The 55,944-nt window shown below is 43.6% G+C and overlaps 1 protein-coding gene and 1 long non-coding RNA gene across 2 annotated transcripts; one reads left to right on the forward strand and one right to left on the reverse strand.

Moving 5' to 3' along the window:
• Positions 1-7,549: 7,549 nt before the first annotated feature.
• ARHGEF38 (Rho guanine nucleotide exchange factor 38) lies at positions 7,550-52,755 on the forward strand. Its single transcript, XM_068403663.1, has 14 exons — positions 7,550-7,745; positions 25,739-25,929; positions 28,488-28,611; positions 32,999-33,146; positions 36,129-36,146; positions 40,572-40,771; positions 41,288-41,421; positions 43,074-43,178; positions 45,426-45,545; positions 47,955-48,275; positions 49,843-49,983; positions 51,171-51,369; positions 51,534-51,793; positions 52,570-52,755. Exons 1-14 carry the CDS (start codon positions 7,550-7,552, stop codon positions 52,753-52,755), a joined length of 2,343 nt encoding a protein of 780 aa, XP_068259764.1.
• LOC137664965 (uncharacterized) lies at positions 32,015-38,405 on the reverse strand. The gene is made up of 3 exons (XR_011048417.1): positions 38,301-38,405; positions 36,719-36,871; positions 32,015-34,080 (listed from the first exon to the last, which is right to left on the reverse strand). It is a non-coding gene; the product is annotated as an uncharacterized lncRNA (long non-coding RNA).
• Positions 52,756-55,944: the final 3,189 nt, after the last annotated feature.

The following is a 55,944-nucleotide window of genomic DNA, read 5'->3' on the forward strand; positions in this document are numbered from 1 at the left end:
GCAGCCACTTTTTAGATGCATAAATAGATGCCATCATGTTACCTAGCAAGGGTAGATGATGCAGCAGAATAACACAGAGAAACCCTGTTAATGCTGCCAGAGCAGAGAACATGATGTTTTAGTACTCTAAGGTATCCACAATTCTCTTAGTGCTGCAGAAATTAATAATAATAGCAATAATAAAGCTTTAAACAGGTTTGACTGTATTTCTCAGTATTATGCATCATATTACACAGAATATGGCAGAAGTACGCACAGTACTCATCAGGTCAGATTTGGGTAAGAAAGACCAACTTCCTGGTTAGAATAAATTTACCTAACATTCTTGAATCTTTGAAACGAATGTTTTGGTCCCAGTATCTACATTAAGCAAATTCTCCAGATTTACCAACGCTTTTACTATCAAGGTATTATTTCACCTGTTTTTATTCCCAAGCATTTTACATCTGGCTTCTTCAAGTCTCATTGCAACTGGGCAAGCAAAAGGCATGTGTAGGACTGATCCCATTTACTGACCTTGAAACAGCTCCCGCTGAAAGACAATGAAAATATTGCTACTTATTTCACTGGAATTAGAACCAGGTCCTCAAGACTTAAGTAGGACTTACATGGTACTTAGGTTTTATGCTTGCCCTCTGCACAGGAGTGAATCTCATTCCAGCAGAATGCCACAGGAGTATAGCAAAAACTCAGCAGCAGTATAATCACCTAAGCCTGAAGGACACCCTTACTTTAAAAGTTTGTACTCTGCAGTGTACATTTACATTTATTTTATATATATTTATAAATACACACACACATATATATAAAATGAATTTTTGCCCATGAAAATGCTGTGCAAATTAAATGCAGAAAACATTATCTATATCATAATTAAAAAAAAAACAGTTTCCCTTCCTCCTGAATGAAAATCATTTTCATCTTTTCAGCTAATAAGGCTTTGAAGAATTTCATTAGTACCACTATGTGCTATTTCAGTGCATTTGCTCTTCACTGGTGATCACATCATTATCGTTAACTTTTGCTGTAATACAGCTTCCATCTCCATGGCTTATAAAACCATTAATCTGAAGGAATCAATTCCTGCCAGCCTTCTAGTTTGCTGCTACCTGTGTACACAAGGCCAGTAGTCATGGACAGCTGTCCTCCCAGTCCCGCCGCCTCAGTGGAACAGGTCACTGCCTGCACTTGCTTGCCAGTGCTCTCTCATTCATCCATCACCATCTCACCAACGTGCTGATGGATCAGCTCATATTGGTGCTCCCTAGCTCAGATCAAGCCAAGCAGGACTAGCTGAGGCAGTTCAGGGACGTGGGCTACATTAGTCAGGCTGCTTCTCAGCCAGAGCAAGTTAAGGAGCATGACCAAGTCCTTCTGCAGATCTTTGCACTGACAGTCTGCAGCAGGAGGAGGATGTTGAGTCATCGGAGTGAGTAACCTCTTTCATTGGCACAGCTGGATTTGGGAGATGTCTATGCACAGCCTGCTCACATTCATATTTGCATTTTACATGCTGACGAATGCCTGATGGCAGCAAAAGACTACATCATCTAACTAAAAGGAACAAAATGTGTCTTTCAGTAACTAGAATTAGGTTTATCAGGTTATGTTACTTTCCATCTCAACGTGAATAAAGACACAGGCTCCTGTCCCAAAGAAACTAAGTACCTTGGGTCAGATTGTGAACCCTTTTTCGTAGGGGTGAACTCACTTCAGTAACCCTATTGCTTTAAAAAGACTGGTCCTCTGTATTTATGCAAAATCGTTTTTAGTCATAATATTCACTGCTGTGTATAGGAAGATGTCAAGTTTACACCCTGTTGTTTTCTGAACAAATTGTTTCTCTGAGCTGTTAGTTTTGGTTTTAACCATGCTTTTTGTTAGGCTCCCTGTAATGTATGTTAGGATTTTCTTGGCAGATTAGCTTCTCTGGACTTCTGCCTAGAAAGTGATTTGCCTATCAAGAGGCCAGGACACTGTGGCTGAGCCAAGCTTTGTAGGATATGCCCATTCATTCTCTCCTGGGCATCTGTACTGAGTTCATTTTAAGCCCCGTGAACCAAGGATTTTAAGCCTACCGTAACTCCCACCAAAACTTGTTTGTGAGTATGAACTGACACTTTTTTTTTTTTAAGACTCTTATCTTTGTTACTCCAAAGCAACTTCCCCATCACAAAACAGAAATCACTGGTCTTCTTTACTGTTCATTCTTTCATTTGTTCTTTCACATACGTGCACATACACAAAAAGAGAGAGAGAAAAAAAGTTTCAGTTCAGCTATAAAAATACTGTCTGGAAACATGAAATTTTAGCGTGAAGCTGCAAATCTATAATCGTTCAAAACAGGGACCTAGAAGGAAAATCTCGCCTATTGCTCGTGATAGTCTTTTTTAGGCTCCGTTCCCCTCTTGATTTGTGAATTGCCAGACATAAGGTTCTCAAAGAATCCCACAGAAAATATTTCATCTTTGGTTATTTCTACACCCTGCTATTTTACATTGAAACATAACAATAATGAAGATTCATCTTCTTGTCCTTTTATCTGTGCCTCACTCGCTTGCTTGTCTTTCCTCATTAGCTTTGATATCACAGTGCCATCTACTTGATCAAGAGAGTCAGGTTATTTTCTTTAGAAAATAACAGCGCGGCTGTAACCTTGAAGAAATCAAAGGGCTGCTCGGTTCCTCAGCGAGTTCCCCTCTCCTCTGCACCTCCTAGCCCTTTCAAAGCAGCACTGGAGCTGGCCCTGCTCCTAGCCTGTTTCACAGACTGACACAAAGCCCTGGCTGGACAGTGACGGATCCACTGGTGCTGTGAGGACAATTCAAGCCCTGCTGACCCTTCTCGCAGCATCCCCTCTCCTCTCCGGCAGGTGTTTCATTTGAGAGCTGGGTCCCTCTCTGTAGGCAGAAAACGTGTCAGCCTTTTGTATGTGTAAAGCTGGGTAGAGGCTTTGTTCGGAGTAAGAAAGCATCGCAGCAGTCAGAGGAGATGGATTGCATAGCCTGATGGGTTGAGCCATCACTTCTGAAAATATCCACAGCCTAGCCTGAGCCCCGGCAGGCATATGCTTTGTTAATTTCTCCTACAAATATTAAGACAAGAAACACTATAGACAGAGCTAAAAGAAATTATCGCTGTGCACTTACTTCTAAAGACCTGTTTCTTTACAGGAATCACCAGTATGGCAAGATCAACAGGAGGAGTGAAGGTGACACTGCCACACTAAATAACTTTTCACCTATGAGACAGGCTTTTGTCTCTTTTTGTACTATTGAAAGTGTTTGAAGTTCTTTTTCTATGTATATTTCAAAGTAATTTTGATTCACTCATTGTGAAAAATCAAATGTGTAAACTCCAGTTTTACCTGTCCTTAAGCCTTCCCTTTTTATTGCTTTTATCCTCACCCGTCACTCTGTTCTTATCTTACAACTATAGCTGCAAACAGGTAGGGTGTACGTACTAGCAGCTCTTCAGTGCTCAAAGTCCTGTGTGGGCCTTACGCGTGATCGTTCTTATTGAAGCCTCAACATTTTGTCCCTCAGAAAGACGTCTTTGCTATGACTTGTGCATACAGGCAGAGTGACAAGAGATACGGGCTTGCTTTTATATGCACCTAGGCTTCCTCGTGTGGAGGTGGGGAGCTATAGAGACGTCTATGCTCTTTGCTGTCACATTCCACCTGTGGGGAGGGTAGGAGAGCTTTCTGCAGCAGTACCTTGGTACCTTTCTGCTTCTTCACTGCCAGTTGTGTGTAATCCCTTTACATGGGTAAAATTTGTGCTGGCTGGTGAGATCACTCTGCAGCTGTGTGTTGAGACTCTCTTTTCACTTGGTGGCTGTGCTGGCCATTGCAGTGAACAAACTTGAAAACGGCAGTCCGGTGTCATTGCCGCAGGACTCCAGCAGTGGTCTGTACTTCCACTACAAGGGAACAGGCGTGGTAGTCGATCCACACCAGTATTTTTCATATATGCTCTGAGATATTAAGTTATAAAGAAATCTTCTGCAACAGCTGTGAGGTATTACAAGAAAACAAATAACTGTTTGCTTACTTAATGGCCATCAGTCTTGATGGTGCTCTGGGTTCATTTATGGCTCAGGACAGAGATAAACGTTCGCATTGACCGTAAAACAATAAGCTTTTATAAGCGTCCAATACAGTTGCTTGGGAACACAATGCCAATATTTTCCCTGTTGACACCAGCACCTGTTCTGTCTCTTAAGCAGGGTGGCTTCCATGCAAATAACTCCTGTGTGAGTGCTCGCGTCAACTGGATTCCAGTTTGCTTAGGAGAATTAAATGAGCACAACATACAGCAGTTAAAGAGATTTTCGCGTTAATTGTAAAAAGAACATTTTGTCCACGTAGATGCCAAATATTCCCTCTTGTCTTACAGATTATTGACTTTGATACTGCTTCACCATCAGTTGTTACTGGGGCCAGAAGGAAGTAGGAGTAATTTGGAAATTGAGAGAGGGTTGCTTGTACTATTGTGAGTGGCAGCTGAAGTCGCGTACTTCACACGCAGTTCTGACCGTGCTTTCTGTGGCATTTTGTTACAGTCCAGGTAAAGTAAAGTAAACAGGAATAAGAGTTTATAGGGGTACCTCACTCAAATAAGCATCTGATTATTTTTACATATTCCTCCTACTGACTGCACTGGCACAGCCCACTAGTGTAAAACAACCATTGGATTTAATGTGATGATGGATAAACCAGGATGTGTCTCAAACCTCCCTCCCTCCAGACAGGATAGGGAAGTCACCGGTCCTGAATGCATCCCCCTCGCTTGGAGTATTATGGAAAACATGCTATTTTCAGCCTTTTCCATGCTGAGTGGCACAGAGGAGATATTTTGAGGTTGCAGAAAGTACTCATCTACATTTCCAAACTGCGGTGTAAGCTAGCTCTGGGCTCCTGGCTGCCTCAGAAATAATGCTGCTGGCTGAAGCCAGATAAACCATTGCAAGCACAAAGGCAGCAGCAAACCACAGCCGGCTTTCCCCGCAACCGTTCCCTTGCTGAATGAACACATACTTCTTCACACCCTGCAACTGAGTTGAGGAGGAAGAGGAAGACAGCTTTTGCATGTGGGTAGATGGCTATCGTAATAAACACCTGAACAAACTTTACTATATCCTGTCTTGGCTGTAAGTCTTCATATGTGGCAGAGAGCCTACAAAGCCAAGAATTTTATAAAGTTTGTTCTTCCACCTCTACCCAGCCAAAATAAATTCCCCAGTTCTCCCCCAAATCACCTTGATTTAAATAAATATAATGAAATCTTATATAAATTATGGGACCTGTGTCTTCTGAAAAGCATGACACTGTAAAATCCTGGCTAGGGTAAATACCTTCTCTGGGCAATGCTGGCTTGAACAACTGTCAGCCCTACCTGCAGCTGCTCACATGTGTCCCTGCATCATCCCCTGCCTCATGCTGCCCCAACTGCTGGGTGATGAACTAAACAGGAGCACAGATCCCGAGGGAAAAATAGCCCAGGGGAAAGGGGGGAGGGAGGGAATTTTCAGCCATATCAGTTCCTCCATCTCATCTCAACTGTGGGTGTTTATGCCCTGCAGTGATAGTGGGAACAAAATTGCCCAGGGGAGGGGGCAGTCAGGGGGGTGACTGTTTAAACCAGTTTTACCACCATGGCTGAATGCCAAGCCATTGCTTCGGAAAGAAAAACCCTCGGGAAGTCCCCAGTGTAAGGAAATGGGGTGGTTGATTTCCCTTAACTCCCACCTTAAACTGTTTACTTGTTGCTGGGGCTTTGAGGCTTGTCACAAGGGTGTCACCAGTAAGTCCCTGCGTTTGCCTCTCCCTGTTGTCACCACTGCTCTGCCTTTCAAGGAACTTTTGTGGTCTGACTTGCAAAACAAAGAGTTTCTTAGGAAATATCAAAGAGGAGGCGAGAGGTAACACATGCATTGCCTACGTAATATGTGACTAATATGTGACTTCTCTGCGTGAGCACAGTCTTCCCAGTATCCCCCTCACCACTTTATTCCTCTGCCAGGCTGTGTGTTTGGGCTGGACACTTTGTGCAGCACTGGCATGGTGCTGCAACTTGACGTAGTAAATTGCTTAACAGTTTCATAACCTTTTCCTTTCACTGCTGGGTAGAAATGAATGGCTTTGATCAGGAAGTTGCATCACAGGACCAGCTTCTTAAAGAAAAATAAAAGTTGGAAACAAGGTTACACTACTACGTTGCATCCCTGCTTGTTGTTTAGTACTCAGTCCTTCGGGGACACAGCATGGCAATACTAAAGCAATACACTCTGCCAGAGTATGTCAGAGTGACATTAGTTGTGTCCCCTGGCAGATGCCATGGCAATGAGCATGCCTTCGACTGACACCGATTAGGCTGCACCACGGGGCTCCCACTAGGCATTTCCTGGGGCAGGGAGGGCCGCAGGGGTGAGTATCACGGCAGCTGCAGCGATTGCTGCTGATGGCTGTTGGGGCTCTTCCCAGGATAAGTCCTGTCCAAGCTTAGATGCCAGCAGCTCCTGCTGTTTTAACATGAGCTTGATTAGACCAGCACTACAGAGGATCACTAGACAGCACACGCATGCCAGAGGCCATTGCTAACAGACAGGATAATAAGATCTCTTCCAGGGGCTGATCCAGAGGTATCGCGAGCAGGTGTTTTGGTGTCCACTTCCTCGGCCATCAGAGCACGGTGGTTTGCTATGACAGCATCCACAGGTCCTTGGCAGGCTTTTGTGTCGCCTCTCTGTGTGCAGTGTAAAGCAGGACGCAGCCTGGTTTGAGACAAGCGTCAGCTCCACGCTGCTTCCCGCCTCCCAGAGGGGTTTTTGTCTCATTCTCAGCACTTCCCTTCATTGCCTGGGGGACTGGTCTCCCTTCAAACCTGTAGATCAGGAGTTTCCAGCCTGAAGGCTGCACCTCTCGGTGGGGTCGGGAGCCTGGCAGGTGCAACTTGATACACAAGGAGCTGGGGTCCTGACCAGGCTGCCGGTTGGGCGCTAGCCCTGGGGAAGGAGAAGGAGCGAGGGTCAAGGGGGTGGCTAGCCTCCCCGTCCCGTTTGCCGTGCCCTCTGCTTCCCGGCTGCCCCGGCAGTGCAGAGAGGGAAGGTGAAAGCGTGCCGGTGCCCCGCCGCGCTCGGGCATCGCCCTGATAGCGCACGGCAGGGCCGGCCCAGGCAAAGCGGAGAGGATGCGGCCCCGCTTCGCCGTGCCGGCACCCGCGGCCCCGCGGCGGGGTGAGGAGCGTACCCTGAAGCGGGGAGAGGGGCCGTGAATGGCTGCGGTTTGGGGCTGGCTCTGAAACCGGCCCCGCCAGGCGTGCTCGCACATAAGGCGGGTGAATGCAAAGAGTGCCTGGGGCGTCAGCTCCCCGGGGCGGGGCGGCTCCGGCACAGGTGGCAGGGCCAGGGCCGAGCCCGGGGCCTGCGCAGCCTGGGGAGCCCAGCTCCACAGGCGAGCCCGAAGCAACCAGCCTTCACCTGGGAGGCGAGTTCACCTCCCTAAAAATCAAGCTATTGCCACTGCCACAACCAAGCAAGGGTGGCCATGGCGAGCGTGGATTGCCCGGGGAAGGAAGGCACGGGGGGCAGGAGGAGGAATTTGGCCCTGCTGAGGAACAAGCTGTACATGGGGGAGAGGAGGAGAACGGAGCCCGTGGTGGAGAGCACCTCTGCCACCGGGGACCACGGCACCTTGAGGAGGAGTCAGTCTGACAGGACAGAGTACAGCCAGAAGTTACAAGGTACAGGGGAAGCTTGGTGCTCTGCTGCTGGGATGCTCTGGGCTGGGGTGGTATCTCCACACCCTCCAGGCTGCAGCCTGGAGATGAAGAAGGGAATGGCAGTCTCTGCCCCCATGCACTCACAGTTGGGGTGAGCGGTTGCCCCCTCTCGCCCTTGCCTCCCCACTTCCAGGTGTGAAGTGTTTCCCCTAATTTTTCTAAATAATGCTGTGTAGACAGGATGCAAAATGCAAGCGAAGGTTTTGGGGTGTTCCTGCAAACTGCGTGTGCAACTGGGATCTTTCTTGGTTGTCACCAGAACGCATTTGCAACGCAAACAGTAATGTGAAAATACGATGGCTCCATCCTATCTGTCTTTGGCTGTCGTATCAAGTGGGGTATGTGCTAAGTAATTAGAAGCATCGAGGGCAGTTTTTTCTTTCAGTTAAAAATACCAGGATCTATAACGTGTTTATCTGCTGCTGGGATTGTACAAGGCTGAACTGAAGTACATCCAAATACATGTCTTGATGGATATGCTGATTCAAATTATACCATTATGGAGAGGGTTTCTTTTCAAATAACCAAATTGCATCTGGACTAGAAATTAGCAAAGTATGTCAGTATTGGGCCTGTCAATCAAGAATTAAATGTGATACCACAAATTAAAGGAAAGCATGAAGAATGTATATGGCTATTTCTGGGAGTGCTCTGGAACACAAACTGATGAATTTCTGTGGGTGTCCAGGGTCTTGAACAACAGGGTGCCATCACAAATGCGGTGTTTGAGTATTATTATAATATAACCATGTATTACTAATAGTGATATTACTGCCTAGTGACAGTCACTCTTGTGGTAATAATCCTTTATGGGGAAATAAAATAGGAAAATACTTTGGGCTGCTGTATTATGGTTTTGATGCACTTAATTAGGAAGTAGCCTTCCTTCAGAGAGACAATAAAAGCAGAAAATAAAATAATAAACCTGAAAATAATAGGATTTCTATCGGGGGGCTGCATACGCTGAGAACAACAGAGTGGTTCATCGATTATGCTGTTCCCTCCTCATGATAGCTAATCAATGAGAAGATGAAAAATTTTCAGTCAGGCATGCGCGGATCTGTCAGGGGTTTTTCAGGGTACAAGCACGGATCGTTATGGCTGGCCAGGCAAGCTCCTGGCACACATCCCACCAAAACAGCCGTTTTTCACTTGTGAAGGGGGTTGCCCAGGTGAGGTCAAGGTTATCGGAATGGTATCCAGCAAAAAGCGTGAGATCTTTCTGTCCCATATCAGGTATTATTTGTGCCATGAATGTCTCCTGTTTAAAATCTGGAGCAAAGGAGGTGGGAAAGCCTAGGAAGTCATAGCAGAGCATGAGGTTATGTTTATGGCAGCAGTCCAAGGCAACAGTAAATCCAGCTTTACAGCTCCTACCACCAGCTGAGACTGCTGCGGCCACCTACTGTAAAACACCGGTCTGGTGTCAGCTCATTCTGCTTGCTCGCGTCTGTTCAAGAAAAACGGCGATGGGTTAACAAGGTACCTGCAGGCTTTATATTGGATTAGAGGTTGCCTGTCCTCAGAGTGAAAATACAAATTTGGTAGAAATTCCTATGAAGTGTATTTACAGTCACAATAGAAATAAATGTGGTGGCGTGCCAAGGCCTGATCTGGATCAAATTTTGCTGGGCTGGATGTGCCCGAATCTGATAGTGATCATGGATCCCAGACCTAATGTGCCCCCTGCCAGCGCTGATGATCTACTATGATTGCATACCTTTATGTTCTTCATTTTTCTCACTAGTGCTTGGATGCGAAGCAGCTTACTCCAAGGTGAGGGAAGTGGTTTTGTTGGCACAAAGCTTTTGAGTTCCCTGTTCTTGGTAAGAAAACCAACAGCTCTGTTGGTGACATAAACGGCCTGCTGTATATCGCCAGGTCAGAACTCGCTGATCACCCTGGAATGGTAAATGCTTTGCAGAAAGATACAAATGGTAATAATTTGCACTTGCTTCCCATGTGAACTGGAGGAAAAGCTCTGTGTTTAGTTGCTCCTCCCTCCTATAGTCCCCTGTTAATATGTTTTCTAACACACAGTCTACAGAGCTGTGGGAGGTACTAGCACAGACAAGGATGTGTAAGACAGGGAGATGCAACAGGAGCAAGCCCTGCAGCAGGGAATCTCCAGTGAGTGGGGCAGGTTTCCACAGGTAAGAGTCGGAGGCTGCAGGACCCCCATCTCTGCTAGTGGCAGGCAACAGAGGCAGAGCACAGGGACCAAGGTGTCTTTACCCCCCAGTGCTATGTCAGCATTGCAGCACATTTGCGCAAGGTGAAGCATGGGCAAGACATCTCTTGAGGGCCCTTCCAGCCCTCTGTGTGCTTGAAGTGGTTCTCTGAGTAGAAACCAGGCTGTTGCTCCCCCCCAGTCATTTCCAGCAGCTCTGAAGTATATGCTCAAAGCGCAGCTCAGTGTGCTAGAAATACAGGTCCCCAAATAAAAGCCTATAAACAAACAAACAAAAAAACCCCACAAAACAAGTGATCAAGTAGTCAGGTGTAAAAACTCCTGAGAATTCAGTTTCTGCCCTTGGATTTCTCTTAAGTTTTGCCATTTTATACAGAATCAAAAATGTTTTCTATGAAGAGTGAGAAAGGGAGCCTACCACCCAGATCTTCAGGGTAATCAAGGTGCTTTGCTCTGAAAGTCTACAAACATGAGCACAATAGCATTGTCAAAGGTGCAAACCTCTGCAAGTGTTTTTCACTTAAAATTTAAGGATTCATTAAAAACACAAGAAAGCATTTTCATGGTTAATTATTATACTAGGCACATCTATTCAATACCTTATCTGGTGTGAATGGCCATGCAACACCTCCTGGCTTTACTCTTTTTAAAAAGGAAGTAAGATGCAAAGTAACCATTATATTCTCAAAGAGCTGGCAAGCTTTAGTGCATCTATTTGAACTCATCCTGTGAGATAACCAAATGCCTGCAGCCCCATTTTAGATAGGGGAATATAAGGCGATTGCTATCAAATGTTAGGTGTGTGATACAACCATGCAGTCACCTAGAACTCAGGTTGTAGTTGCACTCTTGGATGAGTCCAGAAATACCTTGATCAAGCCATATATACATTTTTCTTCCATAGTTCTCCATCAACTAGACAGAAACATCACTTTTCTAAAGAGGGAAGAATGTGGTTAAGGAAGATACAGTCACTAGCATTTGTGGTGGATGCAGAAATAATATCAAGGGTCACTATAAGAGCTAAGACAGAGCTCCTGTGGTAATTTGTATGCAGTGCTCTGCGCTACATTAACTAGAAAATCCTGCACATATGTCCTTTGAAGAGGAATGAAGAACTTGCTACTGTCCTTAAGCAATGGTAGAAAATGGTATTTAGCAGCTCTGTTTGCTGGTAGGAGTTGGTCTCTCTTCTACAGTGAAAATCCATCAGTAACAGCTGTAAAAGTAACTATATTAATAACTATGTATTGCATTAATGTTGAGATCAGTCCCTGAACTAACCTAAAGCTACCATTCTGTGAGTACCTATGTATTTCGGTAAGAAGAATTTGCTTGATGTAGTTATTAGAACATAAATATTTGCAAGATCAGGGCAGATTAAGATACAGTGTATCATGGGGATAGATGCTATCAACCAAAAAGGGCAGATCATGAAAAGGAATTTAAAACATATTTCACTGATTGTTAGGTTTTGGACAGATTGTTGGTTTTTGTTAATAATAATATACCAAACTTGTGCTTGGTGTGAAAAATGAGCTATGGTGGGTTTCCAGAAGGAATCGGAGATCACATCTGCAGTGTTCAGCAAGATGATCTCCGATTGAAAATAGTCCTTGTTTTACAAATCTGTTACATATTACCTCCCTTATAACTTTAGCTGTGAATGGGTCAACTGCACTGTTAAATGATTTGCACGTGCTTCAGTTTAAGATACATCAGTGATGTACCTGTAATAGATACAGTGATTCAAATCACACAGCTACCACGATATATTGCCTCAGAGCTCGTATCTGAACCCCGAATTTTACGTTTTGCCTGTGTCTAATGTCGTTATGAGAAATAACCAACACCAGAAATGACGCAGAAACCTGCGAAATTATACAAAATTCCTGGAAAGTTGCTATCCCTTGGTATACAAAAGGCCAGTCAGATGCAACTCATCCTCCTTCGCTCCATCACAAGCAGGGCGCCTTCCTCCATCCCCTCCTCCTCCCTGCCTGCAGAGCTCACGGTGGGAGGAATCCTGCGTGGGCTGCCCATGCACACAGCTTCTGCCCATGCACCTCCTGCCTGGAGTAAAGATCCTCCATGCCACTCCCCAGTTCCTTATTTGCTTTGCGCTGTACCTACTGATTAACTTTCTACGGACTACAATGCAGATAATACCCTATTTCACTGCAAAATGTATTGATCTTTGGAGCGGCTGGTTTACCGAAGTACAGCAAGGAGTAAAATTCCAGATTATTTCCTGAAATGCAGGAGGTGGCTTGACGAAAATACCCCCCTGTGCCCTGTGATGAGAAATCACAATCTAACAAATACTTTTATTTTCTCCTGCGCAAATTTAAACTCAGAGGATCTAATTCTGTTAACTTGCACTGCAATAAAGCTGGAGTTGTTCCTTGAACTTATTGCAGTGGCAGCTGGGCTGGGAAGCGAGCTCACCTTTTCAGAGCAGAATCCATTTTGTGCTACTGTGTTTGCACAGCGCTTTGCACAATCAAGTCCTGCTGTGTGGCTTAGGACTCTCAGGAGCTACTGCAGCATAACTAGTAACAGCAACCGGGGTAAAGGAGTGAAGACTAGGACCCAAGGAGGTTTACAAATCCTTCTCTAAGCATATTAACAAACGTTTTATTAATTGGGATAGTTTGCGTTGTGGGTCTCACAGCTCTTACAGCTAATCCGTGCCAAATCTTGAGGTGGATGTGTCCCAGGGGAAGCAGTTCAGATGCAGCCCTTCCTCAGTTCTTACTTTATTAACATATTAGCTCAATACCACTAGAGCGGTATATTTATACTGGTATATGACACACTGGAAAGGTTTATTTGTAAGTATCAGCACTAACAATAAGGGCATTCTTCTGTCACCTGATGATAAGCTTTCTTCCTTTCCACTGCGGTCACATGGGATCTCTCTGTAGTCCTGTCAGCACACATATAATTAAAGCGGTCTGCTGTCAAGGAATTGAAGAAAGAACTTGTGTGTTGAATGTAAATATTTTCTGTACCTTATGGAACAAAAAAATGATCAAAGACTGAATGACCTAATTGCAAGGAAGTCTCTGATGCAGATTTTATGAGCGACCCTGTTGCCTGGGAAGACTGGTGCAAGGTCATTCTAGTCCTCCAGTGTTCTCCTCCTGTGTTCAGCAAAGGGGCTTTTTGTATGTGTAACTCACAGCCTGTGTGCAACAAACCCACTCCTGAACAATGCTGCTGTTATGTGTGTCTGTGAGTAAAAGAAAAAAAGGCATTTTCCACAACTCTTTCTCTCAATCCTTTTGTAGTTCAATGCCCAGCTTCAAGTTCAGCAGATCTACCTCACACCATGTTTGCACCAAATTGTTGCATTGTAATAACTCCGGTGCAAAACTATAATGACACCCCTATGAAGTGGTCCCTCACAAGGGGAGTGGGATCTAGAGTAAAAGTCCTTGTGTGTTAGCTCATGTGATGCACTTCTCCTCCCATACGCAGCAGGACACTCCATCCTTTCCCACTGCTTGTCCCATTTCAGCCTCCCTCACTTCCAAGGATCCCAGTGTCCCTGTGCCCTGCAGCCTTCCCAGCACCCACTGTGGAAGCAGGGTGTAAAGGGCAGAGCTGGGGCCGTGGTGTGAGGGGAGAAGCGAGGAGGGAGAGGGAAACTGCCACAGCAGCAGTCTCTGAACTTGGCTGCCTGTATTTCATTCCCAAATCCAGCTGATAAAAGCCAGTGTACATTCCCATGTGTAATCTCTAGGTTATCTGAGGGTATGGGCTATCTGAGGACTTGCTTTCACAGAGGAATAATTTTATCTAGGGTGGTGTGAGACTTAGGTTTCATATGTGAAAACACAGTAATCCTGTAATTTGTTTGTTATACCTTCGTAAGTTCTGCCTTCATGGCTCCCTTGTGCCAGGCAAAATCCCTGTATCTGCACAGCGCAAGTGCAGAACTTGCGTTCCTTTGGTGTCCTCCACATGCTGCCTAAGTAATGAGAAGGCCTGTTACTCACTCTGTCCACCGACATCGCTGTACTTTTTTGCTATATTCTGTGCCAGTACCTTCACTTTCAGACACAAAGCATTAGATGGGGAGAAACCTGGGTCCCAGCCCCAAGGGCAAATGTGGTATCACAGAATCACAGAATCAACCAGCTTGGAAGAGACCTCAGGGATCATCGAGTCCAACCGTTGCCCTGACACCACCCTGTCAACTAGATCATGGCACTAAGTGCCATGTCCAGTCTTTTCTTAAACACATCCAGAGATGGTGACTCCACCACCTCCCTGGGCAGCCTGTTCCAATGTCTAACAATCCTTTCTGAAAAGAAATTTTTCCTAATGTCCAACCTGAACCTCCCCTGGCGAAGCTTGAGGCTGTGTCCTCTTGTCCTATCGCTAGTTGCCCGGGAGAAGAGGCCATCTCCCACTTCACTACAACCTCCCTTCAGGTAGTTGTAGACTGCAATAAGGTCACCTCTGAGCTTCCTCTTCTCCAGGCTAAACAACCCCAGCTCCCTCAGCCGTTCCTCGTAGGTCATACCCTCCAGACCCTTCACCAGCTTGGTCGCCCTTCTCTGGACTCGCTCCAACACCTCAACATCTTTCTTGAAGTGCGGGGCCCAGAACTGGACACAGTATTCAAGGTGTGGCCTCACCAGTGCCGAGTACAGAGGGACGATCACTTCCCTAGACCGGCTGGCTACACTATTCCTAATAGAGGCCAGGATGCCATTGGCCTTCTTGGTCACCTGGGCACACTGCTGGCTCATGTTTAGCCGGCTGCCGATCAGCACCCCCAGGTCTCTTTCCACGGGGCCGCTTTCTAACCACTCTTCCCCCAGCCTGTAGAGCTGCTTGGGGTTGTTGTGGCCGAAGTGTAAGACCCGGCACTTGTTCTTGTTGAACCTCATGCCGTTGGTCTCGGCCCATCTATCTAACCTGTCCAGATCCCTCTGTAGGGCCTTCCTACCCTCCAGCAGATCGACACTGCCACCCAGCTTGGTGTCATCTGCAAATTTACTGAGGGTGCACTCAATCCCTACGTCTAGATCATCTATAAAGATATTGAACAGCACCGGCCCCAGAACTTTGCCCTGGGGAACACCGCTAGTGACCGGCCGCCAGTTGGACTTTGCCCCATTCACCACCACTCTCTGGGCTCGGCCATCCAACCAGTTTTTAACCCATTGAAGAGTCCACCCATCCAAGCCCCGGGCAGCCAGTTTGTCTAGGAGGATGCTGTGGGAGACAGTGTCGAATGCCTTACTGAAGTCTAGAATAGACTACATCCACAGCCCTGCCTTCATCTACTAAGTGGGTCACTTTGTCATAGAAGAAGACCAGGTTGGTCAAGCAGGACCTGCCTTTCATGAATCCATGTTGCCTGGCCCTGATGCCCCGATTTTTCCTGCACGTGCCGTGTAATGGCACTCAGGATGATCTGTTCCATCACCTTGCCTGGCACCAAGGTCAGGCTGACAGGCCTGTAGTTCCCTGGATCGTCCTTCCAACCTTTCTTGTAGATGGGCATTACATTTGCTAATTTCCAGTCAGCTGGAACTTCTCCAGTTAACCAGGACTGCTGGTAGATAATAGAGAGTGGTTTGGCAAGTTCATTTGCCAGTTCCTTCATTACTCCGGGGTAAATCCCATCCGGGCCCGTAGCCTTGTGGGTGTCCAACTGGCACAGCAGGTCACTAACCGTCTCCTCCTGGATTACGGGGGGTTCACACAGCCCCCCGTCCCTAACTTCAGGCTCTGGGGGCCAAGTCTCCTGAGGACAACCTGTCTTGACATTAAAGACCAAGGCAAAGAAGGCATTGAGCACCTCTGCCTTTTCCTCATCCCCTGACACTACACTACCCTCCTCATTCAGCAAGTGGTGGAGGCTCTCCTTGACCCTCCTTTTGCTGTTGATGTATTTGTAAAAGCTTTTTTTGTTATCTTTGACTGTAGAGGCCAAATCAAGCTCTAGTTGAGCTTTGGCCCTTCTGATCTTCTCCCTACACGACCTGGCCATGTCCCTATAGACCTCCCAAGTTACCCGACCCTTCTTCCAGAGCAAGTAGGCTCTCTTTTTTTCCTTAAGTTCTAGTCTAAGTTCCCTGTTTAACCAGGCCGGTCTTTTTCCCCGACGGCTTGCCTTCCTACAGACTGGGACAGCCTGCTCCTGAATATTTAGCAATTCCCTTTTGAAGCATGTCCAGCCTTCCTGGACTCCTTTGCCCTCCAGGACCGACTCCCAAGGGACTCGGTCCACCAGCCTCTTAAACAGGCTAAAGTCTGCCCACCGGAAATAAGGAGGTTCAGGTTGGACATCAGGAAGAATTTCTTTTCAGAAAGGGTCATTAGACATTGGAATGGGCTGCCCAGGGAAGTGGTGGAGTCACCATCTCTGGATGTGTTTAAGAAAAGACTGGACATGGCACTTAGTGCCATGGTCTAGTTGACAGGGTGGTGTAAGGGCAACGGTTGGACTCAATGATCCCTGAGGTCTCTTCCAACCTGATTGATTCTGTGATTCTGTGAAATCTAAGGCAGAAGTTCTGCTCTTGCCCCTCATTACTTCCCCCACTATCGAAAACTCTAACATTTCATGGTCGCTACTCCCAAGACGGCCACCGACCCTCACATCTCCCACTAGTCCTTCTCTGTTCACAAACAACAGGTCAAGCAGGGCCCCTCCTCTAGTGGGCTCATTTACCACTTGCATGAGGAAGTTGTCCTCCACACATTCGAGAACCTCCTAGATTGCTTCGTCTCTGCCATGTTGTATTTCCAGCAGACATCCGGCAAGTTGAAGTCGCCGGCGACCGGGCAGCTTCTGACAGCCGCTTGTAAAACGCCTCATCCGCCTGCTCATCCTGGTTGGGTGGTCTATAACAGACTCCCACCGTAATGTCCGCCCTGCCGACCTTCCCCCTGATCTTCACCCATAAACATTCAACCTTGTCATCCTCACCATCTTGCTCAATTTCAACACAGTCCAAGCACTCCCTAACATACAGCGCTACCCCACTGCCTCTCCTGCTTCGCCTGTCCCTCTTAAAGAGCTTATAGCCATCCATAGCTGCACTCCAGTCACGAGAGTCATCCCACCATGTTTCTGTGATGGCAACCACATCAGAACCTTCCTGCTGTACAGTGGCTTCTAGCTCTTCCTGTTTGTTGCCCATACTGTGTGCATTGGTGTAACAACCTGAGCATCCTACCTGGGAGGATGGGTAGAGCAAACCTCTCGGAGCTTCTCACTCTCTTGGTGTGAAAGCCAGGGAAATTTGCACACATAGGTCTTGCAAACCTGCTCTGGCTCCTCCTCCAGTCATTTGCTGAGGATCCCAAATACCTCCCCTGGGCCTAGAAGACAGCTGATGCATTTGCACATTGCAGGCTCTGTTCCTCCATGCTCTCACTGCATTGCTGGGTGTCTCCATCTGGGGGGATATTTTTAGTCTTCACACTTGCAAGAAACTGGTTTTGTAAGATGTGTGACTGCCTTGTCCATGTCATCACATAGTGAACCTCTTGTTTTGTGCAACTAGAGCCATGTACTTCAATACACAGCTGGAAGTCCAAAGTCATTGCTTTCTTCTCCAAAGCAAAGTCCTCCAGAAAGGCAATTCCTGCAGATAACTGACATTGCAAAGCAACAATTGCAAACACTACCTTCTACTTTACATTTTTATGCCTGCTAAAAGTACTTTTCTGTAAACTGGTCTTAAGACGTAGGTATCTAATAAACCATACAACAGACAGTTTTTTCTTTTTCCTAAACCTGGCATCTCCGAGGACGAACAAGCCGAATTCTTACTGTAACAGCTAATCCTCAGCAATGTCTCTTCCTGCTAATCTTCTCTCTCGAACTGTTCCGGGGCTGATACACATTACCAGGTAGAAATGAGCTGCTTATATTCCAGATATGCACTTGCTGTTTGTGCATTCATTAAACTTTCACTTACTCCACAAAGATTTCAGCAAGCTACTAATGTTCTCAAACTGGTCAAAAGCAATCAGCTGAACATGAAATCACAGGTTTTGTCTGTAATCATCACTTCAGGATCTTGCTGTTGCATTCTATAGAGACAGACATGTCTAAAATGAAAAAGTGAATGTATTGAGAGAAAATGGAAAATTATATTACTTCTAACAAAAGGACACATTTATTAAAAAACATGTTTTCTGTGAGGAAATAGCATCTACCTGATATTTCTCATGGTTATTTCTTCCTGTTGAGAATCATTTTTATTTTCTGGCATTATTATCTATCATGCAATAAGGATAATTGATGAGCCCTGACATAATTCAAGAACCAAGTTTGATCAGGGCAATCAAATGACATAAACTGAAAGAACAGCCTCTCGAGGGATTGCGACTTCCAGCCTGAAGTGGGATATAGTGTCTTTGTTTTGCTCATATAATGCCCTCCCTTACCACCAGTATAAAAGATTAGAAAGTTCTTTTGCACAGCATCTTGTGTTTACCTTCAAATTCCAACTGATATCATAACAGTGCTGCATCTGAGATGAAATGACACTTCTGAGATCTTCCAGGACGTCTGGTCCTCTCTGCACTTTCTCAGGAGTCGCCCTGAACTCTCACATACAGTCACACACATGCAAACATCTTCACACCTCATCTCAAGAAAAATGCTGATTTTGGTGCAGAACTGGAACAGAAATGGATTGTTCATGTGGTTCCTTGTGAATGTATAAGTGTGGTTACACACTGTAAGTTTTTAGAGGAAAAAGTACCTGCCATTTTAGCACATAAGCAGCAGCCAAGGTGGTCTCATTCTGCAACCCTAGCAGAAAATTGCTCAGAGGGAATCTGTTCCATCCAGCACACAGCACCTTTGGTGGATGAGCTCTGCAGCAGTGCGAGCTCCCGTGCGGTCTCTGCACTCACACCAGCACAGACTCACTAGGGCAAGAATCAGCTTAAAATTCTTTTGACAGCCCAAGCCTTGCGGAGAGGAGACGTCTTCATCATGTTTTGTTTTTATTGTCTGTGTACAAACTTAAGGACAAAATGTTCATGCCTGTGTTATACACAGACTTCAAAGCTAAAAACTCAAAAGATAAAAAGTACATCTAAATACAAAAAGAGTCTGAAAAAAACAGCCCCCCCCTCCCCGGTCTGTTTGGATTCCTTGTCCTCACTGTTTAACACTAGCAGTACAGACACAGAGGTGCAGTCCCAAAAGTGGCTATTTAAAACCATTACTGTGGTCACATCAGTCTCACTAGAAAACCTGATGGGAGAAGCATTAATAACAAATCTGTCCTTTCTGAATATCAGTGGTCAATATCAGCGTAATTGTAGAAGGGCTTGGGGATGACGATACATTGGATTCATAACATTTTACACCACTCAGTGGCAGAGGGCTCAAAGCCCTCTCTCCTGAAAGCCGCTTGGTTCCCACATGTTCAGCTCCAGGTTATCATCTACAGCTTCAGCCAGTGCTGTATGGGTGAGCCACACTCACCTGAGCGCTCACACCCTCGCCCTTGACAATCCATTCAAACAACTGCAATATATTCAGTATTGGCTATCAGCGAGCAAAGCATCAGATACTGCTTGCTATTGCCTCATTACACAGTACGCTCCCTACGAGAAGCTGACATGAAGGCGTGGCCGTCTGATCCTCAGCAGAGATTCCCGTCCTTTGCCGCTGAGCAATAAAAGCCTGTGCTGTCAAAGCACGACCTGGGTAATGCAGAGATGAGTACGGTAATGATAGTCCATCTTTGTTGGTGCTCTGCACCATCTTGTGGCTAGCGGATGTCACAGTTTAAAGCTGGGCCAGCTATTAACCCAGTGGCAGACACTCTCTGTTAACCCTCCCCCCGCCACCCGAAGGGAAAGGGAAAAGGGAGAGAGACTTATGGGTTGGAAAGTTAAAACAGTTTTAATAAACTATAATAATGAAAAAGAGTATAATAATAATAATAGAAATAATCAAATATATACAAATATATACAAAACCAAGATCAAGAGCTTGGAAATCCTCCTCAGGCAGAGTTGCTCCCCCCAGCATGGGCAGAGGGGAAAATACAGTAGCTCTCCCTGCCATCACACCTGCAGGCTTTTAACTGGAAAATTGGCAAAGCTGGTACCAATCAGTGGGAGACAGGAGGGCCCGTCCCTCCTGGGCCCCACCTCCAGGAGGCAGTGTGTTAGTCATAAATAGGAAAGTGAGAATGACATGTATGGGATGGAATACCTCGTTGGTCAATCTTGGGTCACCTGCCCTGTCTGCTCCTCCCTGCAGGTGTGAGCCCCCTTTGGCTCTTCACTCATAAGCAGTGAGGAATTTAGCAGTGACCTTGGTTTCTCTAAGAATAATTGGCCTGGTTTGGGCCAAACCAGGACATTCCACCCCTTATTCCATACCATTCACGTCATACTCAGATCACCACTACCTTTTCATTTTCAAATATATATACACATATCACTAGTTTATGATTCATCTTTATGCAAAAAGTTCATCAAGTTCATTTGGTTCAGGATTGTGGGTTTCCATCTGGCTAGCAGTCTCTCAGCAGTCTCTCTGGCTAGCAGTCTCTCTTTTGTTATGGTTCGTGCCCACGGGTTGCAGGTTAAAGATGTCAGACTCGAGGAGGTTACTGGACGCCACTTGATGAAGCTAGCTCCGGTCTCATCACCACTGTCTTAACCTGAAAGACACTTATGCAGCAACAACATACAGTTCAGAATTAAGTAGTCTCACCCAGAATCAGATCACCTTCAGGGACACATCGGACTTCACCATCTTGCAACATCACCCACCAAGTACAACCAGGTCCCTGAGCAAAAGCAATCCCACGAATGGGTTTACCTTTGCCCGTTGCAGGAAGAACCCAGACAGTTTTTCCCAATAGATTCCTTTCATGCACCACAGGGACTTTATCCCCTTCTACTGTATGTAGAAGGTCTGACTGAGCAGGGCCAGCTCAATTGATAGATCCCCTGGTGTTAACTAACCAGGTAGCTTGTGCCAGATGCTTATCCCAGTTTTTAAAGGTTCCACCCCCCATTGCTTTCAGGGTAGTTTTTAACAGCCCATTATACCGTTCAGTTTTCCCAGAGGCTGGTGCATGATAGGGGATGTGATATACCCATTCGATGCCATGCTCTTTGGCCCAGTTGTCTATAAGACTGTTTTTGAAATGAGTCCCATTGTCCGACTCAATTCTCTCTGGCGTGCCGTGTCGCCACAAGATTTGCTTTTCGAGGCCCAGAATAGTGTTCCGGGCAGTGGCATGGGGCACAGGGTATGTTTCCAACCATCCGGTGGTCGCCTCCACCATGGTAAGCACATAACGTTTACCCTGGCGGGTTTGAGGGAGTGTGATATAGTCAATTTGCCAGGCCTCCCCATATTTATATTTCAACCACCGCCCCCCATACCACAGAGGTTTTAACCGTTTGGCTTGCTTAATTGCAGTGCATGTTTCACAATCATGGATAACCCGTGCAATAGAGTGCATGGTTAAGTCCACCCCTCGGTCACGAGCCCATCTGTATGTTGCATCTCTCCCTTGATGACCTGAAGTGTCATGAGCCCACTGAGCTAAAAATAGTTCACCTTTATGTTCCCAGTCCAAATCTATTTGGAACACTTTAGCAGCTTGATCCGCTTGTTGGTTGTTTCGATGTTCCTCAGTTGCCCGACTTTTAGGTACGTGAGCATCTACATGACGTACCTTCACGACTAGTTCCTCTAGCTGAGCAGCAATATCTTGCCACAGTTCAGCAGCCCAAATAGGTTTACCTTTGCGCTGCCAGTTGCTTCGCTTCCACTGCTTTAACCACCCCCACAAGGCATTTGCTACCATCCATGAGTCAGTATAAAGATACAGCCTTGGCCACTTTTCTCATTTAGCAATGTCTAAAGCCAGCTGGATGGCTTTTACTTCTGCAAATTGACTTGATTCACCTTGTCCTTCTGTGGCTTCTGTGACTCGTCGTATGGGACTCCATACAGCAGCTTTCCACTTCCGATGCTTTCCTACAAGACGGCAGGATCCATCGGTGAACAGGGCATACTGCTTCTCATCCTCTGGTAGTTCATTATATGGTGGGGCTTCTTCAGCACGTGTCACCTCCTTTTCTGGTGGCATTCCGAAGTCTTTGCCTTCTGGCCAGTCCATGATCACTTCTAAGATTCCTGGGCGATTAGGGTTTCCTATTCGAGCCCTCTGTGTAATTAATGCAATCCATTTACTCCATGCAGCATCAGTTGCATGATGAGTAGTAGGAACCTTACCCTTGAACATCCAGCCTAGTACTGGTAATCGGGGTGCCAGGAGAAGCTGTGCTTCAGTACCGATTACCTCTGAGGCAGCTCTAACTCCTTCATATGCTGCCAGTATCTCTTTTTCAGTTGGGGTATAATTGGCCTCAGAGCCCTTGTATCCTCGACTCCAAAATCCTAGGGGTCGACCTCGAGTCTCCCCTGGTACTTTCTGCCAGAGGCTCCAGGTAGGACCATTGTCCCCAGCTGAGGTGTAGAGCACATTTTTAACATCTTGTCCCGTACGGACTGGTCCAAGGGCTACTGCATGCACAATCTCTTGTTTAATCTGTTCAAAGGCCTGTCGTTGTTCAGGGCCCCACTGAAAATCATTCTTCTTTCTGGTCACTTGATAAAGAGGGCGTACAATCTGGCTGTAATCTGGAATATGCATTCTCCAGAAACCCACAACGCCTAAGAAGGCTTGTGTTTCCTTTTTGTTAGTTGGTGCGGACATAGCTGTTATTTTGTTGATCACCTCTATCGGGATCTGGCGACGCCCATCTTGCCATTTAATCCCTAAAAACTGGATCTCCCGGGCAGGTCCCTTGACCTTGCCTCTTTTTATGGCAAAACCAGCTTTCAGAAGAATTTGGATTATTTTCTCCCCTTTGTCAAAAACTTCTGCTGCTGTATCACCCCACACAATGATGTCATCAATGTATTGCAAATGTTCTGGAGCTCCACCCTTTTCTAGTGCAGTCTGGATCAGTCCATGGCAAATAGTAGGACTGTGTTTCCACCCCTGGGGCAGTCGATTCCAGGTGTACTGGATACCTCTCCAGGTAAAAGCAAACTGTGGCCTGCACTTTGGTGCCAAGGGAATAGAGAAAAATGCATTAGCAGTGTCTATGGTGGCATACCACTTGGCTGCCTTTGACTCCAGTTCGTATTGAAGTTCTAGCATGTCTGGCACAGCAGCACTCAGCGGTGGCGTAACTTCATTTAGGCCACGATAGTCCACAGTTAATCTCCATTCTCCATCAGACTTTCACACTGGCCATATAGGACTATTCAAGGGTGAGCGAGTCTTGCCAATCACTCCTTGATTTTCTGATTGTCTAATCAGTTTATGAATGGGGATCAGGGAGTCTCGATTGGTGCGATACTGTCGTCGGTGCACCGTGGCAGTAGCAATTGGCACCTGTTGTTCTTCAACTTTCAGCAACCCCACAACAGAAGGATCTTCTGAGAGGCCAGGCAAGGTAAACAACTGTTTAATGTCCTCAGTCTCTACAGCTGCTATACCAAAGGCCCATCTATACCCTTTTGGGTCCTTCAAATACCCTCTCTTGAGGTAGTCTATGCCAAGGATGCACGGAGCATCTGGGCCAGTCACAATGGGGTGCTTTTTCCATTCATTTTCAGTTAGGCTCACTTCGGCCTCCAATACAGATAACACTTGAGATCCTCCTGTTACTCCTGAAGTACTGATAGATTCTGCCCCTTTATGATCTGATGGCATTAGGGTGCACTGTGCACCAGTGTCTACCAGGGCTCGATACCTTTGTGGTTTTGATGTGCCAGGCCATCGAATCCACACAGTCCAATAAACTCGGTTGTCCCTCTCCTCCACCTGGCTGGAGGCAGGGCCCCCCTAATTAAGAAATGGATTCGTGCTGCTCACAGGGACTGGACCTTCATTTCTCCTATTCACACTTGGGAAAAAGGGATTTGAGGCCCATCTACCCTGGCTGAGGTCCTGCTCACTGGTAACTGGAGCAGCCATCCTTCTAGAAAAATTCTCTCTGGTATTTCTTTTAGCTTGCAACTCACGTACTCGTGCCTGTAGTGTACTGGTAGGTTGTCCATGCCATCTGCTCATGTCCTCCCCATAACCATGCAGGGCAAACCACAGGATACCTCGTGATGTGTTCCGTTTCCTTTGAGCTGGTCCTGTAGGAGAGCGTTTTCTCCTAACAGCTGCAACGCGCGCCTGTGTAGGTAGAGAGTCAAGTTTATTCTCGATCCTGGACAGTTTGTCTGACAGTTGTTTAAATGAGTCCTTGTTCTCCTTAGTCAGTTTTTCCACAGCCGAGATGCGTGCCTGCAGTGGGGAAGAAATACTATCTTCATACTGTCGCATACAGTTAGCCATTTCGCCCACAGTAGAACGTGCCATAGCATCTTCTCCCCAGACTAATATTGACAATGTATGGGTATATGTCGGTGGAGCATTCTTCACAACCTTCCGGAACATGGATCGGTTGCATTCCACTTCATCAGGATCTACAGGATCTACAATGTCCCGTGGGTGTCTATAAATGATCTCTTGCACAGCTAGTTCTCTAAGGTAGTTAATACCTTTTTCTATAGTGGTCCATTTGCTTAGGTGACTCATAACATCATCTTTATAGGGATACCTGCTCTTTACAGCTGACAAGAGTCACCTCCAGAGACTGATAGTGTTTGACTTTCTTGCGAGCGCCTTACCAATACCAATAATAACACTATCAGCGGAAAAACACCAGAATAGCTTCTGAAATCCTTCACTTTTTTTTGTGTGTGTGTGTTTTTCCTAATGAAAAATACAGATTTTCAGTGTACACAGATAAAATTCAGTGCCCATTGTACAGCTGACATGGATGTCTGCAGGCTGGCTTACAAAACAGCAAAAGGGAAGACCATCATTACAGGTAAGCAGGTTGTGTGCAGGTCCTGTAGCATACATAAATTACCTATCTGTAGCAAACTCACGTACATTTCCATGTATTTGGAACAAATCAGATATTCTAGGTCTTAAGTATGGGAAAATAGTTAAGACTGTCCTCAGTTTTCTTGGATTTCTGGTGTTCCAAGAGATGTTTGTTATTGATCATTAAAAGTTTTTCCATATTCTCCTGTAATTCCTTTGCCTCTTTCAAAGAAATCTTTTTAAACAGAACTACAGTTTTAATCGTTGTCATTAGTAACATTGTCTCCATTTGAACGGTTGTCTTCCACTACCTACAGCCCTCAGCCTCCCATGAATAGACTCAACATTACATCGTACAGAGCAAAGGTTATTCCAGTGAAGCTTATTTATGGTAAACACAGCCTTTTTCTTCCAGAAACACATTTTCTCCCATCTTCTAAATCATAATAGATGTCAGACTGAGACTGTGTTTTCAAAGGAGTAGAAGGGCATTAGCTATCCTTTAATTTCAGTGTGACAAGGATCAGACACTTGTGCTCCGTGGAAAATTTGTGCTCACATACATAACATTAAAGCTGGGGGAGCTGGCGATGGGTTATCCCCTTCCTGCCAAATGGACAGTTTCCTTTGCCAAACCCATGTCTGCTTCTAGAGGAGGTAGATGGGACAATGTTTGGTCTGATCTGGGATTGCCATTTCTTATGCTTCTTTTCCTGCTCCCCACAGTGATTTGGGAGTTTCCAACAAGCACCGGTTACATTCCCCCACGGTCACGCAGGGCAAGCTGGGTGAGCATGCGGGATTACGATGCTCCTCACAAATCTCCCTCTTTTAAACAGAAAAAATGGCCCCGCAGGCGGGGTCCTCAACCCCTGCCACTTCGCTGCAGGAGGACGAAGAACAAGTTAGCAGACGCATGATGGCCAAGAGGGAGAAAATCATCACAGAACTCATGCAAACAGAGAAAGACTATATCAGCGACCTGGATCTCTGCATCAAGGAAGTGATTCAGCCCCTGAGAAACAAGCAGGTGAGCGCCAGGGGCAGAGGACAAGGCGGTGACGTCAAGGTCTCGACTCACCCACGTTCTGCTTGCAGATAATGTTAATGCAAGCACAAGTGTCAGCGTGAGAGTGACGCGGTGCTGGGAGCAGGTCCAGGGGTAGCTTTCTGGAAACGGACGTTCCATGGCTCTAGCGAGCAGAGCAGGACATCAGATACGCTCCTGACACTTGCACTGAACTTGCATAAAGCCTGCGTCAAGGTGCTTGCCCAGAGGGCAGCTTGGACACTATATCCCTGTTCGTGGGCTGCAGTAGCAGCTTCCACCTCTCCATACTGCTCTGTAATCATAACCCCTGGTACATGCCCTGGCAGACCTTTATGAGCACCTCCAAAAGCAGTAAAACCCAATAAACCCGAGTATTTTCCGTTATAACAACCTGGAATGGCATGAACCTCCCCATCAAGGTTAAATTCAGTCATAAAGATAACTTAATCCAGCCTTTCAGACAGCTGTGGTGAAAAAATACCATGCCTGACAGTCCAGTGAGGACTTCAGAAATTTGCATTCTACACAGAAAAGGTAAATTTAAGAAGGAAGGCTCATAAACTATCTTTCAGGCAAAAGACCTTATTAGGCCAATGATACCCATTTTCTTTTTCAGCTGAGACTTCAAAGAGCACCTTTTCCTCAACCGTATTTCAATTTGTAGAAAAATTGAGCGGCCGCAAGCTGGGAATAGAAGAGGTTGTCCAGAGAAAGATTCGTATTTGTGGGGCCTGCAACACAGCATTCACAGAGGCTGCACAAATGATATCTGCTGCTAATATAGAATAAAAATAATTTTAAACAGACCTTAACCTAAGTATTCTGTATGTAGGGTTCCTTATGAAATTGGTGACAAAATATATGTACAGGGGCCAAAGTGTCTTTAGACAACATTGGCACTGCCTCTTCGGGAAACGCTGTGGCCAGCTGAAGCCTGTGCTGTTTAAGCTCCTGCAGGACCTTTTTTCTTTCTTAAAACTGCCAGAGTTTGTTCCAACCTGTTTTCAGAAGAGCTGGCATCTGCTGGCCTAACTTCAAGGAGTTCTTGACTTCTTCCTCCTCATTCGTTCATCCGCTTAGAAGTAGTCTCCACTTGAGTCCCTCCCCAGCTTGGCCAGCACTGAGCAAGAGTATTCCTGATTGAACTCGCTGCGATTTTTGACAAGCACGCTGTATCCCTTTGCTCTTTTCCAGCCAACTGAAAACATATGTTTCGATTCTGTCCTTTGTCACTGTATTAGCATGTGTAAGTGTCCATGCACAGCATAGTTCCAAATACTATGCAGGCATTGTGGTGGAGTGGAGGTCAGAAGTCCTGTGCTAGATGTATACAGGAAAAGTAATTTAGAGATTATAACTGTCTTAATTTAATAACCTCTACATTTTTGAAAGGCTTTTGAGAATGTTATATGGTTTTAAGGCTAGTTCTCGGATAAACTACGGTATTGAAAGTTTGTAATGTGTTTAGGGAAGGATAGCATTTAGAAAATTGACCTAGCAATGAATCTGTTTCATATTTCCAAATGGACAACACATCTTGTAGCACCTATAATGCTTATAAAGAAATTAAATGCATTAGTACTGAAAGTGTATTTCTGATTCTGTTACAAGAGTATGCAATTTGATTCTTCTGGCATCTGGTAAGCTGCTATGTAAGTCAGCAATTCTGTTTCTAATGGAGATACACCTTCAGAGGGTATCAATATGGATGTCGAAATCAGTCTTGCCTTTGTTCTCAGTATTGGCACATTACCACTGGCTATCTATCTCCAGTTGTCCCCGAATATTAACTATTGCCCTGCTGTGCAAGGAAATAAATAACTACTGCATGAAATATATGTGTCCTGGAAATTTTTTACTTGCTCTAAAATGAGTAGGGACACGGAACCAAATTTTCTGTTGGTGAAAACTGATGCAGTTCACTGAAGTCAATGCTGTGTGCCCAGACTCTGTAAAAAGCTCTTTAGGTTATATTACCCAGAATTGTAAATGTGTTTGTTTTAGTGGAAATTATATGATCTTGATAGTATTTTTGGATTTATAGAACAACTAACTTAAAATGGTACCACCATCTGGAATTCTTTGTACCTAGTAGCTGGCACCAAAACACCAAGGTCTCAGTTTATGTAGCGGACTTTGTTAGCAACTGGTAATCAGGGAATCAAGCCCATGGTCAACTATTCTTTTCCTCAGTGGGAAAGTAAAAAAACATTTTAAAGACAGCTAAGGATCTTTTCTTTATTCAGATGATAATATTTATTCCTCCCTAGGTAAACACCTTCAGATTAGGAATACTTCAAAATAAGGTTAAAAGCACTTGATAACATGCCCTTTGTTAAACGTGTAAACCATATTATACTAATCTGAAAACTGTATATGTGTCCTCACAGTCACAAGGAGGATGTTTATATGAGGTTCTGCAGAAGTGGTGCTTCCTGGAGTGTTGAACACTCAGGGCATAGCAAGAGAAGATCTGTAATACACAATGTCCTTCTTTATCCTTCGTCACTAGCCACTTAATATTTGTATTCTATTAGATTGCTCGCCTTGACGTGGATGGCTTGTTTAGCAACATTGAATTGGTCCATCAAGTATCAGCCAAACTGCTGTCATTGTTGGAAGAAGCCACAACAGATGTGGAACCATCCATGCAAATAATCGGTATGTTTACTGTCCTCTTGAGTTCTACAAAGCTACATGAAAGAATAAACATAACACTCTCCTGTCCTCTACCCTCATCAGACTTAACTAGTACCACTCCCAGAGGCTAATGTGCTACAAGCTGTCCATAATGACACAGGAAAAATGACATGTGACACCTGTCCAGTTGCTCTGCTGTACTCGTATGATCATGATGCTCTTTTTCCATCCATCTGGATGTTGAGGGGAAGGAAGGAAGGAGAGGGTGAGTTTAGCATGCGTAAAAACTGCAGCACTGATTTATGCCACATACAATATGATAATAGCCTTTTCATGTAGTTTGATATTGACTACCTAACTCTGCTCACGCTTACACCAACTCTTATATTGCATACTCATAATTGTACCATTCAAGAAGAGCATTAAAAATGATTGGAATAATAAACATCATAAACCCCCCCGAACATTGTGAACACGTACCTACTAGCATGTAAGAGGTGGTTAAGGCTTAACAGTGACACGGTCAGTAAAGGCAAGAAAGCTGTAATTGATATGAAGTTTGTGGGAATCTGTGCAGGAATGTCTGCAGGGATCATGGGTATTTTCAGCAAACAGATTGCCCCTGGATGTGTCACAACAGTCATACGTTCTGCAGGTCAGGCCATGAATGTTAAGACTGTGATCTATTCACTTGAGATTCTGGCACAGCTGGAGAGATTTAAGAAGTTACCACTCATCAGCTCTTCTGTAACTGTTTCTTCAGTGCACAGGCAGTAGGTGATCCACCCTAAGGGATCAGGTGAGAATTCTTCATTTGCTTCAGTGCAAAGCCAGCCAGTTTAGTTTTAAAAACTTCCAGCCATGATTCAGAGGTCACAGAGGTCCTTTCTGCCCTAAACTGACCACATACCACAGGTAACATGTTATAGAAAGACCCCCCCTTCTTGCAAATAATGGGGTAGAAAATTATCAATTGCCGTTTGACTAAGAAACATGACATTAAAGCATGTGAGGCTCAGGAAAAGTATTAATCCTAGCACGTCTCAGTCTGGTTTGCCAAGGCAACTGCTTAACGTAGTTTGATGCTACTGTGTTGTTTGGCGGTATTTCAATAAAAGTGCATCATGATGAGTCATACCCTTAATAAGCAATGTTCTATTCTAGCAGGAAGTGCCCTTCTCACAGCCAAGAGAATCATCCTTTTAGTTCCCTGCCACATCCAGAAGTAAAGACAAACAATTTAATCCAACTATTAGGGTGTATTTCTCCAGAATCAGACAAAGAACCATGAAAAAGTATGGGATTGTGCATCACAAAGTTGACTAAATTATGGCAGGGAAAAAGATGGCAAGTAAGGTGGGAGATGTTCTTCCAAAGGCTGAGACAAAAGCAGGGAGAATAATTGCATCAATATAAGCAATAAGTTAGTAAGTTTGACATCCTTTAAAAGTACAGCAAGGCGATATTTTTGTCTTCAGGTTCTTCATAATCAGTGTAAAAGTTGTAAAAGCCAGTCTATAGAAAAAGCAGGCTGAGAATCTGTTTAACACACCAATCATACACTATCATGTTTATGGTATTTAAACATCTTGCATTGAAATATCTTACTTTGGAAGGCAACCCAGTCATGGTGAGGCTGAGAACTGCTAATTCACTGGTTTGAAGCCAAAACAATGTGGTTGCTTGTATTCATGTCTCGTTTTACTCTATGATGGCTCCACACCTTATGCTATGTCCACATTGACAAGTAGTAATGTCCAATAGGAGCAGATTTGTAGAGTGAAACAGCTGGTGCTAAGGACCTGATATCTATAATACACATGTCAAGAGGTCTTGCTTCAGATTGGCTGTAGCCTGTTCCTGTAGATTGAGAGATGCCCTTTATGGTTGGACTGCATAAGAAGTGCCCTCAGAGTGCGTCTTCTGGTAATTACCATCCCCAAAGGGATCCAGTTTGTGTGTCTGTGACTGCTCCACCACACAGCCACGGCATGGGCGATGAGGACTACTGAGAGATTGGCTTCAAAAGCCCTCTCCTAATCTGAGCTAAAATGCTAATGTAGATGGACCTTTTGTGGTGCTTGGTCTTCTGATGCTAAATACCACTGAGGTTAAATACCCTTCCTAGTTCTTTCCTGTATTTTTTCTGCTCTCTGTTCTGCATACTGTATACAGGGGAATATGAAGACTTAGTAACCTTACCCTGGCTTTAGCTATTAGACCCCTTCTTCCTCCCTCTCCCACTGCTGTCCACAGAGGAAGCACCACTGAAAGCCACAGGGAGAAACTGTTTCTGTTGCTCAAGCTTTCCTCCTGGGATTTTCTCTTTGAGAGTAATGACCACCGTGCTTAAGAAGAGGCATCAGGCAGATTTGGATCTGTCAGAGTGCTCAAAAGACTCGGTATTTTTAAATGTGGGCCTAAATACAATGTGGTTTTGGCCCATAAAGCAAGCTCCCACAGTAATATGCCCAAAGCTCATCTGATTCGGTCCATATGGCTCAGAACCATGAAGGGCTTTAGGCTTAAGAAATCCATCTGCTTTGAAAAGGCCCTATCCATGAAATCAGCACATAATTTTTCTCATCACTGAGCATCAATGAAAGTATCTGTCATTGTGGCACAATACATCAGTGAACAGATCTTGCTCATCTCTCTCATTCTGGAGAAGAGAATGATAATTTCCAGTCTGTAGTATATGCTGAAATAAGCTGTAAGTCTATAGCTTGCATTTTTGCCACTGAAAACATAACCTCACTTGAGGGCTTAGCATAGTATGGGCCGTGCTAAGCACTTGGAGCTCTACTTAAAGTTAATGAAATTGTGAGAGCTCAGCATCTCTGAGAGTCAGGCACCAAGGGAGCAGGATCAAGGGAAAGCTTATTAAGGTTTCCCCTTACAGTGTTGGCTAATAAAGGCCTGTATAGAGAGTTCATGGGAAAGTCAGGATGCAATGATGTGCGTTGGAAGCCATCAACATTAGCATTAAGCACAAGACAGAGAAGACAGACAGGTAAAGAGCATTTAACTATAGGATACTGGTGCTTTTCTGACTGTGGCCTTACAGTAACTAAAATGAATTTGTGTGGTCTTAGCTCTGTCATTATTGTTCCCTTATTTGCACCTTGAAACCAACGTGCATTAGACAGCCCAGTTAACCTTTGCTGCTAGGGGAAAAAAATCCAGAGCTGTGTTACTGTGGTAACTGAATCATTTTTCACTTTAAGACGGAGCGGTTCAATGCAATGTATCATGAAACAGCCCACTCCGGTCAGGATGAAACACGCAGGATGCCTGACAGCTTGGCGCTCACTCTGTGAATGAATAGAGAGCTCCCAATTAATGAGGTGTTTGGCTTTTAACTTTAATAATCATTGCTATAACTCAACAGAAATGTTTATAAAACATCGGACTGGTTGCCACACAGATGTAATTTTCAGAAAATGCCCAAGACGGAAGTTTTCACCATTGCTGGTTTTTATTATATGCATTTCCAAAGATGCTGACCAGGGCACTGCTATGTGAGGGTGTGAGAACCGAATGAACGTCTCAGCGGAAGAGATGAAGCATGCCTCCTCCATTCGGATAATATTTCTCACATACACAGAAACCAACACAGGAGTTTTAGGCTGAGAGAATTAGGCACCAGAATTAAATGGGAAATGGGCGCAGGACTACTTTAGTGCCTCTAAAATTCCTAACTGTTCTTTGGAGGAAAATGGTGGTGTGGAGGACTGAAAATGGAAATGTTTTTCCCCCTTCAGTTGTATATAAACCTAGATCCTATATAAAAATGGCTGTAATCCACAGCGGTTTTATTTAATTACGGGAGGGGTGGAAGTTGTTCCTCTGTCATGTGAAGAAAAATCTCTATTCTAGGCCATAAAAATTGCCATTTCAGGATTTTGCAAAACAGATAAAAGTGAAATGGCTAATAGGAGATAGAGTCATTATTCCTGTTATAACCCATTTAAGCTCATATTCAGTTGAAAAAAAAGTCAAAAGGAAAATTAACAGGCTTACATTCATCCCTCCTGCCAGCCCATGACACAAAAATGGTCTCCCCTTACCAATTAAGCTCTCCTGTGTGGTTTCCACTGAAGGGGCATTAAGCTGGGGCAGTGAATTAGGGAGTTGTGTATGAAGGGGTGTGAGGTGTAGAGATTTCATGCCTTTTCCTGAGGGAATTTTTGTGCATTAACACTGATATAATGGTGCCTGGCTATGACAAAGATGAGCAGCTGAGAAATACATGTAATAAATAATGCACATAAACACGCAAGATCGTTTCTAAGGGAAGTAAAGTGGAAGCCAGCCTTTTTAGCTCACGGCTAATGTGGTGGAATAATAAAACTCCTTCTGAGATGCTGTTGTCTGGCTTGACACGCTTTGTTTTTCTCCTTAACAGGGGAAGTGTTCTTGCAGATTAAAGGCCCGCTAGAAGACACATATAAAATCTACTGCTATCGCCACGATGATGCACACACCATGCTGGAATCCTATGAAAAGGATGAAGAACTGAAGCAGCATTTAAGACACTGTGTACAGTCCTTAAAGTAAGATCTTTTCAAATGATGATTTCCGTCCATAGTCAGTTGCCTGGCAGGGAGCATTTTAAATGGATGTAGATGAAAGGTCCCCTGTAAATCCAGAGTTTTATGAGGCTTGCTGGGAGCTCTGGCTTATGCTGCTTTCATGAAAGGATGACAAGCCAGGGGCCATGATTAGATTTCTTTCTCTCTAAGATGGCCAAAAATAGCGCAAGAAAGGTTGCTCTTCCTTTAGCTTCAGTGCCCCATACTGGCAAAAAAAAATGCTGCATCATATCATGGACTATTGGGAGCGCCTTGCCCAGCTCCCAGGAAACTTGCTGCCCCCATCTTCAGCAATTCTATTGCTTGAATTAAAATTGCCTGTAACGGAGCTATTCATATGCACAGGTGTTTCTGGGCCCCTGTTGCAAGGCCCCGGGGATCTGGAGTGGCTGTGTGGTGCTGGACCCCTCACGATGGGGGTATTTGAGAGCGATCAGCATTGGAGCAAGCTGCAAAGTGCCACCAGTGGAAGGTGCTTTGTGCCATCGCCTCCAGTGCCAGCCCCTCGGGGAAATGTGTTGAGAAGTGGGGATGCCGCAGAATAACGGACCCACCTTTCCTCCAGTGCAGTTTCCTTCTGCAGCCAGTTGCAGGAACCAGCTCATCCACTCCACGGAGAGTGCTTCTCTTCCCACCCATGAATCCCCTTGTCCCCTCAGTTTCCCAAATGCATCACACAGAGCTGTCAGAAGGGAACACGCCCCAGTCCTTCAGATCAGAGGTCTAGCTCCAGCTCCAGGAAAGGTGCATGCTGCGTGCTTGTAGGAGAGATGTAAAGCTATCACAAGTAATGGAGTGTACATCAGCAACAGATATTTCAACCACGCCCCAGTTAGTGATCAGTCAGCAGAGACATGTTAAGATTTAGGAGATGGGAAGTATGTCCAAGTGAAATCTGGAGTGGTAGAGGAAAATAGTAACAACATTAAAAGAGAAATGTTCACTTTGAAGACAGATTATGTTGAAAATAAGGCTTATTTTGTGCAACATGTCCAGTTATTAAACACATAACAAAGTATATATGCAGGGTACTTAGGTTTTAGCTACCCTGGAAGTTGAAAGAAATAGATTTTCATATAAACTCAGGCTTTCAGGCTAACGGCTGGCCAGGTATCTCCCCTAAGGGGGTGTTTTAGTTGCTGATGCCTACAATATTATTTTCTGGCTAATCAAGAGAAGCCGCTACTGTCATTCATTCATCCGTGCTGCTGAGGCGAGGGGACATGGAAGGAAATAAAGATAAAATATAGCACGCACGTACATGCTAGGGTGGATGCCACCTCTTGAATTCCAGAGTGAGCAAGAGGAGCTCCTGTTCCAACATCACAGCTGGGATTTTTGAAGAGAAAGGATATTTTGTGCTGAGCCATTGTAGCCTTTGCTAGCAGGAAGCGACAAAGCCTCCTCACAATGAAGCCTTGTTTTGTCTTGTTCTTTCCTGATTAGCCTTTAAACAGGAACCAACAAAAAAACCACTGGTGCATGTATACTACATTGTGTTTTTTCCAGCGCCTAAAGAGTGCAGCCAATTCAAATATAAAGACCTGAAAGTGCACACTCAAATACAGAGCTGTGGTCACCTAAATCCATTACTACTGATTGGAGAATACTCACCCTAGGAAGAAAATTATGCAGCATTTTTACTAAATAAGTTATAGGCTGTTTTTTTTTTTGTGAGACATAATAAATACAGGGGCTGGTGACAACTATTCTTGATGAATGTTTACTTCTTAAATACTTTTTTTTCCTTGGAAAGAATATTGTTCCATTTTTTAAAAATTAAAATGGGCTAACGTTACTAGGGGCTTCTGTTCCTCAGCCGAGTAATATCTACCATGTGAAAAACAACTTTATATCAGGAGCAATGTGAGAGTGGCACTCTGCACATCTGTACAGGCAAATCAGATTTAATTAGCCACGCTGAAATTCCTCTTCCTCCTGTTGACAGAAGAGGAGAAATTTCATCCTAAAATGTAGGTGTCTGCCTTGGAGACGTGCAAATCCGAATTCTGTAGAGTCCTGTGTTTCAACAGCGATTATGCAAACTAGGGATGTTGTTTGCTAGCTTAGCCAAAGAAATGCAGCTGGTAAAAATGAAAGGATGCTGGCAACTACCTGCTCTGCTTTCAGCCTGAAGTACCTTGGTCAACTATTACAGGGGCAGAGGGACGTCATAAGCACGCAAAGTGCTGACAGTGCAGAAGGAATGAAAGCACCAGCTTCCAGATGCTCAGTTAGGCACTGGTGGGCAAGCAGATAGGAGTGCAGGCAGTCAAAAAGCAGTGGCTGACAATGTGATGTCAGGAAAGCCTAATGCAGAGATGGAGTGACATTTTGGTTCTCTTGCATTTGAGTGAATTCATACCATAAGGAAAATATTCTATGTGCATGTTTGCGTGCTTCCAAACTACAGTTGTATGTCCCTGCTACTTTCAATATATGTATTAACACCATCCTACTCTCAAGAAGTTTCAGTTGTTATGTAGCCTACAAAAAACTTAACAACGGCTTCATTGATTCTATATCCTAAAAGGCTGAAATGCATCCTTTCTCATTTAGAAATACATTTCTATTTAAAGAGAGTAGACAGGAATGTATGTAAAGTATAAGAATGACACGTTTTAATTTTATTTTGTATTAAGGACTTCATGTCACTTACCGTTGTTAGCACAGTGACCCAAACTTCCTTCTCTAACAGTGTTTAGGACAAGGCTGGGTCTTATAGCCAGAGCTTTCTCATTTGGGAGATATAGGGCCAGATTCACCAGTACCCTCTGGCTGTTTTGTGCAGTTCTGCTGACACACAGCAGCCATAAACCCAAGTTAACTGGCCAGTTACAGCTGCTCTGTGTCACTGAAGTGTATCTGAGAATCTGGCCCCTGATCTGTATAAATGCTTTTAGGAGGAATCTAATATATGTTTTGTTTTCTTCTCTTTTGCAGAAAGATATATGAGGAAGAGTAAGTACTATGCCTTTCTGACATGTAAAATAATCTTTAAAATATCTTTAATTTATCTTCAGTACGCTTAAAACTGTACACGTGGAAATTTTAAGAACACAAGCCTTTTGAGTCAGCATAACCCAGTTTTTCCAGGACATATGTGATAAAGACTCTGAGTTTTAATTTCCCTAAGCCTGTCTAGTTTTCTGATTATGACTGCACTAGCTTTGCAGTATCTTTCAAAACTTGTGGTTTATGAAGCTACTTAATTTGGTTGCCAATTCATTCGGAGCCCTTTATTATCACCTCACTGTCTTATAAATGTGCTTAGAGAGCTCTGAGGTCTGCAAGAGTGCTTGTCAAAAACACTGTGCCAGTCTTTGAAACCCAGACACTGAAATCATTTCGCATAGGCCTCTGTAGACCTGGTACAATACACATTAGGTTCAAAGGTAAAGCTGTTTCTAAGGTGACATCCCCTTTGGTAGCCCCATATGAGAAGTCCACCTTAGGATCTTCCCTCTGACAGTGGCTGGAAGAACATCGGAAAAGAACAAGCTCATTGCAACACTTTTTGCCAGAATACTCACTCAGAAAACTACTCTGATAACTTGTGGTTAAGGGATTTCTGTGCCAAATGTGACATCTTTGAAAAGCTATAAAGGATAGTTTATCATCACAGCTGCGGTTTCTGGACATCCAGCAGGTTGGGATCATTGGAATGCAGCATCTCCTGAAGTTACCTGCAGGGAGAGGTCAGGGCAGGGGTTAGCTGAAGTGAAGAAAACGGTTACAACCCCAGACATAAATGTTAAGAGAGAAAAGAGGAGCAAGTGTGCTCTATATTGGTAGGAGAGGAACACCTGTAAAGTCAGAGAATTTGTTAATTGGTCGGTCAATTGCACATCACAAATAAGATCAGTGTAAAATACACTTTGAAGGATTTGCATGTTGCAATTCTACAGCTGGGGTTTTCAAGCTTTAGTCTGTGATAGGAAATAGTTTTTCTGCATTTTGATAAGGGACATTTTGTATACTCCTGTCTCCCAAGGAGTGGGGCTCCAAGAGGAACAAAATATCCAGAGAGTCACAATAAGATAATGTGAGACAGCAACACCTGTAGAAATAGCACAAGACTGGCTGCTCTGCCTTGCGTAACCCTATCAGAAATAAATGCCTAGTTTTCTCCTTCAAACAGTTTCCGGTGGAGTGTAGGCTACAACTCACTGTCGGGTTAAACTGTCTCGTATAAAGCTGTGCAGAGTGCAATGAGCCAGGTTTATCTGCGGGACCCTCCCTGAGCTGAGCTACCTTGCGCGGTGCGGTGGCGTTTGCCTTCCCCGCTGACTGGCAGGGCACTCAGAAATGCCATCCTCTGCAACTCAGCTTAGAGGTTGCAGAGTCTCAGCAGCCTTTGGGCAGGAGCGCACCCAAAAATCTGGTTAACGTTGAACTGGAAAATACGGCGTAACTCACCCCAAACGGTCTGTGATGCTGCTGCTCTCAGATTGCTTTTCATTCAAGCATGATCAAGAAAACAATTACATAAATACCAGAGAGTGCTGCCCTTTGCTAGCAGCTCGATAGGTTAAATTCTGCTTGGCTTAACTACTGTGCAGCCTCAGTGAATTCCCTGGGTTTGCATGAGAGTCTTACGGCACGGTGAATTATTTGCCCTACATGTCTTGTACTAAAATGAACTCATGCACAGTAAGCCCTGAAGCCCGAGACTTTTAAGTCGCGCTGCAGCCTATGGTGCCTGCACACCATTTCAAAACTGCCAAGCTGCACATGCCACCGGCCTCAGCCCCGCTGTACAGCACTGGCTCTCGTGTTTGCCACTGGACCTAGTTGAGAGCTAAACCCTGAATCACCTGTCTTTGCATAGCTCACCACCATGTGTTTTTTAAGCAGGCGGGAATCCTTCTGCCTTTGTGACTTTGTTGTCGTTGGGAGGAGGGAGGAAGGGCATGCTGTGAAGCTCACTGCAGTTAAGCCAGCTGCATTTACTGCAGAGCTACGGTAATAATTTGCGATGAGATTAGTACAGCTACATGTGACCTAGAATACTTGCTAAATTCACAATAACATGGTGGGGAAGGCTGAAGTAGCATCACAAATGAATTAGCAACTTCATTTTCTGCACAATAGATGTCACAAGCCGTTACTCGCCTGTTTCGGTTGCGTGGCGAGGCCATGTCCTGCCCGGCGGCCTGGTGCGTCCTAACGGGGCGCGTTGCAAATGGGACTCGTCCAGGGAGAGCGGCTATCATCAGCTAATCTTGCTGGGGAGAATTAGATGAGTTGAACTTGGTGGCATTTAGTGCCCCAGGGAGTCATTATCTTATAACAAACCTACTATCTCTCGAACCATATTGCGAGACTGTGTCATGCAGATAGGCAAACAGAGGGCTGTTTATCACTTGGGCAGCTGTCCAAAGTGCAACTATATAAAGAGAAGACACTTGAAGATTTTTCCATTCATGAGGCAGCTTTTATAGATTTGCATTCATGGGGCTTTTCAGAGAAAACAATAACAATTTAAGATTTTTTTTTTTTTCATTATTGCTGCCAGAAGCTGAAAGAAGGGAAAACAACTCTCTATATTTAATGTAGGATACAGGGGAAATGAGGGGGATTGAAATGATGAGAAGGTTTGGGGACATCAAGAAGCCTTAAAAGGCATCTACTGTTAATTTTTTTCATGCAGAACTTTTTTACAGATAATGCCTGTGCAAGAGAGATGGTTTAAATACGCAGATGTCTCTTCTCAAAGGCATTCAAATCGTTAGTTAATTAGTCAGCACTAAGGATTGGCTCTTGTACTTGTTATACATATAAAAGTGGGAATGAAAGCTTTTTTTTTTCCTCTTTTACTCTTTCTGCTGGACAAAACAATAGATGTCAGCCTGCAAAACCGAGTGGCTGTTCCCTGTTTTTTGTACTTTCCTTCTACATTGTGTTATTCCATCTTCCCATATGCAGAAATCCTTCTTCGCCTAGCATTAACTCTTGCATAGTTAACGTCAAACAATCTTTTCCCCTCCAAAGCAGCCTTTTTGGGCATGCAAATGGAAAGCTTACTCTGCTTTACTGCCCTACACCCTGTTACCAAGAGCTCACGCTCAGTTTCAAAGGGGAGGTCTGTGTGCCAATGGCAGTTCGTATCAGCACTGGTGCTAGAGTTCTGCCTGCTTTGCTCAGGAGTGTGCTGTAACAAGGAGAGATCAATGGACATGCCTGTCCTGCTGCTGGAGCCTCCATCATGGCTGGCCCTGGCCCTAGAGCTTGGCTGCCTGGTGTTACCTACTCCGGGGAGACTCCATGTTTCTACCAGCCACATGGAAAGTAATGAAGGTACTCGTGCCCTTCCCCAGTTTTCTCCTGGGCTGTTGTGATGGCCTGCAAACTGCACAGCCTCTCCCCATCAAGCCTAGAGAGAGTGAGCAAAGGCTTTTGTCCAGAGTGGGGTTGGAGTATGAATTCAGCTGGCTGGTAACTCCCTTGCATGGAGGCCAGAGAGCTAGGGTGTTCTTGATGGCCTGAACTGCTTCGGTGCCTGGGAAGCTGCTTTGCTGCCCCTGCCCAGCCAGTGGGGATGCAGCCTGGAGCCGCAGGGCTTCCCCATACCCATGCTGGAAGCTGTGACCTTCCTACCTTCCTCCTTCTGCCACCCCAGGCAGCTGCCTGCTTTGCCTTTGTGTAAGGTGACTTCCAGTAGGTTGGATCAAGCCTGGGTGAACATCATGTATGTTCAGCATTTTCCCAGGCCAGATCTGGCACCCTTTGGAAGCTCAGGCGTCGTTAGAAATAACCTACTGACAGCCAGCAAAGAAAAACCACAGGTACAAGACAGTAAACCTTAACGGTCACTGTGGTGAGTTGAGGGATGTTGTGAGCAGCGATGCAGCCGTGAATGGGCATCCTAGTTACTCACAGCAGGGAGATATCGCAAATTTAAGCCTGAGGGGCCAGAGCAGGATGTAGTAGCCCCGCTCACGTGCGTTTCTCAACCTTCCTCTTATTTGCTCTTCCACCTACATCTCCCTTCCTGGGTGTTGTGGTGTGTAAGTTGTATCACACGCACCCTCAGACTGAGTGGGACTGTTTCTGAGGTAATGTCTAAGCAATAGTCTGGCAGATTGCTGAAAATACAGACAACTCAGACCCCATCTGGATTTCTCATTGAGAGGGCGAGAGGAGGGTTTCGTTTACATCAACCCCTGTTCCCTGACAGAGGTATCTTATTTTTTGACTGAAGTGGTAATTGCACTTCTGTGACTCAGTGCAAAGCACTGCTCTGGTTTTGACATTTTCTGTAGTTGAAAGCTCAACTGAAGGATATAAAAGGTGGCAGCAGCTTCAATGACTAGACAGAAATAAGTTTTTGTCTTCAAGGAGTTTCTCCTTATGTGACAATTTTTTTTTTTTTATAAATTATAGAGGAAAGCCAAATCTAACGGACATGGGATCCCTGATGATCAAACCAGTGCAACGGGTGATGAAATATCCCTTGTTACTCTGTGAACTCTTGAATTCAACTCCTGCTTCTCACCCTGACCTCAAGGCGCTACAAGACGCCCTTTTTGCTATGAAAAACATTAATGTGAACATCAATGAACTTAAAAGGAGGAAAGATTTAGGTAAGAAAAAGGCATAGTAAATTCTTCTGTCTTTGTAGGTTTGGGCTGGCAATTACAAGAGAGGTTTCAGGTCCAGTCATATCACTACAACAGTTTTGTCTGGTGCTACCCAAGTTGCGTAATACTCTGGGTTTCAAGAAGGTAACAGATGCCTTAATGTCACTTGTCCTCAGCCAGCTATGTTATCTGACTGGTAACTCCAGAAATATGAAAATGATGAAAGAATTCATGTTACATCCATGTTCATTGTCTGTAATGCAGTTGCAAACACTGATAATAATTAAGATGCAGTGATAGCTATATTTCTTATAAACTTGCCACACTGAAGCCCTAACTTCATTCTTCCCAAGGCTAACGTTGATAACAGGGTTTTCATCATCTCAAGCATTTTCACACAAGATTATGGCAAGTGACATCAAAGTGTCTGCTCTCAAATGGTTTCATACTTATGTGCCCATCCCTGTGAAAAGCCCTGCGAATACAGGGTATTGGTGTCATAAAATTCTCTGTCTGCAGTGCTGAAGTATAAGAGGAATGATGATGATGAAACCCTTAAAGAAAAGTTTTCCCGGCTGAATATCCACTCCATTAGCAAGAAATCCAAGAGGGTCACCAGCCACCTGAAACTACTGACAGGGGGAGAACCTCAGGTACTTACTCATCCAACTGCAGATTTGCATTGGCAGCTTCACTTCTGCTTTTGCACCGGGCATTTTTTAAAACATGTGGGAAATGGAGTTTGTGGTGTTGCTTTTTTTCTGCATCATTTATAAAGTCATTTTCTGACTGTCACAGAAGACAGGAAAGATCTTTGTGATTGAAATAGAAAATAACATAATGCATTCTCCACCTTTTCCTTTCTTGTCTAAGAGTTTCTCAAACTTCTGATCTTCAGCAGAGAGGAAGTGACTGGTAGTTTTGTGAAACTCAGCCTGAGATCAGCTTTTTGTGGATAGACTGGCAATAGTTATTGTTGGTGCTGAGAATGCGTTCAGTCCGTCTTGCTCTTCATCATAACATTCAAGTTCTGAATCCACCAAGGAAGATGAGCAATACTTCTGATTAGGAAAGGCCATAGGGTTTGCCTCTACGTGTGTAAGGACCTGGAATCATCAAAACTACTAGAGGCAAAGGACCTTGTGATGTCTGACGGGTCTGGCCAAAAATAAAACGCTGTTTCGTAATTTCGAGGTTGTAATTCAAAACCTAGCAGGATAAACATTTTCAGGAAAGATTCAATCTAAATCTCAAAGAAAATCAATTACAGCTGACCTTGAAAACGATGTCCAGTACACCTCACTAGATGAGATGGCTGATTATATAAGGTCACTTGCCTTTCTAGATGTGACTTTACAAGATACGTGCCGTTTTTTCCTGTTTTGTTTTTTATCAGTGGTTTCCCCCTTTCTCTGATGCAAACTACCCACATTTATTTTTTCTCTTCGTTTATTTGTACAGTGGAAATTTTTGTATTCAGAATGGGACAGCAGCAAAGCTTTAAAATCCGAGAAAACCAGGGAATTAAATTTGTTTAAGAGGTGGCATGATTTTTTTTTCTTTAGAAGCTTCTGTTTTCTGTTTTGTTTTGTTTTGTTTTTTAATTAAGCTTAAAACATTTGAGAATCATTTTAGAAGCAGAATATATCTGTTAAAGATTCAGCCGCCTCTCCTACTTAATTAGGCTATGTTCCAAATTCACATCTCTGAAACATGCTGTGACCCTTACAGCAAGACCACTGAAAACGAGACTTGAGATTTCTCAAATTCCTCAAGTAGGCAGAAATAAACGTATTTTCAGTTTTTTTTCAGCTAGCATGAAAAAGTAGTATCAGCCTATTTCCAGGAGCTGAGGCTTCTAGCTGAAGAGCTGGCATTGCTCTAGAGGTAACAGCTCCATCTACAGCCTGCCTGGGGGAAATCTCCCCATCACCCACAAATGAGCACCCAGGGAAGTAATGCCATGACATAAGAATATATCACAATTTTCACCATTGTTTCCTCAAATGGAACAAAAATATACAGAAAATGAAGAGTTTTATTGGCACACATAGGTGTGCTTGTAATAAAGCAACTCCCTACTTCCACAAGGATTAAAAATTAAATTCTCTGTCATGTTGCCCCATGCCTTTGACTTTTCCTGGATTAAAACTGAAGCTTGGGAGAATTAGGTGCCAATCTGTTGTATTTTCAAAGGGAGAAGTTCAGGGAAGGTTTGGGATTTTTCCAGCAGCACTCTGAACATTTCTTTCGTTAGCCAGGCTGTTTTAGGCTGCCAAAATAACAGTGCAAACATCTATTTTAGGTAAAAGATCAAACTTTTAATAAGGAAGAAAAGCTGTTTCGAAGTTTAGAGAAGACTGTGAAATTGTGTGTGAAGAACATTTCACTCTCCTCAGAACATCTACAGGTGGGTAAAGGCCTTTTTGAAATCTTTGGCCATAAACCATGTCCGTAACCAGATTAACACACATTTCTGCCACTGGTTAGGCAACACTGAATTATTCATAAGCAGGCCTGTCTATATCACAATATTAAATAAATGAGCTGTACTGCTGCTGCATTACTGAGCCCATGGCAAAAAAGTTTTGAAGCCCACACTTCTGCGGTTTTCCCCTTACACAAGCAGGCTCTATGGAGACCCACGGGTGCAGTGCAGCAAAGAAGGTGCTGTCTGGTGGCACAGTCACTACTTTTCATCACTGTGTGAAGCCATCATATGGGTCACGCACATCTGCTGCAGTGGAGCACCAGCTGCTTCTCATTAAAAATGGAAGAACTGAGTTGCAGTCACATGAATTAAAATGTCCTAAAATATGTATTTGGGATGTGAGGACTCCTTCCTTCATGCTGTTGCTAGGTTGTGTTGAGGGCTAGCATTAGATGTACAGAGTGCTCAAGTGCTGTAAAAGTCTTTGCTTAAATCCTCCTCTCCGAAGATGTGGGTTGGCTTGTAACTTACCAACTTTTCCCTCTTTTGGACAACTTGCCAGCTTTGTAGATGGCACGAGGCCCTCAAAGCATAAGTGTGCCCAAAACAGACATGAAGATGGCTGAAGGAAAGAAGCCAGAGAGTGGTGGTCAATGGGACAGAGTCCAGTTGGAGGCCTGTGTCTAGCGGAGTCCCTCAAGGGTCGGTACTGGGACCAGTACTATTCAATATATTCATTAATGACTTGGATGAGGGAATAGAGTGCACTGTCAGCAAGTTCGCTGATGACACAAAACTGGGAGGAGTGGCTGACACACCGGAAGGCTGCGCAGCCATTCAGAGAGACCTGGACAGGCTGGAGAGTTGGGTGGGGAGAAATTTAATGAAATATAACAAGGGCAAGTGTAGAGTCCTGCATCTGGGCAAGAACAACCCCATGTACCAGTACAAGTTGGGGACAGACCTGTTGGAGAGCAGCGTAGGGGAAAGGGACCTGGGGGTCCTAGTGGACAGCAGGATGACCATGAGCCAGCAGTGTGCCCTTGTGGCCAAGAAGGCCAATGGCATCCTGGGCTGTATTAGAAGGGGTGTGGTTAGCAGGTCAAGAGAGGTTCTCCTCCCCCTCTACTCTGCCCTGGTGAGGCCGCATCTGGAATATTGTGTCCAGTTCTGGGCCCCTCAGTTCAAGAAGGACAGGGAACTGCTAGAGAGAGTCCAGCGCAGAGCCACGAAGATGATTAAGGGAGTGGAACATCTCCCTTATGAGGAGAGGCTGAGGGAGCTGGGTCTCTTTAGCTTAGAGGAGACTGAGGGGTGACCTCATTAATGTTTATAAATATGTAAAGGGCAAGTGTCATGAGGATGGAGCCAGGCTCTTCTCAGTGACATCCCTTGACAGGACAAGGGGCAATGGGTGCAAGCTGGAACACAGGGGGTTCCACACAAATATGAGGAAAATCTTCTTTACAGTGAGGGTGATCGAACACTGGAACAGGCTGCCCAGAGAGGTTGTGGAGTCTCCTTCTCTGGAGACATTCAAGACCCGCCTGGACGCGTTCCTGTGTGATATGGTCTAGGCAATCCTGCTCCGGCAGGGGGATTGGACTAGATGATCTTTCGAGGTCCCTTCCAATCCCTAACATTCTGTGATTCTGTGATTCTGTGAAGATTATTTGAGAGGTAGTTAAGATCTATAGCCATCTGGCCAGGGCTTATCACAAATGTTCCTCGCTTGGTTCAGCAAACAGGGGAAGGCCAGTGAGCTCAGCTGACAAGGGTTGTTGCCTGGAATGGTATTGACAGTTCCTTATCCAAATGGATGCACACTTCATTAAGATTAAAATTCAGAGTAAGTGAAATACACCACTGTAGTCCTACTTAGTCCTCCAAAAGAGGCCTTTAAGAGTGCATGGGTCTTGAGCTGGCTTCTTGCTGAGGAGTAGCTAGCTTCCAGTGGGACAGTTATTAGGTTGGGGCATAATTTTTCCAGTTGAACGTTACCAACTTAATTCTTAAACAGTTTACATTGAAAATATACAAACCACAGGGAAATATTATCACAGTAAACAAACCCACAATGGCTGGAAACTGCACAGAAACTGCACAGGTGTCAGACGGAAAATATTTCTGACTCCATCAGTACTATTGCAGTATCTGCATGAGTGAAAGCAGTATATTAAAACAGATCATAACACAGTTTCATCTTCCTACCATCTTCTCATTTAGGATTCCATACATTTGGCTGCACAGAATATAACTGGGCTTCAGGAAATCTTGCAAGACAAAGATGAAGTCAACAACTGTTTGAAAAAACAGAACAATGCTGCAAATCTCTGTGAAGACCTTGTAAGTTTATGCAACGTCCAGTGTTACACAGCTATCTGTATATGTGAGAAAACAGGTGTATGTGAGGAAGACTCAGGACAGAAAAGAGAAAAAACCTTAGGAATCCATTGGGAAAGATGACTGGGTTTTTTAGCTGAGTTTCTGTATGAAATAAGATAAAATTCAGTGTAAGTGCACTGTGTTTTCCCTAGAAGAGCTAAAGAAAACTTCTCAAGCTAAATTCCTTGGCTTAAACCAAAATCTTTGTGCTAAATTTGCACATTTCACCTGAGCTTCAACAAGAGCAGCATATCTTTGCTCTGCTACGTTTGTTACCAACACTCGCAGTTTTAGAGTGACTTCTGTGATCTGTGTTGTCGTCATGAACTATTAGCTCCTGGGATCATAGATCTGTGAAAAATCTCAGCTTTATTACCTTTTCAAGTAAGTTACTATCCTTCGGACAGATATAACTCATAGGAATTAAAAAGCAGTTAAGAAAAAAAAAAGTAATTAACAGTTTTTCAACCAGTTGCTTGCTTTCAGGGCCCACGTGAACCCTAATGCCTGGCTCTACTAAGGTAGACTAGAATGTCTCTTCAAAATGGGGCAGGCTGCTTCTTCAAACAGCTGCTCAAGCTGGAAAAATTCAGAGATGGAAGTTTTCTTATACTTTCCTAGGTTTGTGCTGACAAAAATGTAGCCATTAAATCCTTTCCAAACACTGAAAACAGACTCTGCCAAGAAACAAAAGGATCTTTGACACACCACATCCTCCCAGATAACAACAGGGAAGTAAGATGCTGTATTTCCTTTCCTTTGAAGCTCCTGCCTTTAAAGAGAATCTCAAAAATTAATCTCAATAATCAGAAAGATATTTTCAATGTCTTTAGAATGAATGAGTGCAGAGAGTGCAGAGGAGTACCCCTCTATCATTGCAGTGGTGAATGTGTTCAGTATGGAAGATGCCCCCATATTCAGAAACATCAAAGCAAAGCAGGAGCAATTCCACAACAGATGAAACAGAAAACTTTTTTTCAGAAAAAATTTTGTAACTCCTTTTGGCTCATGACCCGGCTATTCTAAAGGTCTATGTAATTTTAAAAAAAACCATCTTAATCTTATTTAACTGTGGACATTGTTATTAACCATGTTAATTTCTACTTACTATCTTTCTTTGTCTTGGATTTACAAGATTACAAGGATTCTCTATCCTATGTATAAGGTTTTTTTAAAAAACCCTTTTGTCCTGACATTGCACCAATGAGCAGATGTTCTCACTGGACAACCCATAGTGTTCTTCACACATTTTCCTGAAAGGGTGTAACCAATGGAGATCTCAGCAATGGGCTCAGGTTAAATTTTTTTTTTTCCTTTGTGCATTTGTCAATAATGAATACCTTCCTCTCTCATTACATTTTAGGGAAAATTTTAAGGCAGAAATCCACAATATGCTCTTCTCTTCCAGAAATCAGGTCCAGCAGTTTGGAAAAATTGTTTTCTTAACGCATCAAAAATTGGTTCGCTAAACATAGCTCAGTTTTTCAGGTGGAAATAAAATAGGAACTATCTAGCCAGTGCACATCATCTTGGCCTTGGGAGAGCAATTCTGGTGCTAAAATGGATGTGTCCTCAACTGCGGTATCTTACAGAGGGTAGAGGGACGGACAGCTGCTCTTTTATTCTCACATTCAACCCAACAACTTAATTCACATAGAACATCCAAGAGCTTTAATATGATGATGAATTTCACTCACTCCAAGCCTGTGCTGTATTTGAACAAGTGACTGACAAAAATAAAATTTATTTCATGCAATATTAATCCCTTGAGACAATTAGAGGCTAATGGAGAAGTCTGAGAAAGGCTTTGTCTTTTTACCAGGTGTCTTAATTTTGTTGATTACGAGAGATAAAACCAACAAGCATAACATAATTTAATCAAATCAAGTGATTGTTTGTGTTTGCTTAAACAGGAATTGAGTTACAGCTGTTTCCAGGAAAAAAAAAAGCTTTGATAGCATTCAAGACTGCAAGACTGCCATTTAACAAGACCTCATTGCCTCTAGACTGTATATTGGCATGGTCCTTCCCAGTTACGGAAATCCCAGTTTTATTGGACCACTTCACCAATCCTTGCCCAGTTGTTCCTCAGTGGTAACACACTAAGGGCAGTACCACAGGCTGCGTGCTCCAAGGGACCGTTACCATTACCAGACACTTGAAGCTGCAAAACTGTTCCCTCTCCTTTGCGATGTTATGAAGGAGATTCTAACTCATGTTAGACCGTGCTTGAAGCTGCCTCTGACAGCAATGCTTTGTGAAGAGCAATTAACAGATTGCTTGATAGGCTGCCATCAGGCTTAACCTGTTACTGGGTCTGAGCAAGTGTATGAATAATGTAGTAAGTACGTCTGTTTTATACCTTTCCAGATGGCTCAGCTGGACAAGCTTGTTCTGACTCCTCTCTCAGTGCTACAAGCCTTGTTTTCAGGCCCACAGAAGCTCATCCAGAAGCGCTATGACAAGTTGTTGGACTACAACAGCTACCTTCAGAGGTCAACAGGAGAAGAGCTGGACCTGGCAAAGAAAGACTATGAGGCTCTAAATGCACAGCTAGTGGAAGAACTTCAGGTATTCAACAGAGCAGCCAAAAAGATTGTGTTGAACTGCCTGCATTGCTTCATCACCCTCCTCAGGAATATTATGTCTGAAGCACTTCAATCAAATTCTGCTGTGGTTGTGCCTGTTCCAGTAAGTACATTACAAACAAGTGTAGCTCTGCCTTTTTTTTGTCTTTTTTCTTTCTGATTTGGCTAGAGTTATGTAGGACACACACCTGCAAGCTACACTGATTTTCTTTGTTCTGCTGAGCACAGTTAGGTTTGGGTTTTTTTTCCCTTGCAAGCTCAGCAAAGGTTAAGTTCTGAGCTTAAATTTTGTCAGGCCTGGACTTTTCATTGAGAATTACCCTAATGCAGCTGTTCCAGTGAGAGTAATGGCAAGAACATTACAGTAAGGCAAAAAGGAGGCAGCTGCTAGCATTTTTGTCTTTGTTTCTTAGCATCTATCCTGAGTAGCCTAGAAAACACAGGAAGAGAAATTCTAAGAAAGTACATGAACACTCCTGTTACTGGTAGACCTGCAGAGTCAGAGATGACTGCAAAAGAGAAACAGGTCAGGAGAACTGATGAAATAATTTATACGAAAAGCAAGTTGCTTTTAAACCCAAATATGCTGCAGAAGCTCCTGCAGACATCTCTAGGCAGTAAGGAATAGCTTTGTCTAGCCAAAGGTACCAAAGACGCCTATCTGAGCTACAAAGAAGGGCATCAGTTCCTCCAGCCCACTCTACTCTTTCTGGGTACTATGATCATTACCTGAAGATTGAAGTTGAGAAATTATTCTTAATTTGTATGAAAATCATACAGTGTTTCAGTTTTGTTGTACTTTTGCCTAGAGGACTTAAACCCCCTGAAAAACACAGCTGCAACAATGCCTTCCACACCTCCAAATCCACTCACCTGAACTAGAGCAAGACCCTATACGGGAAACACATTGTATTCAGGCAGTTCTGGAGCATTCCCTTCCATCAAGGCTTGAACACAGCACTTTATAGTCAGAGGCAGATGAAAAATTAAGAAAGCAAGGTCAGAATCAAAACATAGAGCCGCACTGTTTAATGGGAAAATGAAGGCTTTTCCCGCATGAAGAAATTGCATCCCTGTAATTTGACCATTTCATGTTTTGAAAGCTGTTGTATCGAGCATTGTTTTCTGTGAGGCTCTGCCTACAAAATTACCGTATTTTTCTTTTTTCCGTTTACATCAGCAAATACATTTGGGGTTAGGCATAATCCAAAAGCACTTATCCAGCGCCACAGAGCTTCAGCTTACCCAATGATTTTTAACCTGGTGGCAGCATCCAGTTGCACACACAGCTGTAGGGTAAACTACTCCAAGCCTTACAGCACACTGGCCACTCTGATAGCTGCTGAGATGCACATTTGCATTTGAAAGCAGGTGGCTCAGTAGAGTAAGTGCAAGGCTGTTCATCTTCATCACTGTTTACAATATTTTTTAATGATTTAACTTAAATTAGTGTGTTTTTTAAAACTAATAGCAATTATTGGAAACTTTCTTTAAGCAAGGACCTTTCTTTTCTTTCCATTTCGTACCTAGCAAACCACGGGCTCTGCAGAAAATAGCAGTAACTTGTCAGATTTCCTGACTCCTACCATTCAGCCCATTAAACCAAACCTGCGCTCTCAAATCTCCTTACTATTTTGTTTGTGAGATCTAACCCACCTTTGTGTTTGCAGCTGTCTTCCTCAAGCATCTGTGAAGTGCAGAATCAGTTGATGGAGGAGGTTCACAAGCTGAATTTTGTAAAAGAAAACAGCAATGCAACCTTTATTGAGAGAAAATTGAGCTTGGAAAAAAAGAAATCTGTCCCTTCTCCGGTGAGTACCATACACCTGAATTGTATGTGAAGCTGCCTCTTTTCATCAGTTTTGAAACAAATCCATTTTTATGCTACCTAGAGGTCTGGGCTTGGTCTCTTCACTGGGATGCTGAATCAGGTTGTTGGAATGAAGCTGTTCCATTGACCAGTAACTTCTGAAGATTTTTCACTCTGTTTTCATGTTATTATCTTGAAAATCCACTTGAAATTATCTCTGCTTACCCTTAGATCCTTAAGCACCTGTTAACTCTAATGTTGTATATGTAAACTTTGACTACTTCTTTTGTTAAACACTCTTAGAGTGCGTCTTAGTCTTCTAATTCAGAACATTTTTCTTCCTCATCCTCAGCTGTGGTTATGTGTACTGGTGTTTACACACATATGCACACACATACACTCCCACAACAGAAGATTCAGAAAATCCACCAGGAAATCTGTGTCCCCCTGGTTCTCAATCTTATTAGTCATTTCCAGAGCTTTTAGGAGTCTAGTTTACAGTAAAATAAAAACTCAAGTGCAGAATTACAGGAGAAGCTGAGGAAGGTGTAGGATTCCTTTTAGCATCAGTAAGTCACATGTGCTCTTGCTTCTGTGGTAGGTTAAGATCACATTGATATGCAGCACCTCCCTCCCTGCCCTCTAACCAAACTCTCAGTGAATATGCTTCCAGGAGTTAATAGCAGCTTGCCCTTATTTAGCAACGTAATATCACACAAAAAGCAGACTCTTTGGGTACCACTGATTTTTTTGCCTAATGCCATATCATGCAAGTTGTTATGTGACCTTAGCTCACCTCAGAGATTTTTGGATTATGCTTTTTTTTGTGATATTACGCAGGAATTCAAAGATCATTGCTACAGAAAAACAATTAAGCAAGTGACAGTTCACATACCAAACACTGGCTCCTTGAGAGCAGAGGACAGACTAAGAGGTGTTTAATTAGTGAAATTCCTACATTTGTTTAAAATCTGCCTTTTATTGCTCACCTATTAATATAGCAGTTGGACAGGTCCTTGCTGCATATGCAAAGGAGTTTTGGTTACATATAGCTGTGTGACTCCTTGATCTGTGTGTAAAAATGTAGGGCCAGTTGCCACATGCAGCATACACTAGTTGTTATGCATCTGTATTGCTCTAGAAATGGCCTCAGCATTATTCCCAGGGAATAATTTTTTTTCCTTTCAGCTCAAATCCCCACATCAAACAGAAGGCCACAGGTCCAAGCTGTTGTCTACGTACAGCACAGAATTGCTATACCAAGCTAAGCGCAAGTGCAATGCCACACAGGAATTTGATATTGATTTACATGAAGGAGAACTGGTGGCTGTTGTGGAGCAAAAGGACCCGTTCGGAAGTACGAGCAGATGGCTTGTTGACACAGGAAGTAAGTTCTCTGCACAAACATCCCAACAACAGCTTTCCTTTAGGATATTGATTTCTTTTCATTCTGGCCTCTGTCATACTGACAGCTGCATAAAATGGTTGGGTTTTAAATGGTTTTAGCAGTATTTCGCTGTTTATTTTCTTTCTTTTTATTCTGGTGTCTAGTCCTTAAAGGGTACGTGTATTCCTCGTTCCTGAGGCCTTACAATCCAGCCAAAGCACAGAAGGACGTAGCAGAACACCACTTCGGTGATGATGATTTTGATAATATCAGCCTCTTTATCTCTTCACGGCCCTCTACTGACAGCAGCACAAGAAGTCTGGGGCACAAGAAGAGTGACAGCAGCTCACCTCTTCACTTCTGTGAAAATCCCACAATTAACAGCACAGGGACTGATGCTTTTCAGGATATGGATGATCAGCATGTAAGTACGATACACACTGTGCCTGTTGTCTTGTTTTTCCTATTTCAAATCTAGAATGATACTGCTTAAAATTTAAATGGTTTCCTTTTACACTGCAAAAGACTGGCACTAATCTGTCAGTATGACATGGGAATTTGTTATCCTCTGTTCTTCGCCTTTCTTAAATAGCTACGAGGTAGGAAAAGATAATCAGTTAAATGGTGAATCGCAGTCCTGTCTCACAGAAAACACACCGTAGCATTACCCTACCCCACGTACAATGCCTCAAGGTTCTCCTATGGAGTAGGAACCTGCAAAATAGCTCAGTTTGAGGGATTTTTCCCCTTCTGTTGACAAGAAAGCTGTGGCAATGCTGATCAGCAAGGCACGGAAGTGACCCGTGTGCCACATTTGAGTACAGGAGCTTTAGGAAAGGTGATTCTCCCCAAGGAAACCTTGCTGGAAAATTCTCCGTCCAATCCAAGGCCACTTGGTGTGATAGAAACAGGCACTTGGAGTGAGCTGAAAAACTTACTAGTTTAGTAACGTGATGAGGTCTCGGAGCTTGGTTTGTTCCTCCACATGCAGAATTCCCCAGATCCTTCAATTTTACTTTTTATTTTGGCCCTGTTCATTGTAGTCTGTCTAGCAATCGCAGAGCATGTAGTTGCGTACTGGTTTGTATACACTACTACACATTTTCTGTATACAGAATTCATACTAATACACAGTGACAGGGTAAGATGTGGCTACATTTCTGAACTCAGATTTTGTTTTTTGTGGCTTTCCCTTTTCAGACCTTCTATGCTGTTTACGCATTTCAAGCACGAAATGATCAGGAACTCAGTCTTCAGGAGTACCAGAAGGTTAGGATACTTCGGTTTTCTGACCTGAGTGGCAATAAAGAATGGTGGCTAGCAGAAGCAAAAGGTCAGAAAGGATATGTTCCATCTAATTATCTTGGGAAGATGACATATGCTTAGGAACAAAAAGACGCATTGAGCCAGTTTCTCTGAAGTAGACAGAATAATCATCTATTAGGGTTTGCAGCAAGCAAGGCAAACTCACAAGTGATTGACAGAAGCCATTGTTATCTGGTACAGCACACAGATGATATTGAGAACCTCCATCCTCCAAAAGCCATCACCTTGTCAAGACCTGAGAGAGGAAACATATAACAGGAAGACTGATTCTGATTAACATCCTGAAGAGCTTGCTTTTCTACTACCCCATAATTTTCTCTTTCGTTACAGCGTCCTACGTCAAAAGTCAACCTACAAGTACAAATCACAGCTAAAATTATGTTTTTCTTCCATGATATTTAGCAAATAATATTCAAGATGAAGAGAATTAGCCTTGAAAAAGGACAAATTCAGTCTTCAGGGATGCTGTAAGATCAGGCTGAATCGTTCCTGAACTGCTACCTCAATGAACATAGACACTTCTTAAAACTTGAGCTTCTCAGTTGTCTGTTTTTATCCTCAGCCACTTTTGCAATGAACCTTTTTCTCAATGGAAATTATTGAAGTGGGAAAATAAAATGGGTTTCATTTTTCTAGGGAACATTTCAACTTAAAACGTACCAAATTTGGTGGTACCAGTGGCTGGTCCCAGAGAAGAAGGTATGTTTAGTTACATATGGAAACAGGGGGATTGAAAGAGGGGCCACAAGAAACAGGTACTGTGAAATAAAGAAGTTATAATTTAAAAAGAAAAATTACACAACTACTTCATACGGTAGGAAACATTCTGTAGCAATATGAGTAGGGCTCAGGTTTGAAATTCCACTTATGTCTCCACACTAACTGCTTTATATTGCAAGATCCATGTAGTGAAATGAAACCTGTGTTAGAAGATTTGGGAAAAAAAAAAGAAAAGTTAAAGCAGTGCCTTTCACTGACTATTTACTGCCTATCTGATTCCTTAGGTCAGATACAGGGATCATAACATCTAGTGAACAAGTTATGACTTAAGATGGGCCAAAGTTTCTCTTCCAAGAAAAAAAAAAATCGTCATTCTTATTTTTTAAAGTGTCTGACATTAGATTGAATAGTGAAGAATGTATTGATGAGACGATTTACTGTTTGCAGAATTCAGAGTCAAAAGCTCTGTATTTTGCTAAAATATCTTTAAAATGGCCGAGGCTATTGTAACAAGATAATATAGTTCACACTGCATCCTCAATAAGCACAGAAAACAAAAAATCCCAAAGCAGGATCTGAATGTCAAGTAGTACTTCTTTAGGTTCACTGACTACAGCGATCCTTAGGTCAGGCTGGTGCCCTACATTTGAGCTAGACTGAACAGTGATACAACAACATCTCGTTGCTATTACCATCGATAACTGAGTGTTTGTCACAATTTATTTCAATACAGCAATGCCTAGGTCCTCTAGGGATAAGTGAGGACCTTCTTGCACTAAGCATTGCAAAAAGGAAACAAAAAAGTGACTATGCCTGCAGCACACAGTGTAATCGAAGGTAAACTCCTGTTAGGTATTTTCTGTATTTCTGCATAATTGCTTATTATTGACTCACCATTAAAATGACAACACTATTAAAATTAAGGGGGGGGGGGGGTGCTGCAGATCAAGGGTACACAGAAATTGTTCTAAAGCTTTTGTATAAGTTTCTACTTCCTATAGTTGAAGTGTGGGGTATGAAGATGAAATGATTCAAATCCCTTACCAAGATGTAATAGGAAATAACCTGTCAGCAAAGAAAGGATGAGAAAGGTTAGGGCAGTCGATGCAAACAGTAGTTTTTGCTACACTAATGAACCTAGTTTCATTTTCTTTAGTGTCCCAGATTTTCATATTATTTTCCTAAAAAGGTAAGGAAAGTTCTCGGTTCAGAAAATGAATACAGTGGATCACAGAGATGAGAACCTGAAATTTGTGCTGGATTAAATCATATGATAGAGAAACTTTTTGAGTTCTCCGAGATGGACATTTAGAAAGTGGTATGTGAAACTCTGAACTACTGCAATCCAATGAGCAGTAATAATAGATAACTGATTATTTTGCCTAACTGTACATCACCTCATGCACTTAAATCTTGCTGTTTCCATAGCAAGCAAAAAAGGCTGTCATTCATTTTATCAATGGATGCAGCTATTTTTACAGAAAACTTTGCCTTTAGTTAAATGAAGAAAATAAAGCTTTGGAGAGGGAGTATCAGCTTGGAAGAATGGACTGAAAGACTCTCCCCTACTAAGCTTGCACTGCTTTGGCTTTTATATTTTAAGATTATGTGGAAGATGCACACAAGAAGCTTTTCAGTATGTCTTACAATTTAGAATATTTTATTTGGAGATGATCTACACTTTGCAATAGTTGAAACAGTTTTAGTAATGACTGAATTGTACTTCATAGGCTTAATGCGGTCATGTAAGCACAACGATGAAGTTTTGTATTTCAGACAGTGCAACTGATTAAGGGCAAGAGTCAGGAAAAAAAGATTTCTGAAGTCTTAGCTCTGACAACTTGGCTTGAGTCACAGGGAGAGCTCTGATTTTGAGTGTTAGGTACATTCCCCATGAAAAATCAGGCTCTGTGAAGGTGTCTCAAAGTGTATTTAAATGCTGCTCTCCAAAATATTCACTAGGTATCCTGAAGTAACAAGGAATGAAGGATGAAATATACTAGAGCTGGCCACCTAAATTTCATTGACCTTCTGTGGGACTTGAGCTCCTCGTAGGCCATATGAAATCCCAGTGTACAGTTAGGATAAATAATTTTTATATTGTGGGATGATTTATATGACTTTATTATAGCCTCATAACTTGGGATCCAGAAAAAGTACTTTATTAGGTACCCAAGGGGATTGATTTACTTCATTTCAAAAATTCAAAGTTTTAGCTGTTATCACTTGATATTACAGATATATTGCCAACTTTTAGTTTTGTTTAAAACAGATGAATGCAAACTACAATTGCAAAAAATTAAGAGATGCTCTTTGAATCTAAAGCCTTCCTACATTAAGGAGATTTACAAGAATTCATACTAGAGTTGCTCAGACACATTTTTGTTCAGATAGTGCTTTAAATATTAGAAACTGAGCTATGTTAGGGCTCCAGAAATTCCTAAGAATATGCAATGTTTTTGCAGCTGTTTCTTTAATGTAGAGAAGGTTATGGTATTCTAATAGTTTTCTTATTCTGACTAATGACAA

The sequence above is a fragment of the Nyctibius grandis genome, chromosome 6 (assembly GCF_013368605.1).
Source record: "Nyctibius grandis isolate bNycGra1 chromosome 6, bNycGra1.pri, whole genome shotgun sequence".
In the NCBI taxonomy this organism is placed as follows: Eukaryota; Metazoa; Chordata; class Aves; order Nyctibiiformes; family Nyctibiidae; genus Nyctibius; species Nyctibius grandis.

Bases quoted from the DNA above. Each gene is read 5' to 3' on its own strand.
- ARHGEF38 (XM_068403663.1), top strand. From the start codon at position 7,550: ATGGCGAGCGTGGATTGCCCGGGGAAGGAAGGCACGGGGGGCAGGAGG. The intron at 40,772-41,287 runs GTAAGAAAAAGG...CTCTGTCTGCAG, and splicing joins TAAAAGGAGGAAAGATTTAG to TGCTGAAGTATAAGAGGAAT. The intron at 49,984-51,170 runs GTGAGTACCATA...TTTTCCTTTCAG, and splicing joins AGAAATCTGTCCCTTCTCCG to CTCAAATCCCCACATCAAAC.